Source organism: Symphalangus syndactylus, chromosome 20 (assembly GCF_028878055.3).
Source record: "Symphalangus syndactylus isolate Jambi chromosome 20, NHGRI_mSymSyn1-v2.1_pri, whole genome shotgun sequence".
Taxonomy (NCBI): domain Eukaryota; kingdom Metazoa; phylum Chordata; class Mammalia; order Primates; family Hylobatidae; genus Symphalangus; species Symphalangus syndactylus.
Window position 1 is genome coordinate 41,841,847 of NC_072442.2, and position 55,441 is coordinate 41,897,287.

The window sequence follows — 55,441 nt, forward strand, 5'->3', positions numbered from 1 at the left end:
AACCTTTCTTCATATCACATGGTGTTTTTTTTATTTTACAGCATTCCTGATATGGGATTTACACACATATTGCATACCATATATGTTACCTAATTTGATTATCAAAACAGACAGTCATGTTTTATTATCTCCACTTTCCAGCTGAGAAAATTTTAATGCGTAATATTATTTAGCTAAAAATGGACAGACTCAGATGCAAAGTTAGGTCTTCTCTTTCTGTCCAAGGGCACTTACATTTGACTCTCAATAAAGAAAAAAACTATATTGGGACTCAGCATTAGCAAGATATGGACTTAAGTTGACTTAACAATGGAGGAATAATCTCCTGTATTTGCAGATAACATTTCCATTCTTATACGGCCTCCTTCTTCTTCTCCTGAATACATATTGACAAGGCAAAATGAACTTAAGTTATTCCTTATAAAGTGCAGATGCCATCTTTTGAGACTGTATATCTGGGATGCTGTGAAGATTCCAGAGAGAGAGAAAAGCTGCTGACTGGGATAGTCGTTTGGTGTTGGGGTAAAGGAGATGAAGAGCTAGTACATTCTCTTTGATCAACATCAGTTATATAAGACAAATAAGCTCTGCAGATCTGGTGTACACTAATTTGGATATAGTTTAAAATACTTTATTGTATACCTGAAATTTGCTGAGAAAGTGGATCTTAAATGTTCCCACCACAAAAATAAAAAGGAAATGGTAACTATGTGAGCTAATAAATATGTGATTATTTCACAATGAATATATATATCAAAACATAACCTTTTATACCTTACACATACACAATTTTTACTTGTCAATTATACCTCAAAAAAGCTAGTAAAGAAAGAATTTAGTTGATCTAGTTAGTTATTATACATATATTATCTTCAAAATTAAAATTATTTTTTAAGTTTTCTGGACAAAAAAAGAACTAATATGTTCTGGGTTGACTTCTATTTGTTAGGTAATGACTAAAAAATGCTTTATTTTCATTAATATTTATTCTCAAATAAATGTTCAAAGTAGGTATTAATGTTACCATTGTAGAGAGGAGGAAATTGAGGCTGACAGAGTTAATGTAATGTCATAGTGTGGTTTCTCCCAGAACAGATACCGAGAAAAATATTCCAGTAAAAGCAGTTTATGGGGAAGTGCACATCACGCCGGTAGGGATCAGGAAAGTGATACAGAAAAGGGTACACTATTGAGCTGGTAAGTATCACAGTGACTAACTAAAGCTTAAACCAAAGGAAAAACTATCAGAAATTATGAAAATCACATAAATTAGCATTCTCCAACTTCAGGAATAAAGGAGCTAGGGTTTTTGTAAATCAGCTCTCCAGAATCAATGGCTGAGTGTTTTTCGCTGTGTGGCGTGAAGAAGTGACATGACTTTCTGCAGGTGCAATACAAGAGCCTTTAGACACACAGATGCAGATTCTGGAAGATAGAACTGGCCTGAGCATACTAAGATCCAAAATATATGGATGGGATAATGAAAACGTTATCTATGATCTGCCGTTTGCTCTACTCAGATTTATTCTTTGCTCCTTAACTGTGAGGATAGCCAGAAATTCTAGGAAAAGGAGGGAGAGAAGGAGAGGAAGAAAATGGACAGAAGGGTCTGAGCTGCTAGTTACTGTACCATTGTCCACTGTGATTGCTGTTTTCACTCATTTGTGGTTATCACTGGGCATGGACACACTATGAGATTCTCCAATGTTATGGGTTGACTTGTGTCCCCCAAAATTCATATTCAAATAGGGATATTGAAAATGTAATTACTTAAGATCTGGTCGTATTGGAATCAGGCGTCTGATTCAATATTACTGATGCCTGTATAGAATGGGAAAGTTCAGAGGCAATGTGCATCTAGAAGGAAGGTCATGTTAGAGACACATGGAGAAGACAGACATCCACACGTCAAGGAGACAGACCTAGAACAGTTGCGTTCCTAACAGTCCTCAGGTGAAAACAACCTTGTCAACACCTTAAATTCAGACTGCTAGCCTTCAGAACTGCGAGAATATAAATTTAACCCACTTGGTTTTTAGTGGTTTATCACGGCAGTGCTAGTAAATTAATATGTTCAGTAAATCTCCTGAGCTACAGATACATTCTCCTACATGCCACGAAAACAGGATAATCACCCCTCACCAAACAGGAACTCTTTTCTCTGTCTTCTGATCTGCTGACATGAAGAGTGTAAAATGACTAGGCAATAATTATTACCTCTGGTTATGCAACAGAAATAGAGAAGGAAATATTATAATTTTTATTCACACAGAAGTAAAAAAGGAATAGCCAAATTGACCTACAGGGTTACAACTTGATAGAGTGATTAGTGGTTTTTTGGGATGAGTAAAGGAATATAATTTAAAGGGAATGGGATTAATTTCTATTTCCTAACCTGATAATGGGAGCATAGATGTACTAACAAAATTATATCAAGTTGGAAATTAATAATTGGCATTCTTCCGAAATGAATGGTGTACCTAAAAAATGCTTTAATATGTTAGAACTCCAAGATGAATCAGCTATCATCTCAACTCATCTAATTCCTTCATTAAAAAGAAATGGAGAAAGACATAGAGAAGAAATGGCACTGACTATGCTAGTACGACAGTTAGGGCTAGATCCACAGCTAGTGCTGGTTTGCCTGAATCTAAAGCACTTATGTTACAGAAAGTCCCACATTTTCATTCTGGTAAGCCCCTCACTCCCCGACAAATCAGGATGAATGGTCACCCCAGGGCAAAGATCGCCTGATGTTATCTAAAGCCCACTGGACTTCTCCTTGTACCCACCTGCTTTGGTTCTGCTCTGCCACATAGAACACACTCTACCAATCACCCTTTTCCCAAGTGACTTTGATGGAGCTGAAAGACACAGGTGGTGTGAGTTGTACAGAGAGAGATGCCTGTTAGTCTTGAATCAGATTTTGGTGGTTGAACAGTCTTGAGCATGGGCACGGATTCATTTTGTCTTTGTGAACATATCAGCATCATGATTCTCCCTGCAGACACTTGCCAACTTACATACAACCAAAGAATGAGGCTGGGTAGAAAGAACTTCCTCAGCCTCCCCAGTCACCAGGAAGTATCACATAATCAGAAGATGGTCAGAGCAGGAATGACGCTGATGATGAGACGGGCTTCCTTTTATCTGAAACAAACTTTCTGTGAGTAAACACAATTAAGAAACAGATTAAACTCTTACTTTCAAAAGATTCATAATCTTTAGGAAACTTCCCCTTTGACAATCCCAGACTGACTATAGAAAACAATGTAAACAGCGAGAAGGGTAAGTCCTGCAGATTGGTGGAAACCTTGGAGGCCAGGTGTATAAAAGGTCCAGATTGCAAGGGGTCATCAGATTCTGGGAAACTCACCACTGAACAGAAGTCCACCCTCCACCCCTGACACCATGACCCACTGTTGCTCCCCTTGGTGTCAGCCTACCTGCTGCAGGACCACCTGCTGGCAGCCCACCACTGTGACCATCTGCCGCAGCACACCCTGCTGCCAGCCCTCCTGCTGTGTGTCCAGCTGCTGCCAGCCTTGCTGCCACCCAACTTGCTGTCAAAACACCTGCTGTAGGACCACCTGCTGCCAGCCCACCTGTGTGACCAGCTGCTGCCAGCCTTCCTGCTGCAGCACACCCTGCTGCCAGCCCACCTGCTGTGGGTCCAGCTGCTGTGGCCAAACCAGCTGTGGGTCCAGCTGCTGCCAGCCCAGCTGCTGTGCACCCGTCTACTGTAGGAGAATCTGCTACCACCCCACATGTGTCTGCCTGCCTGGTTGCCTAAACCAGAACTGTGGCTCCAGCTCCTGCCAGCTCTGCTGCTTCCCAGCCTGCTGTGAGACCACGTGCTGCAGGACCACTTGCTTCCAGCCCACCTGTGTGACCAGCTGCTGTCAGCCTGCTTGCTGCTGATCAATTCTGCAGACGACCATCATCCTCACACAATAACCCTCTGGCAACAGATTTATCTTTTGGAGGACAAATTTACTTTCAAACTGTGATGACAACCAACAAAGTGAACTTAGGGTGAACCTTCTCACCCTAATTTTTGTGACTTCTCTGCATGTTTAGCATCTTGTGAATCAGCTTGAGTGAGGGTAGAGTACTTCAACCTGATTCTCTTTTTCTTTACACCTTGCGGATCATGTGCCACCTTGATGTATTTTCAATTTGGAGTCATGGTCTCAGCTTGACTTTAAAGTCAAGAGCTTCATTCTCTTTCTCTAAGCAACAGGTTTTGCAACTGATCAATAATCTTCACAATCACGTTTTCATTTTCAATGTCCTCCTCATGGTTCTTGTATCCTTCTTTTCATGATCATTTTGGGTTATCTCCCTAGAAACAGGGATTCTTACCTATATGTTTCTTAATAAACTCAAAACTGTTCTTCATCTAACATGGTGGGGTTTTTTTATTTTAAGGCATTCCTGATATAGAATTTACACACATATTGCATACCATATATGTTACCTAATTTGATTATCAAAACAGACAGTCCTGTTTTATTACTTTCACTTTCCAGCTGAGAAAATTTTAATCTGTGATGTTATTTAGTTAATAATAGACAGACTCAGATGTAAAGTTGGATCTTCTCTTTCTGTCCAAGGGCACATACATTTAACTCTCAATAAAGAAAAAATTACATTGGGACCCAGCATTAGCAAGACATGGACTTAAGTTGACTTAACAATGGAGGAGTAATCTCCTGTATTTGCAGATAACACTTCCGTTCTTATATGGCCTCCTTCTTCTTCTCCTGAATACATATTGACAAAACAAAATGAACTTAAGTTATTCCTTATAAAATACAGATGTCATCTTTTGAGACTGTATATCTGGAATGCTTTGAAGATTCCAGAGAGAGAGAAAAGCTGCTGATTGGGATAGTCATTGGGTGTTGGGGTAAAGGAGATGAAGAACTAGCACATTCTCTTTGACCAACATCAGTTATATAAGATGAATAAGTTCTGCAGATCTGGTGTACACTAATGTGGATATAGTTTAAAATACTTCACTGTATACCTGAAATTTGCTGAGAAAGTGGATCTTAAATGTTCCCACCACAAAAATAAAAAGGAAATGGTAACGATGTGAGCTAATAAATATGTGATTATTTCACAATGAATATACATCAAAACATAACCTTTTATAACTTACATATACACAATTTTTTTTTTTTTGAGATGGAGTCTCACTCTGTTGCCCAGGCTGGAGTGCAGTGGCGCTATCTCAGCTCACTGCAAGCTCCGCCTTCTGGGTTCACACCATTCTCCTGCCTCAGCATCCCAAGTAGCTGGGACTACAGGTGCCTGCCACCACGCCTGGCTAATTTTTTGTATTTTTAGTAGAGGCGGAGTTTCACCGTGATAGCCAGGATGGTCTCGATCTCCTGACTTCATGATCCGCCTGCCTCGGCCTCCCAAAGTGCTGGGATTACAGGCGTGAGCCACCACAACCTGCCCATATACACAATTTTTATTTGTTAATTATACCTCAATAAAGCTAGTGAAGTAAGAATTTAATCGATCTACTTAGCTATTATAACTATATTCTTATCTTTAATATTAAAATTATTTTTAAAGTTTTCTGGGCAAAAAAAGAACTAATATGTTCTAGGTTGCCTACTATTTGATAGGTAGTGACTAAATGCTTTATTATGTTCGCTAATGTTTATTCTCGAAGAAACATTCAAAGTAAGTATTAATGTTACCATTGTAGGGATGAGGAAATTGAGGCTGAGAGGGTTAATGTAATGTCATAGTGTGGTTTCTCCCAGAACAGATACTTAGAAAAATATTCCAGTGAAAGTAGTTTATTGGGAAGTGCAGATCACACCATTAGGGATCAGGGAAGAGATACAGAAAAGGGTACACTATTGAGCCAGTAAGTATCACAGCGACCAACTAAAGTTTAAACCAAAGGGAAAACTATCAGAAATGACGAAAAACACACAAATTAGAATTCTCCAACTTTGAAATAAAGGAGCTAGGGTCTTTGTAAATCAGCTCTCCAGAATCACTGTTTGAGTGTTTTTCTCTGTGTGGCATGCACAGGTGACATTACTTTCTACAGTGGCAATACAAAAGCCTGTAGGCACAGAGATGCAGATTCTGGCAGATAGAAACTGGCCTGAGCACACTGAGACCTGAGAAACAGGAGCAGGATAATGAAAATGTTATCTATGATCTGCCATTTGCTCCACTTAGATCCAATCTTTGCTTTTTAATGTGATGGATAGCCAGAAATTCTAGGAAAAGGAGGGAGAGGAGGAGAGGAAGAAAAGGAACAAGAGGGTCTGAGCCCCTAGTTACTGTACCATTGTCCACTGTGATTGCTGTTTTCACTCATTTGTGGTTATCACTGGGCATGGACACACTATGAGATTCTCCAGTGTTATAGGTTGACTTGTGTCTCCCAAAATTCGTATTTAAATAGGGTCATTGAAAATGTACTTAGTTAAGATCTGGTCATATGGAAATCAGTTAGGCCTCTGATTCAATAGGACTGATACCTGTATAGAATGGGGAAGTTCAGAGGCAGTGTGCATCTAGAAGGAAGGTCACGTAAGAGACACATAGAGAAGACAGACATCTACACATCAAGGAGAGAGACCTGGAACAGATGGTTTCCTAACAGTCCTCAGGTGAAAACAACCTTGTCAACACCTTAAATTCAGACTGCTAGCCTTCAGAACTATGGGAAAATAAATTTAAGCCACTTGGTTTGTAGTGGTTTATCACGGCAGTGCTAGTAAATTAATATGTTCAGTAAATCTCCTGAGTTACAGATACGTTCTCCTACATTCTAGGACTTCAGGATAATTACCCCTCAACAAACAAGAACTCTGTTCTCTGCTTTCTAATCAGCTGACATAAAGAGTGCAAAATGACTAGGCAATAATTATTACTTTTGATTATGCAAAAGAAATAGAGAAGCAAATATTATAATTTTTATTCACACAGAAGCAGAAAAGGAAAAGCCAGATTGACCTACAGGGTTACAACTTGATAGAGTGATTAGCTGTTTTTTGGGATGAGTAAGGGAATATAATTTAAAGGGAATGGGACCAATTTCTATTTCCTAACCTGGTAATGGGGACATAGCTGTATTTACAAAGTTATAACAAGTTGGAAATTAATAATTTGCATTCTTCTGAAATGAATGATATACCTTAAAAATGTTTTGATATGTTAGAACTCCAAGACGAATCAGCTATCGTTTCAACTCATCTAATTCCTTCATTAAAAAGAAATGGAGAAAGACAGAAGAAATGGCACTGACTATGCTAGTACCAGAGTTAGGGCTAGAGCCACAGCTCGTGCTGGCTTGCCTGAGTCTAAAGCACTTACGTTACACAAAGTCCCACATTTTCATTCTGGTAAGCCCCTCTCTCCCAGACAAATCAGAATGAATGGTCACCCCAGGGCAAAGATTGCCTGATGCTATCTAAATCCCATTGGACTTCTCCTTGTACCCACCTGCTCTGGTTCTGCTCTGCCACATAGAACACACTGTACCAATCACCCTTTTCCCAAGTGACTTTGATGGAGCTGAAAGACACAGGTGGTGTGGGTTGTACAGAGAGAGATGCCTGTTAGTCTTGAATCAGATTTTGATGGGTGAACAGTCTTGAACACAGGCATGGATTCATTTTGTCTTTGTGAAAATATCAGCATCACGCTTCTCCCCACAGACACTTGCCAACCTACATACAGCCAAAGAATAAGGCTGGGTAGAGAGAACTTCCTGAGCCTCCCCGGTCACCAGGAACTATCACATCACCAGAAGATGGTCAGAGCAGGAACGATGCTGATGATGAGATGGGCTTCCTTTTATCTGAAACAAAGTTTCTATGAGTAATTCACAATTAAGAAACAGATTAAACACTTACTTTCAAAAGATTCATAACCTTTAGGAAATGACTTTGCCTTTGACAATACCAAAATGACTGTGGAAAACAATGTAAACAGCAACAAGGAAAAGTGCTACTGATTGGTGGAAACTTTGGAGGCCAGGTGTATAAAAGGTCCAGATTGCAATGGGTCATCAGATTCTCGGAAACTCACCTCTGAACAGAAGCCCACCCTCCACTCCTGACACCATGACCCACTGTTGCTCCCCTTGCTGTCAGCCTACCTGCTGCAGGACCACCTGCTGCAGGACCACCTGCTGGCAGCCCACCACTGTAACCACCTGCCGCAGCACACCCTGCTGCCAGCCCTCCTGCTGTGTGTCCAGCTGCTGCCAGCCTTGCTGTCACCCAACTTGCTGTCAAAACACCTGCTGCCAGCCCACCTGTGTGACCAGCTGCTGCCAGCCTTCCTGCTGCAGCACACCCTGCTGCCAGCCCACCTGCTGTAGGACCACCTGCTGCCAGCCCACCTGTGTGACCAGCTGCTGTCAGCCTTCCTGCTGCAGCACACCCTGCTGCCAGCCCACCTGCTGTGGGTCCAGCTGCTGCCAGCCCAGCTGCTGTGCACCCGTCTACTGCAGGAGAACCTGCTACCACCCCACGTGTGTCTACCTGCCTGGTGGCCTAAACCAGAGCTGTGGCTCCAGCTGCTGCCAGCCCTGCTGCCGCCCAGCCTGCTGTGAGACCACGTGCTGCAGGACCACTTGCTTCCAGCCCACCTGTGTGACCAGCTGCTGTCAGCCTGCTTGCTGCTGATCAATTCCACAGAGGACCATCATCCCCATACAGTAACCCTCTGGCAACAGATTTATCTTTTGGGGGACAAATTTACTTTCAAACTGTGATGACAACCAACAAAGTGAACTTAGGGTGAACTTTGCTCACCCTAATTTTTATGACTTCTCTGCATATTTGACATCTTGTGAATCAGCTTGAGTGAGGGTAGAGTACTTCATCCTGATTCTCTTTTTCTTTACACCTTGCAGATCATGTGCCACCTTCATGTATTTTCAATTTGGAGTCATGGTCTCAACTTGACTCTAAAGTCAACAGCTTCATTCTGTTTCTCTAAGAAACTTAGGTTTTGCAACTGATCAATAATCTTCACAATCATGTTTTCATTTTCAATGTCCTCCTTGTGGTTCTTTTATCCTTATTCCTTTCATGATCATTTTGGGTTATCTCCCTGGAAACAGGGACTCTTACCTATATGTTTCTTAATAAACTCAAAACTGTCCTTCATCTCACATGGTGGTTTTTTTTTATTTTAGGGTATTCCTGATATGGGATTTACACACATATTTCATACCATACATGTTACCTAATTTGATTATAAAAACAGACTGTCATGTTTTATTACCTCCACTTCCCAGCTGAGGAAAATTTTAATGTGTGATGTTATTTAGCTAAAAATGCAGACGCGGATTTAAGGTAGGGTCTTCTCTTTCTGTCCAAGAGCACCTATATTTAACTCTCATTAAAGTAAAAATTACATTGGGACTCTGCATTAGCAAGACATGCACTTAAGTTGACTTAACAATGGAGGAGTAATCTCCTGTATTTGCAGGTAACATTTGCAGATAACATTTCCATTCTTATATGGCTTCCTTCTTCTTCTCCTGAATACATATTGACAAGGCAAAATAAACTTAAGTTATTCCTTATAAAATACAGATACCATCTTTTGAGACTGTATATCTGGAATGCTCTGAAGATTCCAGAAAGAGAGAAAAGCCGCTGACTGAGATAGTTGTTGGGTGATGGGGTAAAGGAGAAGAACTAGCACGTTCTTATAACCAACATCAGTTATATAAGATGAATACATTCTGCAGATCTGGTGCACTCTAATGTGGATATAGTTTAAAATACTTTATTGTATACCTGAAATTTCCTGAGAAAGTGGATCTTAAATGTTCACACCACAAAAATAAAAAGGAAATGGTAACTATGTGAGCTAATAAATATATGATTATTTCACACTGTATATATATATATATATATAAACATAACCTTTTATAACTTACATATACACAATTTTTATTAATTGTACCTCAATAAAACTAGTAAAGAAAGAATTTAGTTGATCTAGTTAGTTATTATAAATATATTCTTATATTCAATATTAAAATTATTTTTTAAGTTTTCTGGACAAAAAAAGAACTAATATGTTCTAGGTTGCCTACTATTTGATAGATAGTGACTAGATGCTTTATGTTTATTAATATTTATTCTCGAGGAAATGTTCAAAGTAGGTATTAATGTTACCATTGTAGAGATGAGGAAATTGAGGCTGAGAGAGTTAATGTAATGTCATAGTGTGGTTTCTCCCAGAACAGACACTGAGAAAAATATTCCAGTGAAAGTAGTTTATTGGGAAGTGCAGGTCACACCATTAGGGATCAGGGAAGAGATACAGAAAAGGGTACACTATTGAGCCAGTAAGTATCACAGCGACCAACTAAAGTTTAAACCAAAGGGAAAACTATCAGAAATGACGAAAAACACATAAATTAGCAATTTCCATCTTCAGGAATAAGGGAGCTAGGGTCTTTGTAAATCAGTTCTCCAGGATCATTGGTTGAGTTGAGTGATATTCCTCTGTGTGGAATGCACAGGTGACATGACTTTCTGCAGTTGCAATACAAGAGCCCTTAGGCACAGAGATGCAGATTCTGCCAAATAGAAACTGGCCCAAGCACACTAAGATCTGAGAAATATGGACAGGATAATGAAAATGTTATCTATTATCTGTCATTCGCTCCACTCAGATCCAATCTTTGCTTCTTAACTGTGATGGACAGCCAGAAATTCTAGGAGAAGGAAGAAGAGGAGGAGGAAAAGAAGAGGGACAGAAGGTTCTGAGCTGCTAGTTACTATACCGTTGTCCACTGTGATTGCTGTTACTCATTTGTGGTTATCACTAGGCATGGACACGCTCTGAGATACTTCCATATTTGGACTGATTTTTTCCCCCAGAAATTCATAGCCAAATAAGGTCATTGAGAATGTAACTAGTTAAATAAGGTCACATTGGAATAAACTGGTCCTCTTATTCAATATGACTGGTGTCTGTATGAAAAGGATGGTAGAATGGAAGTGAGGGAGGGTAAGAGGGAAGGAAGGAAGGAAGAAAGAAGGGAAGGAGAGATATAAAATAAAGGCCAAGTGGAACAAGATACAGTTACTACTGTAATAGGGTTCACCTCACATTCATCTTATCCATTAGTTACCACAAGTTCTATACTCCCTTCACCACTAGCCAGCACTTCTGTTGTCTAGATAATTGCCTGATGGAGTAACCCAGAACCTCCTGCCTGAAGGGTCTGACCCTCTAGTTACTGTGCTATTGCCCACTGTGATGCCTGTTACTCATTTGTGGTTATCATCGGCCATGGACACACTCCGAGATACTTCAATATTTGGATTGATTTGTTTCCCCAGAAATTCATCTCCAAATAGGGTCATTGAGAATGTAACTAGTTAAGGTAAGGTCACATTGGAATAAACTGGGCCTCTGATTCAATGTGACTGGTGTCTGCATGAAAAGTAAAGTTCACCACACACCTACAGTCACCTCATTTTCAACAAAGGTGCCAAGAGCTTACACTGGGAAAAAGACATTCTCTTCAATAAACCATGCTGGGAAAACTAGATATCTCTATGCAGAGGAATGAAACTTGATCCCTCTTTCTCACCACATACAAAAATCAAATCAAATTAGATTGAAGACTTGAATCTAAGACCTCGAACTATGAAACTACTACAAGAAAATATTGGGGAAAATCTCCAGGACATTGGTCTGGGAAAAATTTCTTGAGCAATACCCCACAAGCACAGGCAACCAAAGCAAAAATAAACAAATGGGATGCCATCAAATTAAAAAGCTTCTGCACAACAAATGAAAGAATAACAAAGAGATAACCCACAGAATGGGAGAAAATATTTGCAAAATACCTATGCATTGTTAATGAATTAACAACAAGAATATAAGGAGGTCAAATAATTCTATAGGAAAAAAATATAATAATCTGATCACAAAATGGGCAAAAGATTTTAATTGACATTTCTCAAAAGAAGACATATAAATAAGCATATGAAAAGGTGTTCACTATCATTGATCATCAGAGAAATGCAAATCAAAACTACAATGAGAGATCATCTCACCCCAGTTAAAATGGCTTATATCCAAAAGGCAGGCAATGACAAATGCTGATGCAGATGTGGAGAAAAGAGAAGGCTCGTGCATTCTTGGTGGGAATGTAAATTAGTACAAGCGCTATGGAAAACACTTTGGAGGTTCCTCAAAAAACTAAAAACTGAGCTACCATATTATCCGGCAATCACACTGCTCAGTATATACCCAGAAGAAGGGAAATCTGTATATCAAAGAAACATCTGCACTCCTATATTTGTTGCATCACTGTTTACAATAGCTAAGATTTAGCAGCAATATAAGTGTCCACCAACAGATGAATGGATAAAGAAAATGTGGTACATACACCAAATGAAGTATTATTCAGCCATAAAAAAGAATGAGATCAAGTCATTCGCAACAACATGGATGGAGCTGAAGATCATTATGTTAAGTAAAATAAGCCAGGCACAGAAAGACAAACATCACAGACACATCCAGAGTAGTTTGCACAAAGACAGGTGGGTGCCTGTTATTCTTGAATCAAGCCCTGTAGGTGAACAGCCTTGACCCAGGCATGGGTTCAGTTCATCACTGTGAACCTATCAGCATCATGCTCCTCCCCACAGACACTCCCCGAAGAACAAGCTGGGGAGAAACACCTGCCCTGACCTTCCAAGGCCAGTAGGAACTATCACATGATCACATGACGACCAGAGCAGGAAGGATGTCAATGATGTGACCACCTTCCTTTTATCTGAAACAAAGTTTCTAACACTTATTCTCAATTAAGAAACAGATTAAACCCTTACTCTCAGAAGATCTATAACATTTAGGAAACAACTTCCTCTCTGATAATCCCAAACTGACTGTGGAAAACAATGTAAACAACAAGGAAAAGTCCTGCTGATTGGTGGAAACTTTGGAGGCTCAGTGTATAGAAGGTCCAGATTGGAAGGAGTCATCAGATTCTGGGAAATTTACCACTAAACAAGAGCCCACCCTCCACCCCTGACATCATGACCCACCGTTGCTCCCCTTGCTGCCAGCCTATGTGCTGCAAGACCACCTGCTACAGGACCATCGGCTGTGGGTCCAGCTCCTGCCTGCCTTGCTGTCGCCCAACTTGCTGTGCAATCACCTGCTACAGGACCATCTGTGTGACCACCTGCTGCAGCCCAACCTGCTGCAGCCCATCCTGCTGCCAGCCCACCTGCTGTGAGTCCAGCTGCTACCAGCCTTACCAATGAACTAACTCCCACTCCCCTGACTTTGTTGACAACCAACATACTGTTGCCAAACGTTTGATGTGTTATATTGTTAAATTGTGAGGCTGCTTAGTGAAGTGGAGCTGGCTTCACTTTGATTTTTCTCTTCCTCATTTCCTATATATCAGAGTGCCAGCTGCTAGTTATCTTCATGGATCCTTGACATGAACTCAAGATTTCAGCCAAGGAAAAATTGTCATCCCCTTTTCCCTCTAACAATCTTAAAATATCAAATCCCTAAGACTGTTCTCTTAAGTCTCTGCAACTGATCAATATTGCTGCAAACGCCCAACATCAACCACATTATATCAATGTACTCATTATTCCTGTGTCCTGTTTCTCACCTCCATAATCAGTTAGAATTATGCTCAAGGATCTAGAACTAGAAATACCATTTGACCCAGCAATCCCATTACTGGGTATATACCCAAAGGATTATAAATCATGCTACTATAAAGATGCATGCACACGTATGTTTGCTGCAGCACTATTCACGGTAGCAAAGACTTGGAACCAACCCAGATGTCCAACTATGATAGACTGGATTAAGAAAATGTGGCATATATACACCATGGAATACTATGCAGCCATAAAAAAGGATGAGTTCATGTCCTTTGTAGGGACATGGATGCAACTGGAAACCATCATTCTGAGCAAACTATCACAAGGACAGAAAATCAAACACCACATGTTCTCACTCATAGGTGGGAATTGAACAATGAGAACACTTGGACAAAGGGCAGGGAACACCACACCCCAGGGCCTGTCATGGGGTGGGGGTCGGGGGAGGGATAGCATTAGGAGAAATACCTAATGTAAATGACGAGTTAACGTGTGCAGCAAACAAACATGGCACAGGTATACCTATGTAACAAACCTGCACGTTGTGCACATGTACCCTAGACTTGAAGTATAATTTAAAAATTTTAAAAAAAAAGAATTATCTTCCTAAAGTCTTTCCTGTCATGGACCATACATTGGGGTTTTGTTCTGCACAGCTATTCCTTTAAAAGGCCTTGCATGTGTATTGTATTTCCTATTATCTCTTCTAATCTCACAGTAACCCCACAAGGTGGGCAAAGCAAAGACTATCATTTGCACATTACAAATGAGAAAAATCACTGGCCTCATGTCATACAGTTAGAAATTGATAGAATTAAGTCCAATACCCAGATGTTCCGAATCTTGATCCAGGGCATTATTATTTAAATTTTAATACAAGTAGAAGTAACTCTAGTGCCTGAGTTTTAGGGAAGGTGTATGATTTGAGTTGCTTGTTGAGAAATGAAAATGAAATGTCTTGTACATGTAGGTCACTATTCTACCTAAAAATGCAGAATACTTGAACAAAAAAGACTAAGAAACACCCTGCAATGCACACAAGACACAGTTTCTGTGCTCCAAATGTTCGATCAACCTAGCTTCCCAATCGGAGGATTATAAGGGTAGTGCATATTTACAGAATCCTCAGAATTGAAGTAACTGAGCAATGGGTATATAATGCTTTGATCCAACCAGTGCCTCAATGTTGTGAGGCAAAGTTGAAGCTGAGGAGATTCAACATCAGAGTGTTAGAAAAAGAAAACATAAGGATTTGAGAAAGAAAAGAAAGGAAACTGGTCGCTCTTAAAAAGTATAGTGGATATAATGACAATAGACGCTATTGTAGTCCCCCAAAGTGAGAGCTAGACTTTCCAAAGAACTGAATACCAAAGCGGATATCAAGATATTTCTTGAAAAAAAGAACAGATACTGGATCCAGGAGAGGAAGAATATTCTGTGGCCTGAGCTATCGCATTGTAGTTAGGTCTTGGGAAACCTAAGAGGGTAGAGGGATTTTCCAAAGAGGCTTCCATGTTGTCTGACTTGCTAAGTGCTTGCTCTCCTGATGCATTCAAGGATGAGCTGAGGAACTACCATTTACTGAGTAACTACAGGTATTAGTCTAGATTTTTCTAATTCATAATCCACCAATGTTTTATTTTCCTCATTTCATAGATGAAGAAACAGAGGCTAAGGGAGATGAAGGAACTTGCTCAAAGTTGTACAGTTAACAATTGACCTGGCTTCAAGCACTAAGCTGTCTACACTACACTCACTGTGTGTGCTATGCTCCCTGCCCCTACCAGTCTAGAGACAGAACCGGGTCTATGGAGCCTTGAATATGACAGCAAATTACTTCATACCCTCACACAGTCTCATTTCCTTATTCTACCAATAGTTGGGACTTCAGGAGAGCGAATGAGAATAAAGACTTACCTCTGGATATTAAAACAATCCTTTATTTAAACAAGATTTATTGAGCACTTACTGTGTGTTAAGTACTGTGCCAGGTGCTGTGATTATAGAAGTGAACAAGACATTCAACATCCTCACCTTTATTGTGCTTCTGAAGAAAAACAAGAGACAAAATTTATACAGTAGAAGTAGAAGCAAGGAAGGTGAGCCTATATTATTAATGATATAGGAAGGGTGGTTCTTGACGACTGTCTAGCAGAATTGTATCTTAGCAACAAATCAGAGAGGGAAAGAAATAAAAAACTTCCATTTTGAACCCATGAATCAATTTACCATGTAGAACAACAGGGGTGATACTGAAAGAATTCAGGTACAAAAATTCCCCAAAAATGTAAATGCAGAAACAATAAAACATGGTTGGAATATTTTAAGTACTCAAAGCCTGCAGCTAGTAGGTAGCAGAACAGGCATGATGCAAATACTCATCTATGTGATTTCAATCCTCATGGCCCAGACTTTCCTGCCTTCTTCCACAGTGGAAAACCTGTGCATGAACAAAGAAGGAAAGATGAACACATGAGCTCTCCTTGTGTGGACATACTACAGTCTTCCTGGCCAAACACAGGAAATTGATGATACATTGCAAATGCAGATCACAAAACCAGTACACATGGGAGGAGAAGGGATGAAGGAACATCCAAAAATCTAGCTATTTTGTGGGGACCTCAGAATCACTAAAATTGAGCAGAAGGCTCTTAGGCATCCAGATAAACCACCTTGATCTAGATTTTAACAATGAGAAGGACTTGGTAAGCAAAGGTTAGTGGTGATAAACTTGCTGCAAAAGGACCACCTAAAAATTTTTGATAGCAAGACAAGGAAATGTTTGCTTGGCTGGAACTGCATACTACAGAGCGGGAAGATAATTGTCATATTTACGGGAACATGAATGTGATTTTCCGGCAAAGGACACTGGAATAGAGGATGGAGCTAAAGGGTAGGGAAGCGCTCAGAAAAGCCATTCTGATCGCATAGTCACAGATGCTTCTAATGAGGAAAAAGTTCAGGGGGTCTAGAGTGAGTACAGAAACTCTCTAAAATCTCTTTAAAATATCTTCCTAGGAATGGAACAGACCACCCCGGGTGTATGAATTTCCATTTACTGACACTTAAGCATTGGATCTGGCAACACATGCCAGGAAGTTTATTAGGATTCCTTCCATGCCTGAGATTCTTTGAGGTCCTTAAACACTCTGTCTTGCCCCATCATTATTTGATTAATTAATTGCTAACAGGTTGTTATTCTCTGAACTCCATAAGCATTCACATACATAATGCTTTAAAGAAAGCACACACACTGTCATGATAATTGGCATTCCCTTGGAGATAAAAAAAAATAAGGACTGTCTCCCCAAACGCATGCAAGGTAGAATTCACAACCTTGATAAATGTATCTGGGTCTGGCCTTTAGCCTTGCAGACTCAGAGACCCGATTTTACTTACATTCTAAGGGCTAAGCCACATCTTAGAGCAGACTCCTGTTAGCCAAGCCCAAAAAGCAAGGATGCCTATTTATTAAATTAGAGAAGAATCAAGTAAAAGGAACTTCTGAACCACCACATGAGTAAGGAATCAGACAGGAAGTTATATAAACTAAATGTTGAATGGCATTTGACATGTTCATTTCACAATAGTTCTCACCAGTGGAAATTGAAAATTCATAGTCCCTCTCCTGTGGGCAGTTGCCTGGTGGGGCACTGCCAACATTCGCCCCAGCACTTGCCTTACCCCTAATTTTCCATGGTTCAACAATACTCTAATTTAAGTCTCACATTTTTACATCTTCAATTAGACTTGAATCAATTCCTCAGACTTTGAATACATACATCTTTTTAAGGTGACGCTACATAATTTGGTTTTGATCATTTTGAACATATGTTCCAAGTCTTGGATGATATCTCACTGTATCAATGCATTCTCATTCACACCATTGCATGGTGAGCATCCACGATGAAGTTTATGTTTGGTTTAGTTCATGCCTACCATCATATCTGTTGACTATTTGTAATATTTCTATTGCATGTCAGGATAACTTGGGCTTTGTTTATCTTTCTCTCTTATCTCACAAAGTCTTTAAAAAAAGATTACTGTGTGATACAGAGTTGTCATCATAATGATAAGGTAGAATTGTCATCAGAGTGTTGGGCTGACTCTTATGATTTTATGTGTGTCTTTGTTCATCTGATTATAATCTAACATCACCAACTTGTTATGAGTGACACACCACATATTTCTTCCTTCCTCCCTGCTGTGAGTTATAGTGGTGATTGGACTATAGTGAATTTATTCTTCTTAGAATTTGAATTACACATAAAAGACAATCCCTAGGTTAGGCCCTCTAGTGCAATGTAATATTGTTATGGAAAGAACAGGGATTAATTTCAGAAAAACCAGCCTGTGTTTCCTACATTCAAAGTAGGGAAAACTCGGCTCTTTCATCACTGGAAACCTTCTCCCTGGAACCTCTTCTGACACATGGTTCAGATAACACAGCTTGGGATTTTTCTTGTGAATATGCAGGAAACAAGAATGAATGCTATATTCTAAGATCAAATGCTGGGATAAATTTAATTACATTGTAGGTTTGGAGGTAATTTATGTAGAAAATATAGGATTAAAAATCAGAAATAAAATTAAAATGATTCCCACTTAAATAAACAAATATAGACATAATTCTAGAATATAAATCAAGAAAGCCTAAAATGGAAAGATTGTATAAACTCACTAAGGAGAGAATGCAAGCCTTATCCATCCTTTAATATCACTGTGTTCCACGGTGGTTGTGACCTGTCCCAGACCAGAAAACCTTCAGATCCTCTTTCTAAACAAAAGCATTCCTTATGCAAGATAAGGACGAGGTAAAAACCAGGCTCTTCAGCCCCAGTCAGATTCCTGCTTGGAACAAAGATTAAGACGGAAAGGGTCAAATTTCAATAATCTTCTACCCTTTAAGGTTGATTCCTAGCAAAATCAACCCAGTTCTTTCCAAGCATTCCCCTTTAAGTGCCCAATAGTAATAAATACAGCAAAGCATAAGTATACTTAATATATAAAACAAAGCACTCACTAAGACCAACGTTAAGTCCACTATGAAAGAATCGTTCCTACACAAATAGGTGATGATAAGAATATAAAGGATTTCATTTAAGATCTACTAGTAAAATTATGATGAAGACATAAGAAAAGAGGACTTCTCAATATTATATATTCAAGAATCATATTTGAACAGAATTGTGTAGAAGGACAACTGGAAAGGGGAATAGTGGCCCCAAATGGATGTAAACAGCATAGGAGAGAATTTAGTTTCTTTAAATGAGTTTTAGTTTCCTGACCTCGGACAAATACTTCTCAGATACTGAGACATCTTCCAAGTGAGAACATTGAACATTGAGCTCTTTTTTTTTTTTTTTGAGATAAGTCTCACTCTGTCACCAGGCTGGAGTGCAGTGGTGTGATCTCGGCTCACTGCAACCTCCACCTCCAAGTTTCAAGCAATTCTCCTGCCTCAGCCTCCTGAGTAGCTGGGATTACAGGTGCGTGCCACCATGCCCATGTTTCACCATCTTGGCCAGGATGGTCTCATCTCTTGACCTCATGATCTACCCACATTGGCCTCCCAAAGTGCTGGGATTATGGGTGTGAGCCACTGCACCTGGCCAAGAACATTGAACTCTTACTGGTGATGTCTGAAGAATTGTGGGGAACCTAAAATTTGGGAGACTGGATCTATATCAGCATCAGAGAAAATTTTCATTCAATCTAAACTGATCAAAATAAGGATAGCTCCCTCTCCTTCAGGAAGCATTGAGCATGCCAGCATTTGCAAAATATATACCAGAACTTAAATTGCAAGAGCAGTTTTTTACTTTTTGGCCCTGAAAATAACTTACAACCTCCAAGAAGACTTTAAACAATCTATCTCTTACCTATTGCACAATTTATTATACAATAGGGGGTTTATTGTTATTGTTGTTGTTTGTAATGGTATTTCTAGGGTTTTCTATATTTCAAATGACTGACTCTTAATTCTGTTTAGTGCTGAATCACTGTTTTCCTCTTTCATTTTGCTTTTAACTGGTAAATATTAACTTCCTTCATATAGCTCTGTCCTAAGACAGGTACAGCTAGCTTATTGGTGACAGTCGGACATGCTTGCACTGAATAACCGGTGCTTTCCACTCTTCTTCTTTTCTCCTCTTTCCTAGTAGCTCAGTTTAATAAGGTTAAGCTCTTTTCTGATGGTTTAAGACACATTTAAAATTAACTTCTTATATTTATTTTTCTGGTGAAATAATATGTTATCAGGGAAACAATAGGGATTTGGCTTTTAAAAATTCATCATAGTCTTGTTAAAAAAAATTATTCAATGGCACTTGTGAAAGCCTGGTAAGGGAGACTTTATTCAGGAACATTGCAGCAAACAAAGGAACCACCATAACAGGGTCTTGCAGTGGGAGACAGAGATTGGATTCATCTCCTAATATAGCATGGGCAAGTGAGAATTTACAGCCAAGGAGCAGGGTGGCGGTCAGTGGATGGAAAATTACTGAGAGGAAGCATCACCAGTAGGGAAATTTTGGCTAAACTGACCTAAAAGTGCTCTTGCTGAAGACAGGCGAGGGTGATCAAATATCACTTGGAGAATTGTGGCAGATGAGAGATCTGATCCGCTGTTAAGGGTGATTAGATATCGAGGATGGGGAGTTCTTGCTAAATCTATTTAGCAGGGCTCTTTGCTAAAATTTTACAAAACTGGATTTTACAAGGAAGTGCGCACATGGGCCTATCAGAAGGTTCAGAAGCTCAACTAAACTATGGGCAAGGAAAAAAATCTTCATTGGTCCTTACTGCCTTTTTAAAGAAATATTGGACTTCATGGCCACTAGTGAGGGTTTGGATTTAACTAATGAGTATCACTAGAAATTGGACATGCATGAGATTCACCATCCCTGTCCACCACCTCTGCTGATTGTATTAATAACTGGTTAATTTTGCCACCTCTTAAATATCTTTCCTGCACATTTCTTCATTGTATTTATAATTTGAATTATCTTCTTTGCAACTAAGGCATTTACCAATTTATCACCTAGTAATCTACATTCATCTTGCATATCCTTTCGTGACCTAGATTATGTGTGCAGTATATCCTTCATAAGCTCTTAGATTGAAAGGATATTTTATATTTTACAAAGCTTTTTCCCATTTTGGCCGGGCACAGTGGCTCACGCCTGTAATCCCAGCACTTTGAGAAGCCAAGGGGGGAGGACCATTTGAGGTCAGGAGTTGGAGACCAGCCTGGCCAACATGGCAAAACCCATCTCTACTAAAAATACAAAATTAGCCAGGCTTGGTGGTGTGCACCTGTATTCCCAGCTACTCGGGAGGCTCAGGCACGAAAATCACTTGAACCTGGGAGGCGGAGGTTGCAGTGAGCTGAGATCGTGCCACTGCACTCCAGCCTGGGTGAAAGAGCGAGACTTTGTCTCAAAAATTAATTAATTAATTAATATTTTTTAAAAAACAAAGTTTTTTCACATCTATTCCCATGCCACTAAGTCAAGAGACTAATTTTTAAGACTTTGGGACAGATCTATGGATCCCATCCATGCTGACTTAGAACACAAGCAAATAGTTTATTTAAACAGCAACCCTTTAACCAGGCACAGTGGCTTACACCTGTAATCCTAGCACTTTAGGAGGCCGAGGTAGGTGAATCACTTGAGGTCAGGAGTTCAAAACCAGCCTGATCAATGTGGTGAAACCCCATCTTTATTAAAAATACAAAAAATTAGTGGGGTGTGGTGACACGCACCTGTAATCTCAGCTACTTGGGAGGCTGAGGCAGGAGAATCACTTGAACCCAGGAGGCAAAGGTTGCAGTGAGCCAAAATCAAGCCACTGCACTCCAGCCTGTGTGACAGAGCAAGACTCTGTCTAAAAAGAGCAATACTTTGATTTTGTTTGCAACAGGTCTGGACTATTTATCAGGAAATCACTACCATCAAATATTTTTCCAGTTCCAGCCAGGTTCAGGTGTTGCCAAGAAGTTTCTGATGAAGTGGGCTACAGGAGGGAACTTACTTCTAGATGTTATAGAACTGTTTGTTGTAAGATGAATTTATTTAGGTGGGTAAATTGATGAGACCAACGTGAGTAACACCAAATGCCGTACACCACGCAGATCGGCAAGTTTCATGTTATACTGGGGACTCATGGGCTCATTACTCCCATCTTTTTGGGCCATTTTTATGTCTCAAATATCAGTTTTTATTCTATTGTCCTAACTTATAGCCACTGAGATAACTCCCTACTGATATTTAGTTTCCAAGTTGACCTTTACGAGGCTGCCTTAAATTTGCTCCTTAATATCCTTTATCAAAGCCCATTATACGAATCCCACATTTGAGATTTCCAATATAAGACAATCAATGGATAGTTTTTCCTCAGGAATGGAACTTCTCAGGACAAGTCTGACGTGTACCCTAGTTATTAAATAGATACGGAAACAATCAGGAAAATGACAGGGAAATTTCATTCTAATAGACACTGGGAGACAAGACGGCTTAAGTTGACTTAATTCTTTTTAAAATACTTTACTGTGTGTGATTAGTATCCTAAGGCCTTTTAAAATACTTTTCAGTATACTATAAAGATGCCAGAGGGACTTTTACGGAGCTGTGTACTGGGATTTGATTGAAAAAGGCCAAGTAGGCCAGGCGTGGTGGCTCATGCCTGTAATCCCAGCACTTTGGGAGGGTGAGGCAGGCAGATCACTTGAGGTCAGGAGTTCAAAACCAGCCTGGCCAACATGATGAAACCCCATCTTTACTTAAAAAAAAAAAAAAGGCCAAGTAGAGAATACAAGTTTGAGCCATACGAAATTTCCATTTTTGTAGATCAAAAATAACTGCATATCTACGATTTCAAAAGTTTAGCCTTAGGAAGAAAGATTTGTGAACAAGGCATTAAACAGGGATGGTAGGAGTCCATGAGAAGAATAAAAGAAGCACCAGATGCTTTTTGGTTGGGAAAAAAAAAAAAAAAAACAGCAGAAAACATGGTGGAAATGTGTTTTTTAAGGAAATGGTTGTAAACAGAGTGAGTATGCCATTAAACAGGAAAAGGTCTATTGCTTTGTACTGATAATCTTGTACTGTGCTTGCGATATAGAAATCAACGCTCCTCTTATTTTTCTTTAGTCTTTTTTTTTTTTTTAATAGAGTTTCGCTCCTGTTGCGAAGGCTGGAGTGCAATGATGCAATCTTGGCTCACCTCAACCTCCACCTCCTGGGTTCAAGCAATTCTCCTGCCTTAGCCTCCCAAGTAGCTGGGATTACAGGTGCCCACCATGCCCGGTTTCTTTCTTTCTTTTCTTTCTTTCTTTTTTTTTCTTTCATTTTTAGTAGAGACAGAGTTTCATCACATGGGGCAGGCTGGTCTTGAACTCCTGACCTTAGATGATCCACCCACCTCAGCCTCCCAAAGTGCTGGAATTACAAGCTTGAGCCACTGCGCCCAGCCTTTTCTTTAGTCTTTCTAATGAGAATAGTAACCAACCATCTGTAAAGAGAAAGAGAAAACCAAGATTAGGGCATAATAAGCAGTAATCAATAGTTTGTCCCTGGGGAGGGGGATGTGGATGGGGTGTTTGGAAACTAGGACTTCCCTTTTTTATTTTTCCTACATTGTTTTCCCCCTCAAGCACAGGTTACTTTTATAACAAAAGAAAAATTGAAATGTTTCCTTCTGAACTAAAATGAGAAAACTTACAAGAGTGACAGAGATTTTAATTCCTTTTGATCTGAATGAAGAGAGCTATAAGCACTAAAAAAAGTTTAATATGAAGTAAGCTCCTCAGTGTGATGCTGCATTTTTTTTGTATCATGCATTTGTATCCACCCTTCATCCAATTCACGATCCATGAACTGTAAACATGTCAGTATCTGGCAAGGAAAATGCGGGCTTATAAAAGGAAACTGGCCTCCTTATTTCAGGCTGAGAGCAGGGATTGAGAGATCTGAGATCTCCCAGTGGCGTATGGCACAAAGAAAGTGAAGTTTATGCTAGAAATACTCTTATTTGGTGTCTATTTTTTCAGACAATAGGAAATAATTGAATTGGAAAAATGACTAAACATTGATAAGGACAAATCAATTTTGCAAATGCTTAGATTCCCTAAATAAATTCATGTCACTGCATGCTGCGCACATTAGGTCCCAGAGCAGTTAGAGGCTGGAAATAAACCACATATTGATATTTCAGGAATCTTAGAGAACAAGAGCTACTCAACGTGCTGAGACAAGCAAAGACCATCCCGATTTTTCAAGTTTCTGCAAACCATACACCAATCAGCTTGATCTTATCCTAGAAAAAGACTTTAGAATAAATTGTTCAGATGATCTTTTGTGAATGCCAAAAAATAAAACATGGTACCACTTAGACCAATCCGTGTAAAATAACTTTTTATTTTTGCTAGATTCATTGATAAACGAAATTCAGTACAAAATGAATTTCAGCAGAGCATTTCAAAAGGACTCTCATCATAGCTTATGAAAAGATTGCAGAAATGTGGATTCGATTCAGGGACAATTTGCCAAGACATGTTTTATTCTAATGTCACCGTCTTACTTTTTCCAATAATAATAAGCACTTGATCCTAAATTCAAACTGAGACCCTGGGTAAGAGATGGGCTAGAGGGGGAGATAGGCAGACAGTTTGGGGCAGACTCACTGGACAGTCTTTTCTGCAGATATTCAGAGCATCTGGAGGTTGCTAGGAGGAGACAGTATTGTTAACTTGGACTCAAACTAACAAGCAAGTTGATATTAAACCTGAACCTGAAGAACTCCCTCTTCCAGGCAGTGGCAGTCAGGACATCATTATGGCTGGAGTAGAAATCTGAACTTAGAAACAGGCATTCAAAAGCAGGAATATACCAGGCGCGGGGGTTCACGTCTGTAATCCCAACACTTTGGGAGGCTGAGGTGGGCAGGATCACCTGAGGTCAGGAGTTTGAGACCAGCCTGGCCAACATGGTGAAACCCTGTCTCTACTGCAAATACAAAAATTAGCCGGGCATGGTGGTGGATGCCTATAGTCCCAGCTACCCGGGAGGCTGAGGCAGGAGAATCGCTTGAACCTGGGAGGTGGAAGTTGCAATGAGCCAAGATCGCACCATTGCACTCCAGGCTGGGCAACAAGAGCAAAATTCTGTCAAAAAAAAAAAAAAAAAAAAAAAAGCAGGAACAGAGGATATCAATACAGGGACCAGAAAACCTTTGAGCAGTGGTAGAGGTAGCTCCTACAGGAGGACAAATGCCACCTCACTAAATAGGGACTTAGACATTCAAATACCAGCACATTTCCTCTTCAGGGCGGAGATCTCTAATCCCAGCACTTTGGAGGCTGAGGCGGGCAGATCATGAGTTCAGGAGATCGAGACCATCCTGGCTAACACGGAGAAACCCCGTCTCTACTAAAAATACAAAAAATTAGCCAGCTGTGGTGGCGGGCACCTGTAGTCCCAGCTGCTCGGGAGGCTAAGGCAGGAGAATAGCGTGAACCTGGGAGGCAGAACTTGCAGTAAGCCGAGATCACGCCACTGCACTCCAGCATGGGAGACAGAGCGAGACTCTGTCTCAAAAACAAACAAACAAACAAACAAACAAAAGAATAGTATTTAATTATATCATCAGGCAGACATGACCCGGAAAATATGGACTATGCTCAAAAGAAGAGGATGGCTATTCCCTATCCTGTACTGGTTAACAGATAATTCGATCATGAGTTAGGCTCTGACCATGCCCCTTTTAAAGGAATATTGAATAATTGGAAAGTCTTCCAAGTAGAGCAACTATCCTGAGAATAGGACTGGAATTCAAGTCACATAATGAAAAATGATGGTATCCAGTGATAATTATCCCAGAGAAAAGAAGATCTTTAGGGGAAGGGAAAGACTTAGTGTCTGTAAACATAGCAATACCTGTCTGCAGAAGATGGATTAGATGTGTCCTGTGTGGCCTTATAGGGTCAAGAAACAAGACCACCGATTTAGGCAAAAATAAGTGAAAAGTCATTCCTGGAGCTGACTAGAGAGACACATGCTTTCTTGGGAAGTTGGGTGCCCTATTCTCTGGAGACAGGAAAACACAGACTCAAAAAAGCTAATAGGGATGTCACAGAATGGTTGCGTAAATAAATGGGTAATTTGATCAACTGATATGCAAGATTCCTTAAGTCATTAAGGATTTATGGAGGTGTGTCTCATGCCTGCAATCCCAGCACTTTGGGAGGCTGAGGCGGGCAGACCACTTGAGGTCAGGAGTTTGAGACCAGCCTTGGCCAACATGGTGAAATCCCATCTCTAGTAAAAATACAAAAATTAGCCAGGTGTGGTGGCATGCGCTTGTAATCCCAGCTACTTGGGAGGCTGAGGCTGCGGCTGCAGAATTGCTTGAACCCAGGAGGCGGAGGCTGCAGCAAGCCAAGATTGCACCATTGCACTCCAGCCTGGGTGACAGAGTGAGACTCTGTCTCAAAAGAAAAAAAAAAAAGGACTTATGAAAGCAATGATCATACAAGTTCTAACCATTGTCCTGAATTTTAACCAAGGTACCCGTCAGAGTAGGAAACCTACGTCTCAAAGTGGTTTTGCCACTACCAAAGCCATTCTTGACTTTAGTTGATTTCAAAGTTTACACCATCCGATTTAACTGCCATTATCCTTCCCATTGGCTGTTTTCATCAGTTTCCAGGCAATTCCACGCATTTGTTTGTGGGTCACTGTCTTTCTTTTCTCCTCTAGGCCTGTCTCTTTTTTTTTTTTTTTTTTTAGTGAATTCAACTTCCATGAGGATAATTCATCCAACTTCTTGATCTCTCGTTTCCTTGACCTCTTCTCCAGCCATGAGTTTTCCCCTTCCTCCATCCCAGTCACTCACTACCAGAATAATTTCCTGATCCTCATCATCACAAAAATGGAACCAGATGAGAAACTAACCGGAGTATTTCTTTCCATAAGATTTATTACACTTAGTCAACAACTTCCTGCCAAACCATCCTTCAGAGCTAAAGGGAATACCATATACAGTAATAAGGAAAGGATGTTTCCTTCTCAAAGATAGGAATTGTTGCAAAACTGATATATTTTAAACCCCAGAGGAAAAAAAAATGTATTCTTAGATTTGGGGAAACTTGTCCCTACATAGAAAGCCTCCAGGTGATTCTAGCCCATAGGCATTTGGGTATTTCCAACCGAAGTCCAAGACATCTCAGATTGTAGACAAGCTCTCCCTGCTGTACACTGTCTGAATTCCTGACCAACAGAATCCACGAGCATATTGGAAACTGGAGAGAGGAAAATTCTTGCTATGCAGTGGCAGAAAGTACTCTGTCACCTGCAGTTTTGAGGCAAAAGTAGAAAAGTTCCTGATGAACTGAGTGATCTAACTAAGGAAATTTCCAACTAAAGTCTTGAAGGTGTTCTTTGATTTCTTCTTGCTGATTATAATAAAATGTGAGCAGAGAAAGATAAATTGAGAGAAGGGCTGATTAAAAAAAAAAGGACAGTATTGTTTGTTTTGAAAATTCTCAGCCTCTCCAATGGCAAATAATGCTAAAATTTAAAAATGACTTCTAAGCAAATATCAAATTGAAGACATACCAGATTTCAGATATACCAGAAATCATGCCCTAAAGATAAAGCTAATATGTGACTATAAGATTTTTTGTTAAGATCTGAGAAAGTCAAAAATTAGAAAATAATTTTCATTTCAAGAATGAAAAATTGGGAACAAGTACATACAAAAGCCCCTCTAAAGATATTAAGTGAGGCCGGGCACAGTGGCTCACACCTGTAATCCCAGCACTTTGAGAGGCCGAGGCGGGTGGATCACAAGATCAGGAGATCGAGACCAACCTGGCCAATATGGTGAAATCCCCTCTCTACTAAAAATACAAAAATTAGCCGGGCGTGGTGGTGGGCGCCTGTACCCCCAGCTACTCGGTAGGCTGAGGCAGGAGAATTGCTTGAAACCAGGAGGCGGAGGTTGCAGTGAGCCGAGGTCGCTGCCACTGCACTCCAGCCTGGGTGACAGAGCAAGACTCTGTCTCCAAAAAATAAAAATAAAATAAAGATATTAAGTGAGAACCTCACAGCCTCAGATAAATCAAAGAGGCTTCTAGGAAACTTAAGGGCATTGTCCTCAGCTATTACATCAGGGGTCCAAGTGTTTAGATGATTTGTGGTAGTAACTTTTGTCTAATAGAGTAAACTCCAAGAGATTCACAGGAGAACCACAAATTTTTTCTAAAAATTATATATACAAACAAATTGCCAGCTTGAACAGAGGCATGTCTCACATGGTGGCAGACAAGAGAAGAGAGCTGGTTCAGGGAAACTCCCCTTTTTAAAACCATCAGATCTTGTGAGACTCATTCACTATCACAAGAACAGTGCAGGAAAGACCCACCCCCATAATTCAATCACCTCCCACTGGTTTCCTCCCATGACACATGGGAATTGTGGGAGTTACATTTCAAGATGAGATTTGGGTGAGGACACAGCCAAACCATGTCATAAGGTTAGGCTGTAAAGGGACTATGACTTTTACATATATATATAAAATATATATATATATATATTATATATATAATACTTTAAGTTCTAGGGTACATGTGCACAACAGGCAGGTTTGTTACATATGTATACACGTGCCATGTTGGTGTGCTGCACCCATTAACTCATCATTTACATTAGGTATATCTCCTAACGCTATCCCTCCCCTCTCCCCCCACCCCATGACAGGCCCTGGTGTGTGATGTTCCCCTTCCTGTGTCCAAGGTTCTCATTGTTCAATTCTCACCTTTCTCTTCACTTCCTCTGGGAGAATCCAGATGCTGTGCCATGAGGACAATCAGTCAGAGTATGGAGAAGCCCATGAGGCAATGAACTGATATCTCTGGCTAACAGTTGGTGCGAACCACTGGCCTTCCAGCGTCCACATAAGTGAGCTTGGAAGTGAATCCTTCCCTAGTTGAGCCATGAGATGACCGCAGCCCCAGCCAATACCTCACCAACCATCTCATAAAAGACCCCAAGCTGTAGGTATCTAGCTAAGCCACATCTAGTTTTCTAACCCACAGAAACAATGAGATAATAAACATTTGTTGTTTCGGCCACTAAGTTTTGAGACAATTGTTATGCAACAATAGGTAACTAATATAATGAAACAGGTCCATGTATCAAAATGCATAGTTCTTAAAAGCAATAATGAAATTTAAAAAGTAAATTGCATAATTTTACATCACATATGAAAATTCTTAAATCTGCAACCCTTCATATTAGATCTTGTTTAAATACTTTATAAATATAAGATGTTTATATTTTTATATAAATTAAGTGACTGGGAGAATATACAATAAAATTATGACCCAAGTTATATCCGAGATGAAAAAAGGGAAAATGAGACTCAAGACGGGACTTCAACTTTACAAGTATAATGTTTCATTTCAATTAATTTTTTAAAGATTCAAAGCAGAAGTAAGAAAATGCCAATTTGGGGAGGCAGGTTCTTGTAATATTTTTCTCAAAATTTTCTTGTATTTTTAAAATTGTTCCCCTCCCTGAACATAAGTGTAAAGAAAGATTTAGTTGCATGCTCAGGCTTGGCAGAACATTGCTTATTAGAGGAGATTCAGATGTTTTATGGACAAGATCTAGCAAACTTAAAAGGAGAAAATACATGCTATGTCATTTAAACTGGTGCCAAGCGTGGTTAAAGACACAAAGCTTCCCAACCCATGTTTCACATTTGACATGTTTAGAATGTGAAGTTTGCATGCTGGCAGATGGCCAGTAAACACATTTGCCTATAAGACTGAGAAATCTGTCACTGGAACAACAAAAACTATGAGATAGACTTAGATGGGTCCAAAAAAACTATTATAAAATGAAATTTGAAGTTTCAGGTGTCTCTAGAATCCTGGTATCAATAAATGAATTATTAAAGTTAATATAACTCCTTAAACAATGTCTGCATCCTTTTGTAAGAAACATTGTTGAAAAGTCTATGCAACATGAAATGAGGTGCATCTGCTTCCCAGAGCCATAATCTTCCTCTAGCATGACGGAAATCTCCGTGGAAGATGTGGGAGAGAGAATTTGAACAGGGTGTCCATCAAAATGTCATTTCTGGAAGACATTCTATCCACGGTAATTCCTTTGTGGTGTCAAGTTCCCTCTCTCTCCTTCTTCCTTTTTAAAAAAATTTTCTTTTGGGACCTTAGTTGTAAATAACTGAATTATCATCATCTGTGATTTTTGCATGGTCCCTCTCTTTTTTATTTTTTATGTACTTATAAATCAGTTAATTTACTTCTTCTTCTCCCTTTACTCCCTTCTTTTCCTATAGGCCACTATGCTATTCTGTCTCATGTATGTTCAATACATATTAAATTTATTTAATGGATTTGTATATATCCTTATAAAGTATTATTTAGTACACATATACTTTATGTAAATAGCAATCAGTAATATATCTCATTCTGGTTTGTCATTAAGCAGAATTTTTAAAAATCCATCTATGCTACACTGTGTATATGTAATCTACTGTTACTAATTCCTGCATAATACTCCATGAAGGGGATCACCAAGTTGCCTACCCACTTTCACAGTGGTGGACACCAGCTTTCCTTTGACGTTTTTGCCACCATAGGGATGCTACAGTGAACATCCACATGTACACCTCCCTGAGGACCTGTGCGAGAATTTTCTGGAAATACACACTGAGGTGTAGGATTGCTGGATCACGGAGCATCACTTACATAATTTACATAAATAGTTTCAGATTGTTCTTTAGAGTGGCCAAACAAGCCAACAATCCCATTAGCAATGCAGGAAAATTCCTGTAAATTCCCACTCCCATCAACACTTAGCATTATACAGCACAGGAGTCAGAAAACTATGGCCCATTGATATGGGAGTGGGGCAGGGAAGTGCTGGAAGAAGCGTGGGTCCCTGGCGAGGACTCCACCCCTACTGTGCCCACGGACCTAGGGAACAGGCATTTCTGAATGAATGAGAACAGGCATTTCTGTTTTTGTGCCCAAACGTTGCATTTCCCAAAACCACCCTGGCCCACCACGCCCTCATCCTGTGCCTGGTGGGAAGAGACATAGGCAGCTGGACATCCGAGAGGAACAAATCGGCGGAAGAGCACACCGACAGGCAGCGGCAGATGCCAGCAAGCCGGCGGGCCATCGACAGGGGGAACCATGGAGAGTTTGTGGGGGGCGGGATGAGGGGAGCCTGGCTGAGCAGCCCAACTCCAGGGGAAAACCACCTTCCCACTCCATCCCCCTTCTGGCTCCACCATCTGCTGAGAGCTACTTCCACTCAATAAAACCTTGCACTCATTCTCCGATCCCACGTGTGATCCGATTCTTCCAGTACACCAAGGCAGGAAACCCTGGGATAGAGAAAGCCCTCTGTCCTTGCAATAAGGCAGGAGGGTCTAATTGAGCTAACTAACACAACACATCTATGGACGAAGGCTAAACCGAAAGAGTACCCTGTACACACACCCACTGGGGCTTCAGCTGTAAACACTCACCCCTAGACGCTGCCGTGGGGTCAGAGCCCCAAAGCCTGCCCATCTGCATGCTTCCCCTAGGAGTTTGAGCAGCAGGGCACGGAAGAAGCCAGCCACGCCCCCACTGCATGCCCTGCGAGGAGAACAAGGAAACTTTTCCCGTTTCACCATGAGCCAAATAAAGCCCCAGCCTGTTTTTACAAAGTTTTGTTAGAACCCAGCCACACTCATTTGCTTACATATTGCCTATAAATGTAATGATACAATGCAATGATAAAATGGCAAAATTCAGTAGTTGCAACAGAGTCCATGTGCCCCACAAAGCCTAAATTATGTACTATCTGTCCCTTTACAGAATAAGTTTGCTGGGCTCTGATATAGCACTCTATTTTTTGCAAATCTAATACCTGTAAAGTAATACGTAATTGTTATTTTAATTTTGAAATCTTTGAGAAATAATACTTTTGAGAATTCTTTCACAGGCTTACTTAAGGATTCATCTTCTGTGAAGTTCCATTCATGTCTCAAGAGAGGTTTTTCACAGGGTGTCCACCAAAACGTCATTTCTGGGAGACATTCCAGCCATGGCACTTCCTTTGTGATACCAAGTTCCCTCTCTCCCCCATCCCCTTTTTTGTTTCTAATTTTCTTTTTGAACCTCGGATGCAAATAATTTAGTCAATCACATTTCTTATTTTATGGCATACTAAAAAGATGTCCTTCCAAATCTCTTCCCCATCGGTTCCAGAGGTGCAAGAGGGTTCAGTCTTAATCAGTTTGAGAATATTTAGAACCTCACAGAACACATCAACAAACTCACAAGATCATGTAAATAAATGAGCCCTCAGAGGTAAAATAAACTAACTTCTTTGTGTTATAGATTAGCACACTGGTCTTACATAAGGCCATACGGTAAATAAGTGGCCAGGTTGCAACTCAAGCCTTCTCCTTTGAGCCGTGGTCTAGTGCTTTTTCCTCACCACCACCATAGAAGTCCTCCTCTGAGTTGCATTTCCAAGCAGGTCATAAGGCAAACGCCCATACTCTTGTCCCTCAGTGACCAGTGAGATCACACTGAAAAGTTCCTAACTAGAGATGGAAAGTCCCCTGCACCCTTTGATCAGTGTTTTTCTCAGTGGAAAGTTAGTTGAACCCAACAGGCACCTAGCCAACCTGCAAGTCTTAGTCTCCCTGCAAAGGAATTACCATCAGGGAAGCATCTTTATGGAATGGTGGTTCTCCTCTACCACATTCCTGATCACCCTTCCACAGGATACGCTTTGACTTGAATGCTAATGGTTAATGCACTGATTTTTTTTTTGCATCTATACAAATATACTTTCTAACTAGTGATTTAAAGAGAAAGGCAGGGGGATTGGGTGAGTCCTACATTCCATATAAATAACCAAATAAATAATTTATTTTAATAAAACTCATAACGTTTCATCAAAAACTTCTTCCCTGGGATGGAGTAAAACATCATAAGCAAAAACAAAGAAAAGATCACATTCATTAGTGCAAAAGGCATGGCTTTGGTATGTTGAGGCACCAGAATAGGAAAAGCTACAAGTTTCTGGGGAAGTTATCTCTATACAGAGCCCACCCTCCACGCCTGACATCATGCCCCTCCCTTCCACTCAGGTCCCAGCTCAGCCTATGCACACGTAGTGTGGATCTTAATGTCTCATTATTCCAGGGCTCTTTTGGTTAGTTTTCCTTCATCTATAAGTTTTTTTTTAGAATGTCCCACACATATTTTCAAGACCTATTTAACTACTGAGAACCTCAAATCACAGTGATTGAGAACAAGGGATGCTCAGCTAGTGAGCATCAGATAAGTTTATGAGCAGATCCTAAGGTCCCTTATAAGGGAGAAGGCCTGATCTGGGAGAAAGTCAGGGCACTGGTCATAAAGACATAAGGACAGAAGCCCAACCATTTAAATTGGGACAGGAGTCATCCAAACGGCAAGGGGGAAGAAGAGGGTGATATTAGCTGGACCAGTTAGATGGGGAAGACTAAAATGCTAAAATCAGTCTTTTAGTGCTCTTTACTCAGGTTTGCCTAGGCATGTTTTATAGGCAATTGTAAATTATGGAGCAAATAAATCAACCTTAAGTGCAGCCATACAACTAAGTTGAAATGTGGTGTGTGTCTGTGTGTGAGTGTGTGTGTGCATATGTATGTGTGTGTGCATGTGTGTCTGAGTGTGTGTGTGAGTGTATGTGTATGCATCTATGTGTGTGTGCATATGTGTGGGTAAAAAAGGTACTGAAGGCAATACCCATACATAGTTAGAAATGAAAGGAAAATACCCATCAGAAGACTAGAACAGATCTAGCTACTTGAACTGTTGAAATGATAAGCCCAGCTACATCTAGGGATTCAATGCTTCTTGAATTCAATTCAAGAAGAGATTCAATGCTGACATTAGTCAATTCAACTGCGGGTAGAAATTCTCCACCTACATCCTTCCATGTTCAGGTGCTAGATTTTGTTCTTATGGCAATCCCCCTCTTTTTTTGACCCAGAACCTTCTTTCATGACTACCACGCTTGTGATTCTAAAACTGGGGATAGAACCATTAATTGTCTCTCTACAGATCCAAAGTATACATCAGTGACAGAAAAATGTGAACTATGAAGATTTGTGTGCTATTTACCAAATTATTGCTGCTCACCTACAAGTATACACTTCATTGCCTGCTCTATGATAATACAGAGGGATCCTATGAATATTTCTCCTTAGCCAGCTGACACAGTGTCCCAGGCAGAAGAATCGCTTGAACCCAGGAGGCAGAGGTTGTGGTGGCTGGAGATCACGCTCTTGCACTCCAGCCTGGGCAGCAAGAGTGAAACTCCGTATCAAAAAAAAAAATCTTAAATGAATTAACCCTAAGCTCTTCTCCATGGCCAATAACTCATGTTTGTTTTCATCTGTGGCTTTCCAGAACCATTTTTGTTGTTAGCTTCCTGTCTACTCACTATGGGGAAAGTGAGCCCACTCAGCTCAAAAGGACTCTTGGTGGTGAAAATTTTGGAAGCCAGTGAACTGTTTGCCTTTACTCTCGTCCAGCTGGAGAATCTATAATCCTAGACACCAGCTACCCTTGCAGATCAGTGCAGACCCACTGACTTAGATGACTCAAGCTCATTGTGTTCAAATGTGACCTGAAGGAAATCTTCATAGGGGTGTGCGTAGGAATAAAAGCACTCCAAGATACTTATTTATTATACTTAACCAGTCACATTTTTATTAGCAGCTGGCAGCAAAGGGGTCTTCTGAAAAAGCAGGCAGCATCAAGAAAGAGAAACAAGAGAGGTCTGCTAAAGTGAAATGAATTGACATCATCAGGAAATGCAAGCAGCACTGTGGTAGTCCATGGTTGCTGAAAGGTTATTCTCGGTTAAGAAGGATCTCTTCGTGCCTAGACAAGTTCCCTGGTCAGCACTTGGAGAGAATGTGGAGGTGGGATCAGGGTAAAGTTGGAAAGCAGGCAGCATTTGTACTCGGTGGGAGGCAGGCACCCAGGGATGGCTATGCATTTATAGACAGCCGCAGACCCTAAGAGGAGGTGTGAAGAGTGCTCCATTAACAAAGTGTTGCCTTACAGAAGCTGGACTCACAGCTGGGTTGGCATGAAGTCGGCAAGCAATTGGAGCCACCACTGGGTGATGTGCCTAAACCTGTCACACAGCAAGCTGATTTGCAGCCACTCTGGTTGTGGGAAGTGGGTCCATCACAAGTTGGTTGGCCAGAAATCACAGTGTCACAGGAAGCTGGTTTGCAACAGTTCTTTGCAGAACAAGGGGCCTGGCAGTTAGCCACTGGCTGGTAGATGAAGCATGTGGAAGGAGCTGGTTGGCAGTGAAGTGGCTGGCAATGGGAAGGCACACAGCAAGTAGTATTGCAAGAACTGAACACACAAGTCAATGGCTGGCAGGGAACAGGCATGTAGAGGGCTGATTGGCAAGGCTTGAAAATATAGCAGATGGGTTGATAATAAGTTGATTTACAGGGCTGGCCTTCATCACTGACGGGTTGACATGAACTTCCTTGGCACCAAGTTGGTTGGCATGGACTAGCTGTACAGATGGTTGGTAGGCGAGAAGTTTCCGGACAGGAGGTCACGTCAGAGCAGGATGGCTGGCAGGATCCAGCATTACAGCAGACTGATTGGCCACAAGCTGCCTGACATGATCCAGACATGCAGATAGGTTGCTGGCCGGAGCTTTGCTGGCAGGGACTGGCATCGCAGCACTTTTCTTGACAACAAGTAGATTCCAAGCAGGATGGCTGACATGAGCTAACCAGACAAGGAGACTGACCAGTGCCGGACTGATAGCAGGCTGCGCGGGAGCACATAGGTTGGCAAACAAAACCCACACAAGACGTTGCTGGAAGGCAGGTAGGTTGACACGAAGCAGGATCACAGCCACTTGGGGCACCAGTGGATGGCTGACAGCTTTCTTGGCATGTGACCAGTTGCCACGTTCTGCTGTGGCAGGAACTAGGCAAACAGAGAGCATGTCGAAAGCCACCTTTAATTGGGTATGTGGTGATGGTGGGCACAGCTGGAACGGCTGTGGTGTTTCCAGGACAACAGCTGTCTGCCATGGTGCTGGTGCTGACCTTGCTGGGAAGTCGCAAGCTCAGTATACCTGCATTGGAAAGACATCCGATACAGAGGGGCTTTTATAGTCCTTCACTAGGGGTGTTGGCACGACGTGCAGCATCTTTCCTTGTTATTGTTTTTACTCATTTGCATGCAAACATCTGATTAGCAGGCTTCAGGAGCCTGGGAGATGTTGTTCCAACTTTGAAAACGTGTCTGTTGAGTCGGGAGTTTTCTGCGCTGCATTTGGATTCGTTGACACTGCTCTTGCTCTTGGATGAGCTGTCTCTTTTACAGGTTGCTCCCCAGCCTCACTGAAGCAGGCCTTTCCTGGCACTAACCTTTCATCAGGAGGCCTCTGCCAAGCCAGAGTGGCCCTGCTCTTCCTCCAGGAATGCAGCTTTGCACCATTCAATCAGAAATGAAGCCTTGACCCAGTTTGGGGAGGTGGTGTCAAGATGGGGAATGGAAAATAAGTCCATGGAACCCAGGGACACTTAAGTGCCTCTACCTCTTTTTAAAACCTTCCCATTTAGCATTCCTGAAACTTGTTTACTAGTACTGTTACTAATAATAACAATAGAAATGGCTTTCATTTATTGCATAGTTACTAGATCAAGTCCTTGACTGCATTTTTCATTGAATCCTCACAATGACTTTAGTAAGTATAATTTCATCACTATGTTAGAAGTGGCAAAACTAAAAAAAAAGTAATAAATAAAGAAGAAACCAGGTTTAAAATGAAGTTAAGATTAAAATGTAAAACTTCATTGGCCTTTTTAGGAAGCTGAAAATCTCCCCCAAATTGGTTCCTCTCAAGATTTTTTTAGAACAGAAAAGAAAAAAACAGAAGAAGTGGCAAAACTAACTCTTAGAGTTTAAATCATGTTCCCAAAATTATGCAAATGATAAGGGGTAGAAACAAAATTCAAATCTAGCTTTGTCTGACCGCCAAACCCCTGATCTTAACCACCTATTAGATCCCCTGACTTTGGGGAGGCAGGGAGAAGGCAACGCTGATATAGTGGCTGCAGGCTGACACTCCTATGGCAGCAGGCTGGCTCGTGAGCAGGTTGCCCAGGCCCCATCCTGGGGATCCTCCACCCACTCCAGTGACTGTAATCAGCAGCCAGACCACACTGGTGTGAATACTTACCTCTACTTATCAATACATTCAAACACAGTCTTTTAATTTTGGAAATTTTTAAAACTACCAAATATTTCATCAAGAAGGATCAAACCCACCCTAGGGCATCAACAGCATATGAATTCTATACAAATAAAAACACGCCAGCAGTGATAATAAAAAAATCACTGTAAAGTGGTGTTAATGTTAAACCAATCCCTTCCAAGAAGAATTCATGAGGGACTTTCTTAGCCCTTCTGCTTTTCCTCCGGGCTTGTCCTGGCTCCGCATCACCAACCAGGTCCAGTGTTCTACACCAGCCAACGTCCTGGCCTGGTTCATGCTGGAGGCACATGACGGAGTGGAAAGATCACGGTGTGGGGAGCCAGATGGGGCTGGCCTTGATTTCTGGCTTTGCCACTAACTCAGTCTGTTGGATGTGTTAGATAATTACCTAAGTCTTCAAAGTATGGCGATTTCATCAACTGCGTTGCTGTGTCTCAGGTTAGTTTTTTGTGGGTGTTTGTTTCTTTTGGTTGCTTCACAAATTATTGAAAATACTGAAAATGCTGAAGGGTACTTTGGAAACCCCCAGCTACAAAATGCCTTCTCCTTGGCACCCTCCTCACCCTCATTTTAAAAAGAAGAGAAACATTTTTGATGAGAACAGCGTCTGGAAAACCTTCTCCCCTGCCATTGGAACGCCTTTTTCCCCACAATTGGTTTCTATGTCACACCGTGGATCACTTCTTTTGCCCTCCTTCTTGTCTGTATTCATGTTGGCATCTTTCAATCTGCGTTTTATTGCACTGCGTTTTATTGCTGAATATTTACACCCCAAAACTCTTCATCTTCCCAGAGGAAGTATTTAATACTTTCAGTGTTACCAAATATGTCAATCAAAATGGGAACATGAGTATATTTGAAAAATCACATCAACTTCAGTCCAATATCCTATACCACTTTTATAGTTTTAAAGCAATCCATTCTACATCCATTTTTCCCTAAGTGATTCTGTTCTTGTTTTCTTTTCTCCTAAAGGAAACTATCAATAGCAAGAACACCTGTCTTGCTGTAGTTCAAGGCACTAAAAGCACCTAGTATATCAACAAAGACACCTGTGACCACATTGAGACATATCATGATCCATACAGAACCTAGGCTTTGGAAAGAGCTGGGTTTTAGTCATTTGTGTGCTACTTATTAGCCATGACAATTGTGAATTTTATCACTCCCTTCATATATATATGTGTGTGTGTTTGTGTGTGTGCATATGTGTATAAATGCATGTATACTCATACATATGTGTGTCTGTGGTTTTTGAACAATGCACACATATATGTTTGAGTGTGTGTATATATACATTCATTATATTAATATACATAAATATATACACACACGTATGGTTTTCTGGAGCTTATTTATATCAATCAACATTATGTTAGTAAGATTCACCCATGCTATTTCATGTCACCATTTTCCAGTCATTTTCACAGTATAATATCCTATTGGGTGAATATACCACAATTTACTTTTCCATTGATGGGCACTTGGATTGTTTGTCCTTCAAATTCTTCATCTTATGTATAGGGGAAAAAATAGGAGAGAATACATATTACTTCACAGAATTGCTGTAATCCATATGAAATACTTAGTCCAGTGCTTGGCACGGAGGTTCAAAACCCTAGCCAACTCCTCTCTCTCTCTCTCTCTGTGTGTGTGTGTATGTGTGTGTGTGTGTGTGTGTGTGTGTGTGTGTGTGTGTGTTTAAGACAGAATCTCTCTCTGTCGCCCAGGCTGGAGTGCAGTGGAGTGATCTTGGCTCACTGCAACCTCCTCCTCCCGGGTTCATGCAATTCTCCTGCCACAGCCTCCTAGTAGCTGGGACTACAGGCGTGTGCTACCATGATCAGCTAATTTTTGTAGCTTTAGTAGAGATGGGGTTTCACCATGTTGGCCAGGCTGGTCTCCAACTCCTGACCTCAGGTGATTCACCCACCTCGGTGTCCCAAAGTGCTGGGATTACAGGCTTTAGCCACAGCATCCGGCTGGCCAACTCCCCTCTTGACTCTGGAAACAGACAATGATAAATCTCAATGGCTTGATGAGACAGTAAATCCAACACCAATGTGATAAGTTTTGCTTTTGACTTTCTCCCTCTGCCGTAGTCTGACCCAGTGGTTCTCAAACAGTGGTGATTTTTGCACTCCCAGGCAATGTTTGGCAATGTCTGGCAATGTCTGGAGACATTTGTGATCATCACCCTCAAGGGATGCTACTAGAATCTGGTTCATAGAGGCCAGGGATGCTGCTTAACATCCTACAATTCATAGGACAGCCTTTACAACAAAGAATCACCCAGCCCAAAATGTCAATAATGCCGAAGTTGAGAAGCCCTGGTCAATCCTCACACTGTGCTCATGATGATTCAAGGTGCACCTTGAGCACAAGGAATAGGCCTCCATTCTGTGCACTAAGTGTAGGGAGTGACTGCTTTGAAGAGACTCTGTCCTTGGAGATTGTAAGATATGGAATTTATCTTATGAGTGTCTTGGAGGAGCTAGGAGAACATAAACAAAATTCTCACACAAGAAATCCAAGTTACCCAACCTTCTTTGTTGTAAGTATGATCCCTGATCCCCACTTGTTTTTCTTCCACTGTGGACCCAAAAACAATTGGCTTCCTTCCCTCCCCAGCCTCTCTATATCCAGAACCATGTTCTTCCATTGAGTTCTCCACACCAAGACCAGAGGGATATTCCAAAACCCAGTGCTCTTCCTGTTACCTCCCTGCATGCAGCCCCCTGATGCCTTCATGTCAGCCCTGCATCAAACCCAAACACCTCTGTCTAGCATGCCAGGCTCAACATAGACAGATCACTGTCTACGATCTGACCTCATGGCTCATTCCTTGAAGAACAGCTCTCCCATGCCTCGCCTAATGAACAATTTGCTCTCAAGCCCCGTTCACTTATACATGTCTCCTTTGCCTAGAAAGCTTTTCCTTTCCTGTTTGTAACTAGTTAATTCCTACTCGTACTGAAAGGCTCGATGCCAGTATCACATTCTCCAATAATTCTTTCCTTGTTCCCCCACCACACACTGCTGAGTTCATGGTGCTCTGTGCTTATCTCTGAGTACTTGGCACAAAGGAATGTCATAATTGTCTTGCTGCCCACCAGAGAGTGAGCTTCTTGACAGCAAAGACTGAGACTTCTTATGTTTATTCTTAGAGCTAAACACAGTCCCTGGCACCTAGCTGCTGTCTAATAATGCCTGAGGGATGGGTGGGTGGATGGATGGTTGAATGGAGCTGCTGTTAAAGAAGAAGCAAATCACTGATGAGACTATGGCATTAATGGAAGAGCAAGGAGAACAGCAAGTCGCTTCAGCTTAGCCACCTTTATTGGACAGTTACGTATTTTACCTGATTGGAGAAGTCCCTAAGGAACACAAGCATGCATAGCAAGGGAGCACATACAAGATGACAGAAAAAACCTACATGCAGGAAAGAGACCTGAGATGGTGCGGCAAAGCGGCTCTTCTCAGCTTAATCGCAGCAGAAGACAAGAACATGGAATGTCTCCCTCTCACTGTCCAGAAGGCCTTCACTTAAGTGATCAGGATACTGACATTTCTGATGAGTTCTTTGAGGTGTAAGCAGATGGTGAGTAACAATGCAGAAAGAAAGAGCTCCTAGCTAAGTCATAATGAGCTTTGGGGAGGACACTGCAGTTTTGTCTCTAGCTGGTGGCTTGCTTTGCAAGAATTGAGGGGCTGAAGCCAGTTTAGCAGTTGGCAGGCTTGCTGGCAGCAGGCTGAGCTGCTGCGGCCTCACGGGTGGTTGGACTGATGGGTTTGGCCTCAGTGGGCTGGCAGGGACCCTCTTCTGAGACATCCGTCTTGCAGGGGGTTGAGTCAACACAATCCAGTTGGCTGGAAGTGGATTTTTTGCAATCCCGTTTGCAAGAGTCAGACTCAGTGCAAGATGGGCGGAAGCAGACTGGGCGGTAAGAGTAGGAAGTGACACAGGCTGGGCGGCGCAGGATGGAGTAGCATGGGCGGTAGCAGGCAGGACGGTAGGAGATGGATGTCACGTATGGCTGCCTATAGGTGAGGAGTCCAGAGCAGACTGGGCGGCAGATCGGACGGGAGACCGGGCGGTAGGAAACCATAGCGCTGCAAGGCTGTTTGCTGGAACTGGGTATGTAGAAAGTCCTAGGACAAGTTGGTCGGCAGATGGCAGATGCAGAAGACCCTGCACGGCAGGAAAGAGGTCGGCAGGAAGTAGATGGGCAGGAAACTGGCTCAGGGCAGACAGAATGACAGCGCTTGACTACATAGCAAGTAGGTTGGCATGGACTGGGCACACAGACAGCTGGTGAGCAGGGGCTGGGCTCAGAGCAGATGGGTTGGCAAATACTGGAGACACAACAAGAAGGCTCTTGGCAAGTGTTGGGGACACAAGGTTGCTCGCACGGGCTCTGAACACAGCAGACAGGGTGGAGGCCAACTGGCTCACAGACCAGAGCCACACAGGTAGCTGGCTGGCAGATCCTAGACTCTGAGCAAGATGGCTCACAAGGGCTGGGGTCACAGCAGACAGCCTGGCAGCTACTGGTCACAGAGCAGGTAGGTGTCGGGCACACCGGCTGACAGCAGGCAGGCTCACAGACCACAGGTTGGCAGGAACTAGGCAGGGTGCAGACAGCTGAACAGCAGCTGGGCTCACAGACAACTGGCTGGCAGCAGCTGGATTTGCAGAGGACAGGCTGGCAGGAAGTGGGCACACAGAGGACTGGTTGGCAGGAAGTGGCCTCAGAGCCTACAGGTTGGCAGCAGCTGCTCACGGAGCAAGAAGGCTCACAAACATCAGGCTCACAGCACACAGGTTGGCAGCAGCTGCTCACAGAGCAAGAAGGCTCACAAATAGCAGGCTCACAGCACACAGATTGAGCACAGCTGCTCACGGAGCAAGAAGGCTCACAAATGGTGGCCTCAAAGCACACAGGTTGGCAACAGCTGCTCACAGAGCAAGAGGGCTCACAGGTGGTGGCCTCACAGCACACGGGTTGGCAGCAGCTGTGCACAGAGCAAGAAGGCTCACAGATGACAGGCTCACAGCACAGGGGTTGGGCACAGCTGCTCACAGGACAGGAGGGCTGATAGCACTGTGGCCCACAGCTGGATGATCCACAGCTGTCTTGACAAGTCACCAGCTGCCATGTCTGGCTCTGGCAGGAACTGGGCAGGCAGATGGGGCCTCCACAGCTCACCTCAGTGGAGCAGAGAGAAATGGCTGGCACGGAGAAGCATTTCCTAGAACAGCAACTGCCAGGCATGATGGAGGTGGCCGTGCTTCCTTGTGCTGAGTGCAGAGAGGTCGCTACCTGACTGTGACAGCTCCCTGAGGCCCTCACTTTTATACCCCCTCACTTGTGTGTTCTGTTTGGGACTACTGCATCTTTTCCTCATTGTTGTTTGGGCCAGTTTGCAGAGGAACATCTTATTATACCACCATTTGTTGATCTGGAAGCTGTTTACCTACCCATAAAGAAGCTGTTTATTTATTGATGTGCTAAATTTTGAATCCTCAGAGCTACAGGTAGTCTTGGAAGAAGGATCCTCACCTCCAAACTGGATAATCGGTATTTCTGAGCATTGTGAACAGGGAAAGAAGAATGAAATTTATTATTTATCCACCTTCTAGTCTTCCATACAAGGCCTTGGGCTGGGTTCAGAGGATGCCACAGGAATAAGACCTATTCACCCATTCTCTTGGATCTCGCTGTCTAGTGGGCAGATAAGCATGCAGACAAACTCACTGCAATACAATGATAAGTTCAACAATAGACATACAGAGTTTAATTGAGAGGAGAGATGATGAACTCAGTTGGGAAAAGAACAACTGGGCTGGATTTTAAATGACTGCACCTTACAGCAATGATCTTACTTAAAACCACCAGCAACCCCATGAGGCAGAGATTTTTCTCCACCATTAGAAATGAATAAATGGGCCAGGAACCATGGCTCACGCCTGTAATCCCAGCACTTTGGGAGGCTGAGGCAGGCGGATCACCTAAAGTCAGGAGTTCGAGACCAGATTGGCCAATATGGCAAAAACCCAACTCCACTAAAAATACAAAAATTAGGCAGGCATGGTGGCACACACCTATAATCCCAAATGCTTGGGAGGCTGAGGCAGGAGAATCACTTGAACCTGGGAGGTGGAGGTTGCAGTGAGCCAAGATCAAGCCACTGCACTCCTGCCTGGGTGACAGACGGAGACTCTGTCAAAAAAAAAAAAAAAAAAAAGAAAGAGAGAAAGAGAGAAAGAAAGAAAGAGAAAAGAAAGAAAAAAGAAAGAAAGAAAGAGAAAGAAAGAAAGAAAGAAAGAAAGAAAGAAAGAAAGAAAGAAAGAAAGAAAGGAAAGAAAAGAAAGAAAAGAAAGAAAAAAGAAGAAATGAAGAAATGGGGGCAAAGGGTCAGAAAGTTTCAGTCACTTGCTGAAGATCACACACAACCTGTCCCTGATCTAAGGCTGCTGTCCTTCCTTCTCACCAACCTGTCTAGACCTACCTTTCTCAGAAGTCTTCGTCAAAGTCACTGCCATCCTCCATGCTATCACATGAGCATAGAAAATTGGCGTGACCTGTCCCTGGAAAGTATGTGACCCAGCCTTTCTGCTCCTCCTCAAGCATTCATTAGACCTCCAGGGTCTTCCTTGCTTTTAATGATTTTGACAGTTCCTTTTAAAAAAACAAAAAAGTCTGCAAGACCCAAAGGGTAAAGAGTAAAAACAAGAGACTTCTCAAGTGTGTCTCTCAAAGACTTTGTGAACAAAAGACTCATCTTTGCTACTCTTGAGACAGATGAAAGGAGAAATGAATCCTAGGTTTCTGAATACCAGGATTTAACATCTTGCTCAGTGAAGGGCCTACTTTGCCTTCGCCATATGTTTTCATCAACACAAAAGGCAGGCTCTCGCTTGGAAAAGCTGAGCCATTCTGCCATCCATTGTGCCATCCATTCATCCCTCCCTTCATTTATTAATTCATGCAATCATTGACTCAGTTTCTCTTTTATTTATGCACTCAACTCAGCCAACACTGGGTTCTGTGTGATGGATACAAAAAGAGTGAGTTGCAATTCTGGCCACAAGGAGCCCAAGTTTAGAAAAGAGACACATCTATAAGCAAATATGGTACAGAATGCAAGTGTTGTGAAAGAGGGATGCAGGGGGTGGCTGCAGCAGAGAGAGATCGCTGGCATGGAGAGGCATTTCCTAGAACAGCATCTGCCAGACATGGTAGAGGTGGCCATGCTTCCTGTGAGTGCTGAGGGGTCACTGCCTGACTATGACAGCTCCCCGAGGCCCTCACTTTGGAGGCACCCAGGAGAGATATTGACATGGTTTTTGGAGGCTGGGCATGGTGGCTCACACCTGTAATCCCAACACTTTGGGAGGCTGAGGTGGGTGGATCACTTGAGGTCAGGAGTTCACGACAAGCCTGGCCAACATGGAGAAACCCCATCCCTACTAAAAATACAAAAATTAGCTGGGCATGCTGGCATGTGCCTGTAATTCCAGCTACACTTGGGAGGCTGAGGCAGGAGAATTGCTTGAATCCGGGAGGCAGAGGTTGCAGTGAGCCAAGATGGCACTAAGGGCGACAGAGCGAGACTCTGTCCCAAAGGAAAAGAAAAAAAAAGACATGGTTTTGGGGGAATTAGAGAAGCCTTTTCAAGTAATATGAAGGCTCAAAGAGAGTGGACAAAAAGGGGGTCATAAAGGCAGGAAAAAGATAAGATGTGGAAATCAAAGACATAGAGCACATAACATTTGGGAAGCAGCAAATGGTTCAACACAGCCAGGATGAAAAGCAAAGGGGATAGGAGGAAAAAGCAGTGGGGAAAGAGGGGTTACTAGGCACCCAATAGTGAAAGGTATTGTGGACCATGATTAAGAATTTGTATTTTTTAAATGATAATGAGGGTTTAAGCAGGGGACTAACTTGATCAGGGTAGCCCTTTCAGAAGGATGTGTGCCCTCTCTCTGGATGTGGAGAAGGGAGGGTGAGGGCAAGTCTGAAGGAAAGGAGACCATTAGGGGTCTGTGGCAATTACTCAGAAGTTTCATGGCAACAGCCTGAACTGGGCAGGTTCAGAGACCTGAGAGACGGGTCACGGTGGTTGAAAATGGAAGATTAGGAAGAGGGAGTGCCATTCTTTTAATGTGGCTCTCAAGGAGTGGGCAAAGAAGACTTTGGACAGGCCTGCAGAGGGAAACACAGGGGAGCTGCTGAGACCCTTCTCTTTTCCATTCACTTCTCTTCCTCAGCTAAACCAGCAGAGAATGGAAGTCCGCCCCACAAACAAATTTCTCATAAACTCTCTCAGCCGAGAAACTCATCCATTGTGCTGGAATGTCATCTCTTCGAAGAATCCTTCCTGCTAAATGAAAAGGCAGGTCATTCAACTATGTAGCCCATTTCTACTTTATTCTTTTTTATAGCTCTTTTCACCCCTTGACCTCATATAAGCACCATGAGGGCAAGGACCTTCTCTATTCACAGATGTATACCCAGCACCCAGAGCAGCAGCTGATACATTGGAGGCACACAATTAGCATTTATTGAGTGAATAAATGAGAACCTCTGTAGATAGCTAAGAAGGGCAAGCCTATATCAGTAATTCAAAAATCACTACCTCCACTCATGCATCCAGGAGGCATGACCATGAGCAATAGAATAATCAGCTCTGAATCACAACTATTCAATGCAGACTCACTGGTCTCTGGACAAGTGTGTCCCATTGGCAGCTCCTGCTCTGGCTGTGGCTTTGTCTTGGGGGTTAAAAAGCCAGTTCCTAAGATGCCAGTTCCAGCCAGAGTGAAAATGGCTCAAATAGTAGAGTCTGAAACTGAACCAGGGCAGAGTCAAATCTCAGGTTCTCTCCAAAAGAAGACACTAATAATACTGCTGGGTTCATAAATGAAAGAAAAAAATGAAAACATAATGAGCTACCACTATACACCTGTTGGAATGTATAAAAAGACTGATAATATTAAGTGTTAGCAAGGACATAGACACTGGAACTCTCAGACATTGCTGGTTGGAATACAAAATGCTGTGGCCACTTTGCAAAACAACTCGGCAGTTTCATGTAAGGTTAAGCATTCACTTACCATTTAAACAGCCATCCAATTGCTAGGTATTTATCCAAAATAAAGCATATATTCACCAAAAAAAAAAAATTCTACGAGAATGTTCATAGCAGCTTTATTGATAATAGCCAGAAATGCAAAAGAATCCAAATGCCCATAAGCAGATGAATATATTTTTAATGTAGTTTATCTATACAATGGTATACTATTCAGTAGGAAAAAAATGAATTATTGATACCTGCAACAATGAATACATACAAAACATGATAGGCAAAATGAAAAATAGTTCGTACTGCATGATTTATATGAAATTCTAGACATGGTGAAATCTATAGTAACATAAAGAACAGATTGATGATTGCCAGGGTCTGGGGATGGGGGAGGAACTGACTGCAAGGGCAAACTGGGAATTCTGGGGGTGATGGAAAGTTCCATAAAGATCTTGAGTGCAGTGGTGGTTATATAAGTATACACAAATGTCAGATCACATCATACTGTTCACTAAAAATGGGAACTTTTTATTATATGTAAATTATATTTCAATAAAGTTAACCATAAAAAACGAAACAAAATTTTTTTTTTAAAGAAAAAGGTAAAAGCAACATAATCCCAGTTTTATTCATAAATATGCTTAGAAAAGAGTCTGGAAAGCTTATCAGTAATAAACTGAGTGGTGAGCCTTCAGAATGCTATATTCTTTATATGTTTCTGTATTTTTTCATTTTTTAGAGTTCATTGCTATGCTTATAATCAGAAAAAATTTGTTCTTTGTCAAATGAAACATCGCTTTGTAGGCATAAAAATAAATACTATTTTTCCAGGGCAAGAGCAAAATTAGTTTTACTACACACACAGCTTAAGATCACTTTCAACAAGAGGTTGAATCAACTGTCTTTTGAGTTTTAACCTCCCAGGTGGACCCACATACCTCGGCTGGGCCCTACCTAGCAGAGGTATACTCACTCTCTCCTCCTTAGGACTCAGGCAGAAGAAATGTAGCTGGTTCCAGGTAAGACAACCTAGCACAGAAAAGTGAGACTGGGCCAACCATGAGGCTGAAAGAAGGAACTGTGCTGCACAGAACATCCTCAGAAACTGTGAATTCACTAGCTTTGCCATTAGAAATCCTTTCCATTCAGAACCAATCTTGTTTTACCAAAGCCTCCTCTCCGACTTTGCCAGAAAATTCTGATCAAGCCTGAAGCCCTCCTGCAGAGCCATCCTAGGAGAACTGTAGTGCAGAAGAAAGCCATGCCCCTCAATCGCCATTAAATGTGGCCAGCATCAGCATTCACCCAGGAGCTTTTAAAAATGCAGGTCCCTAGGGACTCTAGGCCCTAGAGCTAATGGGTAAAATCTCCAGTGATAAAACCCAAGGATCTATATTTTTAAAAGCTTTTCAAGTGACTCTCATGCAGCACACGGAAGCTTCCGTCTAGATCTATGGTTCTCAAACTTCAGTGCATAAGAATTATCTAAGGTTCTTGTTAAAAACACAGATTCCCAGGCCACATTTTGGTGGATTCTGATTCTGTATGTCTTAGGGAAGGCCTCAGAATCTCCAGTTTTAACAAGCTCCCAGGTGATTCTGATGCAGGTGATCCACAAACCACATTTCAAAAACCCTAAGGCAGATGCCAGAGTGAATTTTTCTAACCCAGTCCTCAGCAGGAGGTCAAGGAAGAGGCAAGAGAACTAATTAGGTTATGCCAGCATGCTCAAATTTATTAAGGCTCACAAAGAAGGTGGACTTTTTTTGCATCTCAAAAGCAGCAGAAAGCCAGGGCAGAGGATCAGTCCCAAAGACGCCTTGAAGAAGAGGATGTCTTATAGTACAAGACATTGAACTTCACGTGAATAAATAAAGTATTGGGGATTCACCCTTGAGCTTGGGATCACTTTGTTGTGACCGAGTTTCAATGTTTCATCAGAGTATGGCTCTTGTCCTCAGTGCCTTGAAATACCAGAGCAGGCATTGGAGAACAAGCCCTCCTCTACAAATCACAGAAAGACAAGACACTGTCTTGCAGGTATGGAAGGTTCTGGACACGAGGGACTGTCCCCCTGTAGCAGATGGAGGCTTTCGGTGGGACTGCATCAGTGGTGGAGGGAAAGGTCTTCATTTTGTGTCGCATATAGGTGTGGGCTGGCAGCACACAGGCCCACAGCACCCGGAGCCGCAGCAACTGGACCCACAGCAACTGGATCCACAGCAGCCACCCCCGCAGCCTCCGCAGCCAGATCCACAGCAAGACGATCCGCAGCAGCTGCCCCCGCAGCCAGAGCCCCCGCAGCCAGAGCCCCCACAGCCAGAGCCGCCGCAGCCACAGCAGGAGCCGCAGCAGCCACAGCAGCCACAGCAGGCCGGCTGACAGCAGCACTCTTCACAGCAGTTTTGCTCCTGGGTGCAGCAGGTGAAGCAGTCCCCCGGGCAGCACCCCATGGTCCGGGCCCGTCAGCTCGCAGGTCAGTAATGCAGCCAGAGTTCCCCACGACTGACCGTGGCCAGCCAGCTGGATGGTTGCTTTTATATCCCCTCACCCAGGCACAAGGGATGGGATGTTTTCTTTGTTATTATTTATGCAAGTTTCCATAAGACCGGCTCATTAACAGGCTGTTTATTTTCCCGTCCTGAGTACCTCAACTCATAAAAACGCCCCACTCCTGCCAACTGCTGTTTATCCAGAGGGTAAAAATACATCTTCGAAAAGACCTGTCATCATGGCCAGGCATCTGCCAGCTGTCATTAGCCCAGGTTGGAGATGGGAAGGGGAAGCTGGCCACAGCCTCTGGCTCTGGAATGAGGGGCTCACCTCCCACATCTTCACAGGTTGGCGATGGACCCCATCTTCCATGGATGCTAGTCCTGGAAAGGCAGACTGGCAACAGCCGAATGCCCTGTTCCCCCTGACACCAGTGGAGGCTACTGAGAACGCCTGGTCACGTGGCTCCTCCCAGGTGGAAATGGCATCCTCATCCCGGTTCATGTGAGCCAGGCAGATGTTTGTGTCTGTGTGTGGTATGGGGAGTGTGCCACACGTTTAGGCTTGGCCGGTGAGCATCAATCATGAGTAATAACTGCCCTGTGAAACAGAGAGACTCATCGTAAAGCTGCAAGAAGCTGGTAAGGCATGGTCTGTCTCGGCTGCAAGGTGAGCTGAATACTTGCACTTCTCTCTAAATAGGTGGGAAGAACAGAGATCAGAACCGACTACCCACCCCCACTCCAGCCCCAGGCCTTTCCTTGACGGGGGAAGGAAGAGATGCAGGAGGAGGAAGAAGAGGAGAAGGGGAGGAAGAAAGGAAAGAAGAAAAGAAAGAAGAAAGCAGGAAGGAGATCAGTAAATACCCAAAATGCTACATTAAAATGGGAATGTAACGCACTTTTTTTAAAAGAGCTCCAACCTTATAGACCATCTGGCAGAAGGAGAAATTAGAATACAAAATACCCAGAGTGTCATCTCAAGGAATAAAATGCCTTTGCAAGGAGTCTAAAATCTACAGATGGTTCAGGTCCATGTGTAAATTTTGAGATGGGTCAAAATTTCTGTCTCTTTCTTGGGCTTTGGTACCTTGTTCTCCTCTTGGAGTGCCCATGGCAGCCCTGGAGCTGGAATACAACATCTAGTAGGGGTAGAGGACAGAAGATAGGGGTGGGGTGGGAGTGGAAGGAGGGATGGGAGTAAGGATCTGGATCAAGGGATCTAGTCCTTCCCTTTTCATTTCCCTTTCTTTTTAAGATGGGCTAGAAGTAAGACAGCCTCTAAGAAGGGCTAGAGGGATTAAGGACAGGGTGGGGGTCGGGAGGGTAAATGATGAATGAGTTACTTGGATCTGATATGATACTCAATACTTCACAGGATATGGAATTTTAGAGCTGGGAAGAACCCCTGAAACATCATCTGGTCCAGGGTTTTATATCAGAATTGCCTAAAAGGGGGCCTTTAGAAAAATACAGATTCCCAAACTGTATCCCAGTCCTTATGATAAATCAGAATGTATGCTTATGAGAGCTTGAGAAGCTATATATTTTAAACTTTCTCAGGTAACTCGGGTTACATTAGGAAACACTGATATAATCTAATCCTATCATGACCATCACTGCCAAGCACTTGTGTTTTACAGAAGATGATACCAAGGCCCAGAGATGACACATCCGTGGTAGATTGGACCCATGGCCCAGATGTTCTCCCTCCTGGTCCACTGTTTCTTCCACTGTACCACATCCACAGATGGGCACCTCTCAGTGAGCACCCACCTCTCAGCAATGTCTATGGCAGACACGTCCTTTTTTTTGAGATGGAGTCTCACTCTGTTGCCCAGGCTGGAGTGCAGTAGCTTGATCTTGGCTCATGGCACCCTCTGCCTCCCAGGCTCAAACGATTCTCCTGCCTTAGCCTCACAAGTAGCTGGGATTACAGGCATGCACCGACAAGCCCAGCTAATTGTTGTATTTTTAGTAGAGACGGGGTTTTGCCATGTTGGACAGGCTGGTCTGGATCTCCTGACCTCAAGTGATCTGCCCGCCTCGGCCTCCCGAATTGCTGGGATTACAGGCGTGAGCCACCACACCCGGCCGACACGTCCTTTTACATATTTATTTATTTTAATAAGAGGTCAAGCATTCCCAGGATAAAAGGTACAGAAGAGTAGAAAGTCTTCCTCATCTTCCAAAGTCTCACCATTCAGTTCTCCTGCCTCTCACCCACCCCCTCGCTGCTCCCATAATTACTTAACCCCTCTGTACCTGAATTTCTTCATCTATAAAACAGAAATTAGGATAATAATAGTGCCAGTTTCATAGAGCTGTTTTGATTAAATTAGTAAATATAAATGTATACATATTGAACACTTGGTTGTTTGAACAACTTGAAAATACAAATTCTCAAACTTTTATATTTAACAATTCATATACTCATGAGCATTTACTCAGATTAAGTACAACATTCAGTGTGCAACTCAAATTATACACTATGATTTCAATTGTGTAAATGTACATGTCATGATGAGGACTTGAAGTCCTCATCATGGTGGTGTCATTTTTCTTCTGCGATTTCTTTCACTGTTGGTCTGTCCACACAAATTGGGCAGCAGTGGGGACTTTTTATATTTACTGCACCCAGGGTAGGGTTATTACTGTAGAAATGCAGAGAGAATGACTTAGGTCAATGCTTAGCTTATACAATTCAAAGTAGACTTTTGCAATGCAGGGGAGTGGGTGGTCAGATGACCAGGTCCATCTAGCCTCCTGGATGGGGTAATGAGAGGATATAGAATTGGTGGACTAAAGATCAGAGAGAACTCCAATATCTTAGTTGATGCCATGAGAGGGATGATAGGGCCAAGAGTAAGAGAGAACTATGTATATTTCAGCAAATGCCCACCATGAACCTGTTGCCAGCCTCTAGAAGGCTATGAAATTTCCATTGCATTCAAACATAACACCCCTCAAAGCTCGGACACCATCTCCAGATGAAGGTTGGGAGGGAGAAATCCTGAATGATTTCTGTGTTTACATAGAACTGACTTCTATTTTTTTCCCCCATAAGATGGAATGAGGGTTTGAAATAAGTTTAAGCAGTCTCAGAGAAAAATAAAGTTATATATTTTTAACATATCTTAGAACATGAATTTTGAAATTTGTAACTAATATATGTTATTATATATTTATATATGTATATATCTTTATGGATACTTATCTACATTAATATAAATATTTACATGCAGATCTTTGAAAAAACACTAAAAGGAAAACTAAAATATTAGCAGTAAATGTATTTATCGTGGCATGAAAAATGATTTTTATTTTCTTCTCTTTTTTTGTATTTTTTAGAAATTTGCAGTGTGTAGGTATGAAATTTATAATGTGAACATTTTAGTATTATTATTATTTGAACACAGTGTCAAAGGCAAATGAAAACATGGGAACAATACAAGTAACTCATAGACAAAGCTTGCTTTCATTTTCTATTTAACAAAGGATTTCCATCAATCAAAGAGAAAGACCAGCAACCCAATAGAAAAATTGACAATGGAAATGAAAAGATAATTCATGGAAGGGGAATATGAATAGCATTTGAGCATATGAAATATTGCTTAGTTGCATTCACAATAACAGAAAAGCAGATTAAAACTATTCCAAAATCCTATCTGTTACCAGATTTGCAAAGTCATATCTTTTGATAACACATTGTATAACAAGGAATGAAGAGACAGATAGTCTCACACATTGCTGATGAGAGTGTAAATTGGTACAACTTTTATGGCAATATCCATCAAAATTACCAATGCAAAAACTAACTGATCCAATAATTTATATTCTGAGAGTTTATGACAGGGGTATATCAAGATATATATAAAACGATGTAAGTATACAGTATCTGTTGAAACATGGCTACAGAATCAACACTATCAAACTACCAACATCATTTTTAACAGAATTTGAAAAAACTATTCTAAATTTCATGCGGAACCAGAAAAGATTCCAAAGAGCCAATGCAATCTGAAGCAGAAAGAACAAAGTGGAAGGCATCACATTACCCAATTTCAAACTACACTGTAAGGCTACAGTAACCAAAACAGCATGGTACTGGTACAAAAACAGACATATACAATGGAACAGAATAGAAAATCCAGAAATAAAGCTGCTCACCTACAGCCATCTGATCTTTGACAAAGTTAACAAAAATAAGCATTGGGGAAAGGACTCCCTACTCAATAAATGGTGCTGGGATAACTGGCTAGCCATATGCAGAAGAATTAAACAACCTCTATATTTCACCATATAGAAAAATTAAGTCAAGATAGATTAAAGATTTAAATGTAAGGCCTCGAACTATAAGAATCCTAGAAGAAAAACTAGGAAACATCATTCTGAACACTAGTCTTGGGAAAAAATGTATTACTAAGTTCTCAAAAACAAATGCAACAAAAACAAAAATTGACAAGTGGGATCTATTTAAATGAAAGAGCTTCAGCACAGCAAAAGAAACTATCAAGAGAGTAAACAGATAACCTATAGAATGGAAGAAAATATCCACAAACTATGCACCCAACAAAGATCTAATATCCAGAATCTATGAAAAACTTAAACAATTCAACAAGGAAAAAACAAATGACCCCGTTAAAAAATGGGCAAAAGACATGAACAGACACTCTCAAAAGAAGACATGCAAGTGGCCAACAAACGTGAAAAAATGCTCCACATCATTAATTATCAGAGAAATGCAAATCAAAATCACAGTAAGATACCATCTCACACCAGTCAGAATGGCAATTACTAAAAAGTCAAAAAACAACAGATGTTGGTGAGGGTGTAGAGAAAAGGGACCGCTTATGTAAATTAGTTCAGCCACTGTGGAATGCAGTTTAGAGATTTCTAAAAGAACTTCAAATAGAACTACCATTCAACCCAGCAATCTCATTACTGGGTATATTAGTCTGTTCTTGCACTGCTATGAAGAAATGCCTGAGACTGGGTAATTTAGAAAGAAAAGAGGATTAATTGGCTCACAGTTTCATAAGCTATACAGGAAGCATGATGCAGACATCTTCTCAGATTCTTGGGAGGCCTCAGAAAACTTACAATCATGGCAGCAGGCAAAGGGTAGCTGGCACTTCACATGGCCAGAGCGGGAGGAAGAGAAATAGTGGGGAGATGCTATACACTTTTAAATGACCAGATCTCACTCACTATCACAACCAAGGGGGCTGGTGCTAAACCATTCATCAGAAATCACCCCTGTGATCCAATCACCTCCCACCAGGACCCACCTCCAACACTGGGAATTACAACTGAACATGAGATTTGGGCAGGAACACAAATTCAAATCATATCACTGGGTATACATCCAAAAGAAAATAAATCCTTCTACCAAAAATCACACATCCACTTATATGTTCATTGCAGCACTATTCACAATAGCAAAGACATAGAATCAGCCTAAATGCCCATCAGCAGTGGACTATATAAAGAAAATGTGGCACACGTACACCATGGAATACTACCTGGCCATAAAAAAAATCATGTCATTTGCAGCAACATGGATGCAGCTGGAGGCCATTATCCTAAGTGAATTAGTACAAGAACAGAAAGCTAAATACCATGTGTTCTCACTTATAAGTGGGAGCTAAACAGTGGATTCACATGGACGTAAATATGGCAACAACAGACACTGGGGACTATGAGAGGGGAAAGGGAAGGACGGGGGCAAGGGTAGAAAAACTAACTATTGGTTGCTATGCTCACTACCTGGATGATCAATTGTACCACAAACCTCAGCCTATATACCCAGGTAACAAACCTACATATATACCCCCTGAATCCAAAAGAAAAGTTGAAATTATTTTTTTAATTACTCTCCACAAAAATTGTCCTCATTTGTATTCACTTCACAGTGCCTTCGCCAATATTAGTTATTATTTTTAAAATCTCTTTGTCAATTGGGTAGGCCAATTATGAAGTCTCATTATAGTATTTATTTGTACTTAGTAATTGTCATTGCATATTTTTATAGTCCACTGTTATTTTCTTTTTAGAAATTATCTGCTCATTCTAATTAGCTACCCATCTTTCCCACCTTACTTATATGAACTTATTTTATGCCAAGTATATTAACTTTTCGTTGTGTCACTCACACATGTTGCAAAATTTGTTCCAGGTTGTATCACTTTCTTTTAGTTGTGCCTATATTTTTATGCACAGAAATTTCTTTCTACGTAGGGAAATCTTTTTTTCCTAGTGTTTTATGTTTCAAAAGTTCTTCTCCATCCCCAAATCAGATTGCTTTATTTTCATCTATTTTATGGTTGTATTTTTTATACTTAATGCTGCTATCCACCAGGAATTTACTTTGGTTGTGTGGCAGATACTGCTTTACAAAAAAAAATTCTAGTTTTCCTAATTGGGTAACTTGACTGCCTATTAAATGAAGTTTGCTGACAAGATCCTGCCTCTACAAAAAATTAAAAAATAAAAAATTAGCTGGGTGTGGTGGTGCATGCCTGTAGCCCCAGCTACTCAGAAGGCTGAGGCAGGAGGATGGCTTGAGCCTAAGAGCTCAAGGCTGCAGTGGCTGAGCTCAAGGAGCCATGATCAAGCCACTACACTCCAGCCTGGGCAATGGAGCGAGACCCTGTCTCTAATAAATAAAAAAAAAACAGTTTCTGTACAAGAAAGAACAGAATGTAGAGATCAAAAACGCAATCATGTCGTCTATTCTGGCGGCCTCTAGTGTTCATCTCATGATATTACACAAGCAGCTTCTAGTGTTTCCTTTAGAAGCACTCACAAGACAGGCTCTGACACTAGATTCACCAGGAGC

The 55,441-nt window shown here is 41.6% G+C and overlaps 5 protein-coding genes across 8 annotated transcripts; 2 read left to right on the top strand and 3 right to left on the bottom strand.

Moving 5' to 3' along the window:
* The first annotated feature begins 3,411 nt into the window (after positions 1 to 3,411).
* LOC129469941 (keratin-associated protein 9-7-like) lies at positions 3,412 to 3,921 on the top strand. Its single transcript, XM_055257174.1, has one exon. It carries the CDS (start codon positions 3,412 to 3,414, stop codon positions 3,919 to 3,921), a length of 510 nt encoding a protein of 169 aa, XP_055113149.1.
* A 4,190-nt stretch (positions 3,922 to 8,111) lies between these two features.
* On the top strand, positions 8,112 to 8,678 carry LOC129470128 (keratin-associated protein 9-3-like). Of its 4 annotated transcripts, none has more exons than XM_055257569.1 (2): positions 8,112 to 8,396; positions 8,445 to 8,678. In XM_055257569.1, exons 1-2 carry the CDS (start codon positions 8,112 to 8,114, stop codon positions 8,676 to 8,678), a joined length of 519 nt encoding a protein of 172 aa, XP_055113544.1. The 4 variants fall into 4 exon arrangements, with proteins under 4 accessions (XP_055113544.1, XP_055113546.1, XP_055113545.1 ...); XM_055257571.1 differs by having other exon boundaries at positions 8,112 to 8,309; positions 8,388 to 8,678; XM_055257570.1 differs by having other exon boundaries at positions 8,112 to 8,299; positions 8,372 to 8,678.
* Positions 8,679 to 34,802: 26,124 nt separating this feature from the next.
* Positions 34,803 to 35,828, bottom strand: KRTAP29-1 (keratin associated like protein 29-1). The gene has a single exon (XM_055256582.2). It carries the CDS (start codon positions 35,826 to 35,828, stop codon positions 34,803 to 34,805), a length of 1,026 nt encoding a protein of 341 aa, XP_055112557.2.
* Positions 35,829 to 40,355: 4,527 nt separating this feature from the next.
* KRTAP16-1 (keratin associated protein 16-1) lies at positions 40,356 to 42,344 on the bottom strand. The gene has a single exon (XM_055256336.2). It carries the CDS (start codon positions 42,292 to 42,294, stop codon positions 40,741 to 40,743), a length of 1,554 nt encoding a protein of 517 aa, XP_055112311.2. The 5' UTR covers positions 42,295 to 42,344; the 3' UTR covers positions 40,356 to 40,740.
* A 5,473-nt stretch (positions 42,345 to 47,817) lies between these two features.
* Positions 47,818 to 48,621, bottom strand: KRTAP17-1 (keratin associated protein 17-1). Its single transcript, XM_055256571.1, has one exon. The coding sequence runs from the start codon at positions 48,559 to 48,561 to the stop codon at positions 48,238 to 48,240; it is 324 nt and encodes a 107-aa protein (XP_055112546.1). The 5' UTR covers positions 48,562 to 48,621; the 3' UTR covers positions 47,818 to 48,237.
* Between the last annotated feature and the right edge of the window lie 6,820 nt (positions 48,622 to 55,441).

Excerpts from the sequence above, each read along its gene's own strand:
- LOC129469941 (XM_055257174.1), top strand. The coding sequence starts at position 3,412 with ATGACCCACTGTTGCTCCCCTTGGTGTCAGCCTACCTGCTGCAGGACC.
- LOC129470128 (XM_055257568.1), top strand. The coding sequence starts at position 8,112 with ATGACCCACTGTTGCTCCCCTTGCTGTCAGCCTACCTGCTGCAGGACC.
- KRTAP29-1 (XM_055256582.2), bottom strand. The coding sequence starts at position 35,828 with ATGGCAGACAGCTGTTGTCCTGGAAACACCACAGCCGTTCCAGCTGTG.
- KRTAP17-1 (XM_055256571.1), bottom strand. The coding sequence starts at position 48,561 with ATGGGGTGCTGCCCGGGGGACTGCTTCACCTGCTGCACCCAGGAGCAA.
- KRTAP16-1 (XM_055256336.2), bottom strand. The coding sequence starts at position 42,294 with ATGCCTGGCAGTTGCTGTTCTAGGAAATGCTTCTCCGTGCCAGCCATT.